At 39.5% G+C, this 61,701-nt stretch overlaps 4 protein-coding genes, 2 long non-coding RNA genes and 3 pseudogenes across 14 annotated transcripts; 3 read left to right on the forward strand and 6 right to left on the reverse strand.

The window, feature by feature from the left end:
• Window positions 1-1,641: 1,641 nt before the first annotated feature.
• Window positions 1,642-3,133, forward strand: LOC147944444 (uncharacterized). Its single transcript, XM_087512587.1, has 5 exons — window positions 1,642-1,724; window positions 1,899-2,028; window positions 2,119-2,412; window positions 2,494-2,715; window positions 2,801-3,133. The coding sequence occupies exons 1-5, from the start codon at window positions 1,654-1,656 to the stop codon at window positions 3,131-3,133; spliced, it is 1,050 nt and encodes a 349-aa protein (XP_087368713.1). The 5' UTR covers window positions 1,642-1,653.
• Window positions 3,134-8,492: 5,359 nt separating this feature from the next.
• On the forward strand, window positions 8,493-10,655 carry LOC104789455 (FLUCTUATING-LIGHT-ACCLIMATION protein 1, chloroplastic-like; annotated as a pseudogene). The gene is made up of 6 exons (XR_015598025.1): window positions 8,493-9,092; window positions 9,253-9,355; window positions 9,639-9,694; window positions 9,835-9,999; window positions 10,223-10,340; window positions 10,443-10,655. The product of XR_015598025.1 is annotated as an FLUCTUATING-LIGHT-ACCLIMATION protein 1, chloroplastic-like (transcript).
• A 247-nt stretch (window positions 10,656-10,902) lies between these two features.
• On the reverse strand, window positions 10,903-19,550 carry LOC104787324 (uncharacterized). 7 transcript variants are annotated; one of them, XR_015557546.1, is made up of 7 exons: window positions 19,320-19,550; window positions 18,973-19,191; window positions 18,756-18,879; window positions 18,616-18,651; window positions 18,459-18,492; window positions 17,842-17,942; window positions 17,225-17,429 (listed from the first exon to the last, which is right to left on the reverse strand). It is a non-coding gene; the product is annotated as an uncharacterized LOC104787324 (long non-coding RNA). The 7 variants fall into 7 exon arrangements; XR_015557547.1 differs by having other exon boundaries at window positions 18,756-18,864; window positions 19,320-19,512; XR_015557549.1 differs by having other exon boundaries at window positions 18,616-18,659; window positions 18,756-18,864; window positions 19,320-19,512.
• LOC147944445 (uncharacterized) lies at window positions 12,514-15,450 on the reverse strand. The gene is made up of 3 exons (XR_015557552.1): window positions 12,986-15,450; window positions 12,734-12,889; window positions 12,514-12,633 (listed from the first exon to the last, which is right to left on the reverse strand). It is a non-coding gene; the product is annotated as an uncharacterized LOC147944445 (long non-coding RNA).
• A 3,016-nt stretch (window positions 19,551-22,566) lies between the features above and the next one.
• On the forward strand, window positions 22,567-22,941 carry LOC109132887 (uncharacterized; the record flags this gene model as incomplete). Its single annotated transcript, XM_019245348.1, has 1 exon — window positions 22,567-22,941. A coding segment is annotated over one exon (375 nt), but the record flags the coding sequence as incomplete, so codon positions are not given.
• A 597-nt stretch (window positions 22,942-23,538) lies between these two features.
• On the reverse strand, window positions 23,539-27,438 carry LOC147944446 (uncharacterized). The gene is made up of 4 exons (XM_087512589.1): window positions 27,198-27,438; window positions 25,998-27,094; window positions 24,568-25,953; window positions 23,539-24,315 (listed from the first exon to the last, which is right to left on the reverse strand). Exons 1-4 carry the CDS (start codon window positions 27,436-27,438, stop codon window positions 23,539-23,541), a joined length of 3,501 nt encoding a protein of 1,166 aa, XP_087368715.1.
• An 86-nt stretch (window positions 27,439-27,524) lies between these two features.
• On the reverse strand, window positions 27,525-28,736 carry LOC147944447 (uncharacterized; annotated as a pseudogene).
• Window positions 28,737-35,388: 6,652 nt separating this feature from the next.
• LOC147944448 (uncharacterized) lies at window positions 35,389-42,682 on the reverse strand. The gene is made up of 3 exons (XM_087512590.1): window positions 42,600-42,682; window positions 41,328-41,351; window positions 35,389-37,684 (listed from the first exon to the last, which is right to left on the reverse strand). Exons 1-3 carry the CDS (start codon window positions 42,680-42,682, stop codon window positions 35,389-35,391), a joined length of 2,403 nt encoding a protein of 800 aa, XP_087368716.1.
• A 5,161-nt stretch (window positions 42,683-47,843) lies between these two features.
• LOC104787325 (uncharacterized) lies at window positions 47,844-49,723 on the reverse strand (annotated as a pseudogene). Its single transcript, XR_015557553.1, has 2 exons — window positions 48,414-49,723; window positions 47,844-48,132 (listed from the first exon to the last, which is right to left on the reverse strand). The product of XR_015557553.1 is annotated as an uncharacterized LOC104787325 (transcript).
• Between the last annotated feature and the right edge of the window lie 11,978 nt (window positions 49,724-61,701).

A 61,701-nucleotide genomic window follows, 5' to 3' on the forward strand; every position in this document is an offset into this window, starting at 1 on the left:
TTGTGTGATTTTAGGGAACTCTAATCCATACCACTGTTAAAAAAACAAGTTAACAAGTTCCACAAAATGATTGTGGCTGGGGAGTGGAGATTTCTGGAGAATTTCCAGCTGACCAAATCTATGGGAAAGTTTAGGATTATTTGCAGCCATTAAAATTATTATATTTATTCTTGGTTATAATTTAAAGAAATAAGCTAATAACTATGATGAGTTTATGTAGGGTTTACAGTATAGTTTGAGAAGCCTATGGTGTTGTCTTCTAATTTCAAGTGAGAGGTTAAAACTTTTTTTTTATTTAAATTGTATAATAGTGGTTTCAACTTTTCAGAAGATATTTCAATGGCGTTCTCAACTTTTTATGTATAGGTTAAGAGATGAAGTTTCTGGGATAACATGACAGTACATGTTGTGATCAAAAAGTGGTACTTCACTTTTACACAAAACTATCATTGTTATAATAGATGTAAGCCTAATTTTGTGTACAAATTATTTCCTGTAAATACTAAGCATACATCTACGCCTATTACCTCATAGGCTCACAACCAATCAAGAAAATTTTAAAAGTAAATCAATTAATTTTATTTTTCAGGTGTATATTACCACTACACGAAAACATGTAATTGGTTACTGCAATTTGCGACTAAAAACACAGTCGCTAAATTTAGCGACTGATTTGCGATTGTTTAGCTACTGAATGCCTACTAAAATAAATCAGTCGCCTAGTAGACGCTAATTGGAGACTGATGCATATTGTCGTAGTGTAGTCGCCAATTTGCGACTAATTTAGAGACCAGTTTGACAGTCGCTAAAAGATTGTGACTAAAGAGCTACTATTTAGCGACTGCTTTAATAAATTTGGGTCTTAACAAAATTTGGGCCGTGACAAAAAATCGAAAACCCATTAATTTCGTGACAAAACACGAAAACCCTAATCTTTTCTCATTTCTTCTTCTTCTTCTTCTTCTTCTTCTTCTTCTTCTTCGAGACGAAACGGCGAAACCTCACAAACCCTAGATCTAAATTCCCCTCACTCGATGAAACCGTAAACCCTTGATGGCTGGACAAAAGAAAAGAGGCGTAGGAAGAAGAAACACCTCTAATTGAACCTCTGGAACCTCACAAACGGCGAATCACAGACCCGACAATCTTCCTCCCCAATATACCTTCACGCCGGCGAATCATCGAGTTCCAGAGACTGATTCTCAGGGAACTCCTGTCCCAAACCTCCAGGCTCCAGCGAGACCTACACCTTCTTACCGAGACTATCCACCTCCAACCAATCTGTTCCGGCACTCGAGGACCTTTCCCGGAACATCCCCTTCCGGCGAAGATCCAACCAGGCGTCCTTTTCGTCAACCTCTGGCCTCCGCGACGAATCCACCAGAATTCTCGAGTCAACTTCGAGAGTCTCCTCAACCGTCAGTCTCGAATCATCATAGACAGTCTCCTCAAGTCTTGAATCTACCACGAGAGTCTCCTCTACCTCGACAGTCTCATCGACCACCCCCTTCTCAACCTGGTCAACCTCGAGCAGCTTCTGCATCGCTTCACAGTTCTCAAGCGCAAAACTCACATGAGGAAGAAGCTAATTCGGAGGATGATGGTGCAAGAGAAGCAAATCTCCCAGCTGATGTACTCGCTTCTTTACATGACATGCTTGCCCAACCAGGCCGTGAGAAGTATACCACTGTCCTCTCTCCCTCATTAGAGCGTGGAACCACTTGGTAAGAATTTGGATTAGAATTTTGAATTTTGGATTAGAATTTGATTGTGTTTGTTTGTGACTAGAATTTGGATTAGAATTTATTTTTGATCAATCATTTACGCCGGTTTACTTGGATTGATCGATTTGTTTGTGTTTAATTAGAATTTGACTACTGATTTGTTTTTGTTTGAAGGTTTGGACATGACAAGTCATCACTTACCCAAGAGATTACAAAAGTGTTTACAAACAAGTTTGATGGTCCATTTTACAGTTGGGGTTGTGTTCCAAATTCAAGAAGAGAAGGTTACTTCTTGGAATTCGCGGTAAACTTCTATTCCTTTCAATTTGATTTCTGTATTTATAGCTTTTTGTCTTGGTTTTTTTTATCACTAACACTAGTCTTTTTTTTGTAGAAAACACACACCTGGGATCCCTCTCTAACCGGTGTGGTTCAAACAAAGTTCTATAGCATTTGTCAAAACCGTATGAAAGACATGGTTTCCAAGGCAGCAGCTCAGCGACAGGAAGTGAAACCGAGGTGGATTGAGAGAACTCTTTGGAAAGAAATGTGTGACTATTGGGACACCGAAGAAGCCATGGCAAAGAGTGCAACCACTTCAGCAGCTCGAATGTCTGACCATAATGGTCTTGGCCCTCACAAACATGTATCAGGGCCGAAGTCTTACTTACAAATCGAACAAGAGATGGTGAGTTACATCATAACCTTTTCATTGTTTAAATACTTGACATCAACTGGTTCCTAACCTTTTCATTGTCTAACATTCCAGGAAGTAGAATTGGGAAGGCCGCCAACTATTCCTGAAGTTTTTCTCAGGACTCATACTAAAAAAGATGGTACTTTTGTGGATAAGAAAGCGCAAGCAGCTCATGAGGCATATAAGAAAAGAATGGAAGCTAAGTTGGCTGCTCAGGATAATGATGAGTCTTCAGATGGTACTTCACGTCGATCAGAGCTATCTCACGAGGAGGATGATGAACTCTTTCTTCAGGTAATTTGCTTCTATCTAATAAGCTATTAAGTTTTTCATTGTTAAGTAATTATAATAACTCTTTCTCTCTGTTTTGTGTATGGAGTCTACTTACGTCAATGATAGAGGAACATACTTTGGAGTTGGAAGCCTAGGAAGTTACATCAACGGGAAGCGGAAGTACCCTGGAAGCTCTTCTATTTTCACAACCCTACAACAACAGCTTGAAGACGCTAACCGCAAGATAGAGGAACAAGCAGCTCTACAAGCACAGCGTGACGCAGAGGCTTCACGGGTTACAGCTGAGGCTTTGCGGGTTGCATCTGAGCAACAAGCAGAGATCTCACGCTTGGTGAGTTTCCTCAAGACCAACCCGAACTATGTCGCCTTCCTTGAGTCTCAAACCAATGACCCAAACCCTGATGATTTTCAAAGTTAGGTTCCTTCATGTAATATTTGCAACACTCTTGGATATTTAGATGTTTTTTGGACCTTTTGCAACTTTTGTAAAAACATGGTACTTATGTCGTTGTTTAATTTCATGTTTGTTATGTTTTAGTACATGTTTTCTTAATCAGTTTTGGTATTACAAAATCAAATAATGCATTTTTAGCATAATTTTTTTAAAAACATGATAATTAAACAGTCACAAAAGAGTCACCAAAACGTAAACAGAACAGAACTCAAACAATCGCAAATTAGTAACCATATCAGTCGCTAAAGCGTTGCAATTCAGTCGCAACTTTAGCGACTGTTTGGCGAGGGAAGAGCGACCCCAATTAACAGTCGCCAATTAGTAGCTCCATAGCGACTTTTTAGCGACTGATTTTTTTAGCGACGCACTGTTTAGCGACTACGTATGTCAGTCGCCAAGCAGTCGTGACTAAGTAGTTAGCGACTGTATAGTTACTGTTTTTGCAGTCGGTAAATCCATGTTTTCTTGTAGTGTAACCTCTTATTTGTATTCTTATTGTTTTTGGTTTCAGGTCAATACTTGATCACAAGTCGATTTATTAGACGTTATTCACTTAATTTGTATATGTTTTCTTTTCATAAAATAAATACATTTTCTAAACTATTTCCGATTGAATACCAGAAAAGAATTTTGGGTAAAAAGATAAGATTTGAAAATTTGGATAACTAAAGATATATATTTGTTGGTGAATCCCGCGGATTTTCAAGTTGTTTCCAAGCTTTTCAAAACAAACAAAACATCAAATTATATATCTTATATATATTTTCAGATATATATATTCTAATATATAGTATTAAAATCTTATAATAATTTGTAATAGTTATGACATAATTATCAAAATTTAGGTTTCTGAAACCATTGTATTTATAGTAAAACTATTTATTCTTAATATTAATTAATTTTATCTTGAAATATATTTAATAAATGAGAGAAAATGATTTATTGAGCAACTAGAGATATTCACTATTTAGGTTTAGAGGGACGGGTTTTTACGGGTTAAAATCCTTTATATGTTAGAAGGGATGGCTATCGGGACATAGTTGTTTTTTTACATGGTTTAGACTTAGTTTTTAAAATCCACCCAGCACGTACGTGCGAGTCTGAATCTAGTATTAAATAATATTATTACCCATATTTTATACGTGTGCACAAACAACTGGTAGGTGCACCATGTATCGAAACAGGGCTTTAAACTGCAAATGTTATAGGTGCACCATGTATCGAAAACACATTGGCTTATTCGAAGATCTTTATAAAACCACAGTTCGAAGGACTGGAGCATCACCAGGCTATGTAAGATTTGATTATGTAAAAATAACTTTATACACTTTATATATGATTATGTATGATGATAAAATAATTTTGTTTCATACACTTTATATATTTACAGGTCTGAGTTTGCTGGACGTTATTACATAACCATGTGATGGAGCATCAAAGTGAGAGCTCGGAGACTCATTCATAAATAATGGACTCAGAAATGAAAATACAGTAGCTTAATGAACTTTTTGCATATGCAAACTTTAGTATAATTTTGAATGTTTGTAGTACCAAATACAATGGTCTAAACGAAAGTACATTTATGGGTTGCTTAAAATATTATTTTAATGGTCTAAACGAAATTACATATTATATTGTCCCAAATTATTATATCAAGGTAATTAAAATTGACTGTAGCAATTGTATTTAGCTTATTTAAAACTTTGTTACGGTCAATTTGGGCTTAAACTTTGAAAATAGACTTTAAATTTTCAATTAAACTTTAAAAATGGACTTTAAATTTTCAATGAAAAAAAAAATTCAATTTATATTTTGCATATGTAGAGTAATACTATAAACATTTTATTAACTATTCATTTTATTATTTTAAATAGTGAAAAAAAATATTTAATACAAAACTTACAAAAAATTAATTTATGTTTGAACAACGAACTACTATAAAATTTTAATAAAAAAAAATGTTTTTAAAATATAATAAATTTTACTAAGTCAGGGAAGTATATGGTCAAATCAGGTTATCGGTTCGCCCGAGAATTAATTGCGGATGTTTAGTATGGGCCGACAAATGTGGCCCTTGCGGGCTCAGTCGTGGAAATTAGATGTACCCTCGAGGATTCAACACTTCTTCTAGCAGATTGGGTCGGGTACTCTCCCCGTGTTAGAAAGGCTTTCGTATCGGGGTGTTCGGTGTGAGGCTTTGTGTAAGCGGTGTGACTCTGCAGTAGAGACTACAAACCATGCACTCTTTGAGTGTCCTCGGTCGCGATGCATTTGGGATTTGTCCCCAGTGGTGCTCGATCCGGGAGGTTTTCCATATGATTCGATTTATGCGAATCTAGATTTCATATTCTAGCGGGCGTCTTCCCAATCCGGGGTTCCAAATAGAGCCCTTCGTCTACCCTGGATTGTATGGTCAATTTGGAAAGATAGGAATAAAAAGGTTTTCCAAGGTATCGAGGTAGAGTCAACTGAAATTTTGAGTCAAGCGGCTAATGATAAATTAATATGGGAGGAGGCCAAATCATACTCGACACGTTATTTGGATCCACCGCCTCTTTTGGAGGATAGGGGTCTCTTTCCTCGTTGTCAGATCGATGGTTCATGGAAAAGTACGGATCCTTTTCAGGGTTTGGGATGGTGGTGTTGCAGCGGAGAAGATTCAACGCTCCTTTTGGGAGCACGGAGTTACCGAAGAGGTCTTACTCCCTTACATGTGGAACTACAAGCACTGACCTGGACTATGGAGTCTTTACTGGCGGCTGGAGTTGTTTGTCAGACCTTTGAAACGGACTGTGCTGAGCTAGTTGCGATGGTGCAGACGCCGGAAGATTGGCCTGCTTTCTCGAACTTGCTGGAGGATTTCTCTTTTCTCCAAACTTTTTACCCTTCCTTCATCTTAGTCAGGATCCCACGAGACGTCAACGTAAGGGCGGACTGTCTGGTTCTGTCTTCAAGATGCTTAACTTCTGAATCTATTTTTGTAAACTCTTTTCCTCTTGTTTGGGCAACCAATCTTGGAGTTCTCTTTTAATTTTATTAATGTTTAGTTGAAAAAAAGAAATAAAAAAAAAATAATATATTAAATTTTTGATTCAATATTTTAAGGAATTAAATAGTTTTTTTTTTCTATTCATTTCTTGCCCGCACAAGTTTAATATATATGGATTAATTACACTAAAATTCCTAATAAATATATATGATATTAACTATAACATAAAATTTACGGCCTAACAATTATGTTGGGCTCGATTTAGCCCAGTAAAATATCTGTTTGTAATGCCCAATAAATAAAAGGTCCAAGCCGAGACTGCATTTTAACTTTAACGCAAAGAAAACAAAAATAACTTCTCGGTGACAGTACGACTTGAAGAGGCGAAAAACCTTAACCTTCTTCTTCCACATGCTTCCCTTTCAGTAGAAACATCAATCGACAATCAAGTTCATCAATAATTTGCCGAATCCAGTGAGATCAACACTATGTGTGATAGGGAAAACGTCCTTCTTCTCCCAATTCGGTTATATTGGGTTTGTGTGGTTTTTTACTCGGTTTAGTTTGTAAACCGATTAAGCCCAGATTTATGGGAAAATAGATGAGAATTTTCGATTTGGAAAGATATAGATTGGGAGGTATTTATTTGGTGATATCTGAGACGAGGTCATAGTTTGAGCTACATATAGTACGATATGATACTTGTGATAGGGAAATAGGACGTTTTCTCTTATTATTCCTTTGTGCAAGCGAAAGTAGATGATAAAATTAATAATTATTTTTATGAATAGAATCTCACCTCAAACATTTGCTAAAGTCATTTCTAAGGTTTTTTCAGTGTAAATCGTATGATACATTGTATTCGCCGAGCCAAATATTTATAGTTGGACACCTCTTATTTAGTTTGCCAGTAAATGAGCAAATAATAATGGTAAGGAGGAGTTATTTGGTGTAATATTGTCTTGCTAGTTTTGGAAACACTGTAGCCGATAATTTTATAAATTTGTTAAGTTATATATTTAGAATTACCGTAATTTGTTATACTTGGGATATAAGTATAGTTTTCCTTTTTCATCTTTACTGATTTACGAAAATTTTGCTAATCTGTTAATTTTACATATTTAGGTAAGTCGTAATTTGCGTGACTATTCTCGACATAGTTCAGTTATTTTTTTTAAGGAATATAATATCTTAGTAATTAACAATATATCCTACTACATTTTTTGAGAAGTACAAATATGAAACTAACCTTAAAATGTGTAAAAAAATTACATTAAATTGTCATTAGAAAAAATCTATTAAACTTAATTAACTAATTTAAATATATATAATTAATTAAAAATAAAAAATACTCACAGATCAAATATTACAAAATCTTAAAAAAATATTTTTTCTCTCTAATAAATTATGGACGAAATTACTAATTAATTTTTTTAAAAATATATAAACCAATCAGAATTTTAAAAACTAAGATTTTATATCCAAGTATACAATACAATTATTTTTAATAACTAAATTCGAAAATTTTGTTAAGATTTCAAATTATGATTCTCCTAACATCTTTATTTTATTTTATTTACAAACTGTTTAGAATTTTCATATAATATTTATAATAAATAAATTGCATATTTTTTTATATATGTTGTGATTTGAATTTTTTAAAACGAAGATATATTACTCAATATATAAAAATGTGTGTTTTAATTTCCACATTGGCGGATTGGTAAAACTAAATTTATATAGATGATAAATTAATAATTTTTATTTGCTCACAATTATAATATTAAAATTACTATTTTATATTTCACAAAATAATGATGCAAATACAACAAATAAAAAATATAAAACTGTAATAATACGTCAAAAAAAAATACTATAATATTCTAAAATAATTAGTATTCAAATAGACTAATAGATTTACATAACAATTAAAAATAAATATTATCTCAAACAAAATATTAAAAATAATAATAATAATAATTTTATTATTATATTATATATTTTTTTTTAATGTTAACCCGTGCTTTAAGCACGGGATATATCCTAGTTAGTAGTTAATTTTCTTATTTAAAGAATTATGTTTTCTTTGGGAAAGATTGAAGAATTTTGGACTATTGTATTGTTAATGGTTACTAATTCATATGTCGAGCATTTATTGTGAAAAAAACTTTGTTTGTTTACACTATTAATTATTCTGACTCCGGACACATTATACATAACCCGAATTAATTAAATCGGGTGACAGACAAAACTCCCTCCAAACGTATCTCACGTCTTAGAATAATACAGTATACCCTAAGAAATAAACCCTAGCGCCACCATTTCTAGCTTCAAACGATATCGATCATGGTGGCTACTTGTACTTTGCTAAAACTAACTCCGCTTCAATGGAAACCATATTTTTTATATATGCAACATCTTCACCATGATCCTAGTTTTTCTTTCTACTCCAAACCTCAACTCCGATCAAATTTTCTTCCTCTTCAAATGGCCGTGAAATATAAACAATCCACGTTTTCGGACACATATGTCAGATCCAACACGAATCGCCTTCAGATATGGAATAACTCATCTGAGAAAATCGTGATTCACATCAAGAAAACCTTAGAATCTCTGAAAAAGCCCGCTACAGCCGCGGTTTTGCTCGGTCTGCTTTTTTTATGCGGTCATAATTATTGCGCCTCAGCTGCGTCCGATGGTAGAATTGGCGGTAGTGCCGTCTCTTCCAATTCTGGAAGCTCGAAGAGCTCTTCTTCCTCTTCTTCCTCTTCGAGCTACTGCTACTCCTACTCGTCTTCATATTCTAATGATGAATATAACACCTTCGTACTGATTTTAATGATTGGAGTGACTTTGATGATTCCTATCGGTCGTATATTCTGTGATATCTATGTAAGCCACAGGTCAAGCACTACTAGCATCTTTAAACTACAGGTGATCACTCTAAACATTCGTCTTCTATGACTTTATCTGTTGAATATTTCGGTTTGTCCAATCCAATGATCTAATTTGTATTAAATAAAAAAGTAGTATACCTTTATCCGTCTGCGCGCAGTTTCTCATCAGAGGTATGTTGAATCTGTTATCCTGTCAGGTGGGGTTGATGGGCTCAGCGAAGACCTTACAACAAAATTTTAATAGCCTTGCTGAAACTGCAGATACATCCACACGAACGGGTCTAAGCTATGTTTTAAACGGTAACCTCATCTGTTTTATATGAATAATGGTTGATTATGACTTTTTTTTGTTTAGTGTTTATATAGAATGAACATGCTGTGTATTTTCTTTTGCATCTTTGATTATGTTCACTACTTGTGGAACTATTTAGAAATAGCTCATTTAAAACAAGATGGTTTAAGGGTTTACTTATTTAGACATAAAGTGCTAACGTACGTTTGTTTTCAGTTGAGAGACTTTGGGGATTACAAATTATTCTTTCTTGTGACTCGTTTTTTTGTTTCCGGTGTATTATTACTACAGAGGCAACATTTGCTTTGATGAGACACCCGGAGTATTGCATCTCTTGCTATTCATCAGTAAGTCCACTGGTTCCGTTCTTTCTTGCCTGATTTGTGTGATCTGTATATTCATTAACCTGGACTAGTGATACAATGATTATTCTCAGCGAACATGTATACAGAAATAAACAACTCTGTCTGTATCATATACTTTTCAGTTGGAACTGGAGTATGGTTTGGAAGAAGGAATGACGCGATTTAATCAATTATCTATTCAAGAACGCGTAAAATTCGATGAGGAGACGCTTGTTAACGTGAATAGCATAAAGAGACAGAGCTCAAAGATTGAGGAAGCTAGCGGTGTCACCAATGAATATATTGTGGTAAACTTATAGAAACACACCAAAGTTGAAAGTTTAGTGGGATAGTGTAGTGAGTTTAGTTATTCACCGGGTCTTGAAAAAGCATGAGTATATTAATAATGAAGCTCGATCAGACTTTTGACTTGTTTAACAAGTATGTGTTTTCGTGGGTGGGTACATACATTAGGTTATTGTACTTTAGATTTTAAATAACTGTTTAACATTAAGCCTTGTACATGTTCAGGTAACCATCTTGGTGGCAGGCAGCACAGTATCCACGTGAACTCCAGACAATAAAGGGAATTGCTGATCTGAAGGACGCCTTGGAGAAACTCGGATCGATTCCGAGTAGCAATATTATGGTAAGAGACAGACTTTGTATCTGTAATTAGTAGCATCAATCATGTGGGAACGGTTTAGTCTTGTTAATATATGAATGATTATTGTAAATAAAAACGTTGCAGGCTGTAGAAATACTGTGGACACCACAAGACGAGAAGGATGTTTTGTCAGAAAAGGAACTACTTGAAGATTACCCACTTTTGAAGCCTTTAATTTCTACTAGTTAAGAAGCGTGAGAGACACACCTTGAAGGATGCAAAACTCTCTTGTATTCATGTAATTCGTTGAAACCTTGAGAGGAATTAATACAGAGAAGCAAGGAAATTAACAAAAAACTCTTACTTATTAATAAACTTCAAAATCCTTTTTCGAAGGAAAAAGATAGAAATTACTTTATACGACTCCAACTTGAAAACAAATAACATGGATTCAGTACTCCAACTTAAAGGTCAAGCCAACACGACCAAATTAAAGTTCAAAATGAAAGATTATGAACCGGTTTTAATAGATTAATTCTTAGCTATTCCGGTTTGAATAAAGGCCTTCGGTTATATTTCATCTCCCCCGATCGAATCACATATCTTTTTTTTTTTACTCAAATGGTTCTTATATTGAATTAAGGCTGATCAATACATAATTGTTCATGGAGCCACAATGGCTTGATTACAGACTCTGCATAAAAAATATAAGAATTACATCCCAACTGGACTAATAAGTGAGCTGCATTATTACACTTTCTCTTAGTAAAAACAGAGCTAAAGGATTGAAATTTTGAAATCCAAAACTTTAAAATCTTCAAGGATGTTAATCAGCTGTCTGTGTCGTGTTCGGCCATTGATGATGTTCACTAAAACTTCGCAATCCCCTTCCATTATGATTGCAGTGTAACCTCTTATCCAAGATTGTTGTAATGCAACCAACATTGCTTTTGCTTCCTCTTCTAAAGGTGAGTAGGCGTGTGACAATTTTGCTGTATATACATCAAATCACATATATATATTTTTTTTAAGTACATTATTTTAAGTTCTACCATTTTATTTGTACTTATTTAAAAACTTATTTACAAAGTTAATCCCTAAAAACCAAAATAGCATTACTTCAGATTTTATTTCCTAAATATTTTACATACCATTCCAACTAAAAAAAAATACAGCATATTACAGCATAATAATATGGAAATAAAAACTATACTATATTTAACGACACCTTCTGTTGTGTATTGAAGATATTTCATCTTTGAATCCTTTGTAAACAAAGAAAACAACAATTTGGTTTCTATTTTGTTTTCCAAAACCTGTGAGCTTTGATTCTTAATGTAAGAAGAACTTTGATTCATATTTATTTAAATATTATAATTAATATACATAAACTGAATAAAATTTTAAAATATTACGAATATGTAAAATTAATTAAAAAAATACTATATAATATGGTTATATAATAGATGGGTTATAAAGAGGACATGTTAGAATTAATAAAATATTATCAAATTTATGCTAACACGAGTTAAATCCTCATTTTATTATTTGTCAACACTATTAATATTAGAATATTTTACATAGAAAAATTAAGTTGATTTAGATAAGATTGTGTAAAATAATTAAATCATTAGGAAAAATGTGACTTAATCATAGCGTATAAATGACTTACTATGTATTTAGATCCCTTATTTTTTTGTTATAATAATTAAAAATCAAAATAGAATTTTAAACACTAAACAAAACAAACTAAATATAACAAACAAATGGTCATAAAATATATTGCGGGTTAAAAAACTAATATAAACATTTACCTGCACAAATATTCGAGTAATTTAGTTATTCTTCTATTTGGAAAAACATCCAATATTTAACAAACAAATACAATATAAAATATAAATAATAATAAAATCTAATATATGCTCAACTCTGAATACTTTCTAATTAATGTCGTAATGTCGTATAATAGAGGGGATTTTGACTCTACTTCAGTTTTTGAAACAACCCGACCCGTTTTTTTAAAGATAATTACAATATATAATTAAGCATCCCATACTACTTAATTAAACCAACCAAACCACAATTCAACAATAAACCAACAATAACAAGCAAATTGAGAGTATAACCACAAATAAAACATAACAAACCAGTCTAGTCATTTCAAAAGTCACCCAATAATACATTCACCACACCTACATATCATCACACAAAACAAGTCATACAACCCAATCGCTCAGATAAGCTCATGGTCACGCACTCACCTTATCAAGCTGATTCTAACAACAAATACAACCAGAAGAAATTCTTCTTACGTCTGAAACAGTCCAGAAACGTCCTACAACAAGTAACACAACCAAAAACAACCTTGAAGCAAACTGGACAGAAACATCAGAAAAGAACAATCTTAAAGACAAAACTCTAAAATAAAAACCAACCGTTAACTATCAAATCCCTCCGGTGAAAAGCTAGTCCGAGACGTCACGAACGCTTTCCAAAAAATCTTGTGCCGATCAGAAACCAGACGAGACCACGATCTCAGTTACAATCACCGATGGACTCAATTCGCGTCTGAGAAAACGTGTCTCACGAAACTGCCAATAAATCATCGAATTTAAATCCAAATCCACTTCTGTAAAAAGGAGAATGACGATGAAAGGCTTGAGAATAAATCTACCAAATTTCGTTACCTTTGACAACGATTTGATATATCGAAACTGTTTCTTCCCAAACCCTAACGATTCTGCTCCTTCTCCTTTAATCTCTTTCACACCACAATAGGCTCTCTCCTCTCTCTCTATCTCTTTCTTCCTTTCAACACAAGTATTGAATAACAGCCACGACCAAATAGAGAGAAGAGGCGTCCATATAATTATAAATACATCACTTAGGATTACCCAAAACTGGCTCTAAACCGGGTGAACTTAAACCAAACCGTGCAATTTCATGATTTCACATAAATTGATCGTTTCTTCCACTTTTCTTTGGGACACGAGTGTTACAATTCTTCCCCTCTAACAAAATACAACACCGTCCCTCCACCAAGGACTTCCGTGCAACCGTCACTACGGCCCGCACATTCCTCGACCGGACTGAATACCGTCAGTCAAGGTTTTCCGTGCAACTGTCGCGACAGCCCGCACATCCATATGACCCAACGGTCCACATAACCCTGACCCCACTAGTCAGGACAACCCAAAACACGAGATCAATCTCGACCTCTGAGGTCTACATCCAGTCACTACGCTCATAACCACGTTCTAGACATTGTTTGCTCTCTCACTCATACATTCTTAGGTCGCAACCTTCGAACTGCACTACCTGCACTCTCAGACCGTCATCCTCGAGCCATACCATCTCACTCTCGGAACGTCACCCTCGAGATCTCGGTACCAGGGGAACTCATCCCCTCCGGGGAACTAATCATCCCCTAGGAGAACTAATCATCTCCTCTGCCGCTCTCAGGGTCGCAACCCGTCAAGCCCGCGGTGCACCAGGGGAACTAATCATCCCCTCAGGAAAACTAATCATCTCCCCAGGAGAACTAATAATCTCCTCATGAGCAAACAAGTCCTAACCTCTATAAGCATCTCACGACCAGAACTACCTCCCGTGATTCACGTAAAACATCGCAATGTCCTACCAACCATCATATTCTCTCACCGGAATATCACCATCACCATGACCACTCTTCAGGCCAACTCTAAAACATCTCAACCATTCGGGTGTTTACACACGCCCTTTCCAAAAATGGACAAGTTCTAACTATTCATAGAACTTTCTATTTGTTTGCAACCACACTTTCCTTAAATAGGTAAGCCTTAACTATTCATAAAACTTCCCATTTTTAGAACCCGCATATCTCATAGCACCGTGACACCACCAATCAAAAATCTATGAGAACTGATCATCTCATCTGTGACCACTCTTCAGGTCAACCTCTGAACATTCCCGCCACTCCAGGCATTTCACATCCCTTTCCAAAAATAGATAAGTCCTAACTATTCATAGAATCTTCTATTTATGGAAACTTTCCTTTACTTGAACGTTTCTATTTAAGGAAACTTTCTTTTTCTGGAACTTTCTATTTTCCTTTTGCAACGACACTTTCCATAAATAGTAAAGCTCTAACTCCTCGAACACTTTCCATATTTAGTAACTTCCTATTTTTTAGAAATTTTCTATTTCCAAAATTGCATAATCCATTAATCCATTTCACATCAAGAATCAATAAGAACTAATCATCTTATTAAATCCTCTCCAACAACATTGTCAGTAAATCCGCAATACGGTCATCTCGGTCTGAGCAAAACCTGTTGCCACACTCACAACACCCGCTGGACCTCCAGCAACACCAGTAAGCACACCGACCACACCCTCGGACCCCTACCTGACCAACATAAACCAGACCCTCCCAATCAACACACATAAACTCCTTCCCCGAGATTGAACCCCCATCAACCCTGAGATCCGTATCCGGTCTCAACCAAAAACCTGAGATTGAACCCCCATCAATATCCTAAATCCACATCCAATTACAATAGGAGACCTGAGATTGAACCCCCGTCAATCTCCTTAATCCACATTCAATTACAATGCTTATCCCCACGTCCTTGACCCTTTTGCCCCCAACTCATCTGCTCTTAGGTCGCAACCTTCAAGCCATACCGATCTCATTCTCAGACCTCCCGTCTTCGAGCAGTACCGTCTCACCCTTGGGATCTTGGTACCAGGAGAACCCCCATCTCCTCTGCCACCCTCAAGACTGTAGTCCTTCGAGCTATCAGTATCTAGGGAACCCCCCATTCCCTCAGGAGAACCCCCATCTCCTCATGATTTGTTCAGGACCCCACGTCCCTTTAGCAAACGGTCATAATGTCTATAAGCATTTCTCCAACTGGGACCACCCCCATGATCCGCGTAGAACATCTCAATGTCCTACCAACACCATAATCTCTCCCAGAATATCATCACTGTCATGGCCACCCCCAGACCTCACTCCAAACATCTCAACCACTTTGGATGTTCCCCTGCACCCTTTCCAAAAAATGGACAAGTTCTACTTCCCGAAAAACTTTCCATTTTTAGAAACTATCCATTTATGGAAACTTTTCACTTATAGAAACTTCTATTTCAGGAAACTTCCCTCAACACCACCGCTTCACGGAAATTTCGTACTCCGAACACCACCTCATCTTGTTAAACAGTGGCACTTCAGCCACCCTGGACAAAGTAAGTGTCCAACTTAACTTCTCGGAAATCCCTTTCCAACACATCCACTTTCACAAATCACCGCCAACGGTATTTCCCGATACCGGCATGATCCACCAATTTCCAACAACTTGTCAATAGCCAACTGCACCTCCCGTACAGAAGCTAAAAACACTACAGAACTAACAACACATAAAACAACTTACCGTGGAATCTCATTGAAGGCTCGAAGAGGATGATACTAGGACTCCATACCACATGCAAATTGACTAACTACTCATAATCAATTTCATCACACAACATCATGCATCCAACAATAGGAAAATAATTCAACCAATTAAATTTCCTTAAACCACTCTAAACCATCCTAGAACCGTAAAGGCTCTGATACAAAATTGAAACTAACCCGACCCATTTTTTTAAAGATAAATAAAATATATAATTAAGAATCTCATACTACTTAATTAAACCAACCAAACCACAATTCAACAATAAACCAACAACAACCAACATGCACAGCGGAAACATACCAACAATACAGAACCAACATATCATCAATGCAGTAACATTCCTAACCATTCTATCAAACAACCTAACATAACTCTATCCAAGGTTCCATCAACACAAACACTAAAAACCAACATCACAAAACCGAGACCCTAGATCATCCTCCTCCTCATTGCCATGATTCCACGCTAAACATTCATTACTTGCACCACAAACAACAATTAAGATGCGTGAGTATTACCAGAAATACCCAGTGAGGCGATCCTCCCATCTACAACCTATACACACAAGAAAATTGAGAGTATAACCACAAATAAAACATAACAAACCAGTCATTTCAAAAGTCACCCAATAACACATTCACCACACCTACATATCATCACACAAAATAAGTCATACAACCCAATCGCGCAGATAAGCTCATGATCACGCACTCATCTTATCAAGCTGATTCTAACAACAAATACAACCAGGAGAAATTCTCCTTGCGTCTGAAAAAGTACAGAAACGTCCTACAACAAGTAACACAACCAAAAACAACCTTGAAGCAAACTGGATAGAAACATCAGAAAAGAACAATCTTAAAGACGAAACCCTAAAATAAAAACCAACCGTTAACTATCAAATTCCTCCTGTGAAAAGCTAGTCTGAAACGTCACAACGCTTTCCACTAAATCTCGTGCCGATCAGAAACCAGACGAGACCATGATCTCATTTACAATCACCAATGGTCCCAATTCACGTCTGAGAAAACGTGTCTCACGAAACTGTCAATAAATCATCGAATTTAAATCCAAATCCACTTCTGTAAAAAGGAGAATGACGATGAAAGGCTTGAGAATAAATCTACCAAATTTCATTACCTTTGACAACAATTTGATATATCGAAACTGTTTCTTCCCAAACCCTAACGATTCTGCTCCTTCTCTATTAATCTTCTTCACACCACAATAGGCTCTCTCCTCTCTCTCTATCTTTTTCTTCCTTTCAACACAAGTATTGAATAACAGCCACGACCAAATAGAGAGAAGAGGCGTCCATATAATTATAAATACATCACTTAGGGTTTCCCAAAACAGGCTCTAAACCGGGTGAACTTAAACCAAACCGTGCAATTTCATGATTTCACATAAATTGATCGTTTCTTCCACTTTTCTTTAGAATACGGGTGTTACAGTTTTAGAATCTATACTATTAATTGGGGAGTACACTAAGGAATAAAAAAATATATATAAAAACGAGTATTCCATATCTTGCCCTCACGTCAAAAAATCAAAAGAACAAGGAAAAAGAAATTTAGGGACACAATGGTAATCTGATCGCGTAAAAAGACGCGGACCTTCCATGACCCGGGCTAAAATTATTCGGATCTTGGATGGATTATCAGAGTTTCCAATCGGTGATTACTCACGACACCTATAAGCAATTTGAAAAGATAATTAGGGAGAAAGAATATTCAGATCAATAGTATTTATGACATTTAAACTCCAAATCCCCAAATCAAATATATTAAAATCCAAAACTTACCCCTTTCCGAAACTAACAAAATCCGACTCTATCAATCAACATTCAAAATTTTTTAAAAATAGATTATAAAATCCTTAAACATCCTCCATAATAACATATCAAACGGAAACAAATTACAAAACATTAATTGAAAATCTTTAGTTGATAACATAGAATATTTGACTAATTAATCTTAACACGAACAATGATTTATTTTATTCCTATCATCGCAACAAATCAGCTCCATTACTACTATATAACCAAAGAAGATGACATACACAACCAAACACATCAAACCTAAAGTAACAAACCAGAAAGTCACCTTAATAGTATAGATGGCCGCCAATGATAGTATCACTGAATATCTAGCATTGATGCATTCTTCAGAGTGTGATGTCCAACATAATGAGTTGAAGTGCATACCTGAAAATCATAACCAACAAGCATCGGTGAGATGAGTTTATAGAGTGATTATTCTTTTTTAAAACATCATATTCAAATACTCACAAATCTTATTACAGGTACAATCATAGCATGTCTGGAGGGTTAAATATTATTATGTGTAAAGCTTTGTAATAACTCATCATCAATACTTGAAAGTAAAGATGAGAAAGATGTGTAAGTGGGTTTTAGTTTTCTGGATGAATTACATTCTATTAAACTGTATAGAGACACACTTTAACAAAATTCCCAGCTTTGAATTTTCAGCTCGGTGTTTTACAACAACTATCAAAGTGACTATGAAGAAAAAAATGCAAGGATCGAGAATGTTGGACATAAGTGTACTAAAATCAATAATGGTTGGGTGATTAATAATATTTGTTGTTTGAATTTTTAAGAGTGGTCATAAAACTAATTTTATGGAATACTATTAACTCAAATAGGAGATAAAATTAAAAGCTTGATTCATGGGATAGATATGAAACGTTATTAACTTACCAAGTATATATATAGCCAGCATAATCCCATATTCCTGCAAGGAAGAGGAGTTGTACATGTAATTGGGTTGAAAGATAAACAGAGGAATGTTGAAGAAACTCACTGAAGGAAAAGTTAGAAAGAGGAACAGAGAGGAAGTTCGTTTCATGGAAAATACCGAGAGTAATAGGGAGATCAGAGTTACGCAGCTCTTCTACATGTCTCAAAGACCCCATTGAAATCAAAGAGAAATCAAACAAGAGAAAGTGACGATTCCAAAGAGAATTTGGAAACCGTTGAGGGAGAAAGCAAACTTACAATTAAGCTAAGCTAAGCTGTGGTTGTTTGTAAAAGGAACCAGTCCAAGGGAGAGAAGAACAAGGAAAAATGGTAGAGATGGATAAGAAAGAGTGTCAAGTTGGCAACTCTAGTAAACACATACCTCGCAAAAATAAATTCAAAGAGGCTATAAGTTCAAAATTTACTCAAAATCAAATCAGGCAAGAGAAGAAAACAGAGAAAGGCAAGAAATTACATGTGTGAAATCCATTAAAAATTGGATGAGAAAGACGAAAAACCAGCTCATGTTGTTTGCTGAAAAGAAGGCTAGAGAGAAGATCAATCCCTAAAGATCAAGAGTATGTATATCTGATGGAGAACGAGATTAAGAAGCTACAAGCATGCCAGCAAATGAAGCAATCGACAAGCTGGGTCATTCAAAACGGTCACATGCAGAGGAAGAAGCATCATGTACCTGGAAGACAAATGAGAAGGAAGAAAAATCTGAAATGAGAATCGAATCTGAAAATTCGATGACTTGGCCAGAACTCAAAAATCATATTGATTTTAGTAGTACTATGAGGGAGCTGCAGAAGAACTTACCAGTGAGCTTTGCACATGCTGTAGGAGGAACATGTCCACGGCTCAAAAGAATCAAGGGATAAAGATCAAGGAACAAAGGGGATCAAATCCCTAACTGCAATTAGGGGATTAAACAAAAGAGATTCGAGAGGAAGAAGAGATTAAAAATATGAGGAAGAAGTAGTAGAGTCAGCGACTACAAGAGAAGTTGTGTAAGGCCCAAATGAGTTTTAGGGTCCTTTTGTTTTGTTTAAGCCAAAGTAGTAAATTTAAGTGAATTTAGTTATTTTGTGACATTAGTATAATAAATATGTGGAAACTTTTGTATATAAAAGACTTCGCTTTAAATTTATAATATGGAGGACTTCACGGTTATTAAATTAGATAGTTTAAGTCAAGATTATTATTATCCTTCTATTTCATCAAGATGTAGGGATATATTTGTATTTCACTATAATTCTTAAAAACTAATTATTTTCTAACTTTATTCTTTTGAGATGAATAATTATTTTTCTTTTTACTATAAAAATTAATTTTCTAATTTTTGAATAATTATCTAATTATTATTATTATTTTTCTGTTTGTTCATAAATATAGTGTTTGGTGTTTATAAAGCTTTATAATTATAAATTGCATTTGTTTTGATAATAATTTTTTCATCATCTATTATTGTACTCGCTGATCAACCGGTCTTAGGTTTCTAAGAAACACACCCATTTTAAAACCGCTGAATCAGGCTTCAAACTGCAAATGCTCGCTTTCACAAACTACTATAACTGTTGTGTTTAAACCAATTATGTCTTAAAATGTATAATAAGTTTGTTTTACAAATATCATCTCATACGTGCGTGCGGATCCGATTAAGGTTTAAGTGAAATTTATTATAAATTTTTAAAACTTCATTTAAATATATTTTATTAAATATAATTCCGCACGTATGTGCGGTCTATTCCTAGTCTGCTAATTAAACTGGAGATAAAAACGAAACTGCTAATTAAATTACCTAATAAAAGCCCACTAACGTTTCAAAACCACTACTAGCTAATACCAATTCTCATTTCTTCCCCTATAAATATAAGTGAGGTTCGTATCATTCAAAAACATACTCGAGAAAGAATCATTTGTACCAATATTATATTTGAATCTTCCTATTTCCTTCATAATGGCTAGCAAAAACGTGATTTGTCTTGTGGCGGTTGTATGCATTGTGGTTTCGGTAAATGCTCAGCTACCATTTCCATTCCAACCGAGTCCTAATATACCAGAATTTCTTGATATAACAAAATGTTGGTCAACGTTGATGGATATTCTGGATGCATTGCTGAGATTTCTCAATCGTTAATCACTGGAAAGTTTGGTAGTATAAATCCAGCTTGCTGCAAAGTATTTTTGGATGTCGAAGCCAATTGCATCCCAAAATTTCCGGTTAATCCATTTTTCCCTCCTATGTTGAAGGACCAATGCTCAAGAACTACTGGCGCTGTTCCTCCTACCACAAAGTAGAATTATTAAAATAGTGTTATGTTTTAAACCATTTATTCGTTTTAGTTTTAGTTAAACAATAAAGTTGATTTTATGATATTATATGCAATATAAGTATATAACAATGTTTTCTCGATTATTCAATGATATATTCGGTCACTCTTCAAGACTACAAAATCATACTCTACGATTTTGTCGAGCCTCATTATCTAAGCTGCGTGAAAGTTATTTTGAAAGTATGATTCTTGTTTTAGAATAGAAACCATTAAAGAACACTTCCAAAAAAAAAAAACTCAAGTCACAGCCACAACTAAAACTGCCAACAGGTCTTAGTTTTTATGTGAATGGTTAGAAAAAGGGAACAAGCCAGATAGTTAAATCCGTCTAGCTGAACTGAAATGTATCATAAGCCCACCCAAGCTGAGCCGTAAAGGCATTTACAATTTCAGTTGCAAACATGGGTACGAATGAGTCTGTTCTATGATTCTATCAAGCGGAAGCTATACTTCCAAGTGTACTAGACCTACAATCAATTCACAGTTCACCTTTCAGGTTCTCATGATACTAATGCTAACAACATATGGGCACAAAAATCTCACCCCCTAGTGAAAACTTCCAAAAGTTCATCAAGTGTATGGAACTTTTAGAAACCAAATCTGAATAAGATCGATTCAATTTTTTTTTTTTAAATGTAAACTGGTTTATTGGTTGCTAAATTTATAAAACGGCTAGGCAAGATCTAATACATGAGTTTTTCATTCCATATAATAAGAAAAATCGTTCATCATTCAAAAACGTATGGAGCATTAAACATTTCCTATATATTAATAGAGAAGCACTCTCACACAAAAAGCTGATGTGTCGCACTCACGTAGCTTTTTGTGTCTTTTTTAATAAATGCATTTACATTTCATTACTATTTTACATAAATATGTCAATCAATGACATATATAAGGTAATGTTTTTTTTAATTTCCCCTATATATTAATAGCGAAGCACTCTCACACAAAAAGCTGATATGTCGCACTCACGTAGCTTCTGTGTCTTTTTTAATAAATGCATTTACATTTCATTACTATTTTACATAAATATGTCAATCAATAACATATATAAGGTAATGTTTTTTTAATTAGTTTTTAAAAAATGAAAGATTTAATCAACAATTAAAATTCAGAAATGTATTCATATAAAATATTTAATTATTAGAAGTAAATTCTATTTCACAAACAATAAAAAAAATTATTCATTTATTTACCAATTTTATTTAGTTTTCTCATTGCATTTTTTAAACTTAGGATTAGTTTAAACTAAATTGATTAGTCTAAAAATTTATGTTTTATCTGTTTAATAGCATAATGATGTTGATAATAATGAGAAACATGAATTTGATTTTAGAACCACAAAAAAACATCAAAACTCTCTACACCATCTAAAAATTCTTTTGCAAAATCAAATATTTCACGGGTGAAACAAATATTACAGAAAGTAAATGCAAATTTGAATAAACGAAAAAAAAAATTATTTACATATTTTGTTTTATACAAACGTATCTTAAATCTTAAATAATAATTTTACTCATAATATTTTCTTTAAATTTATTTATCCCGCATATAGTGCGGATTGGTACCTAGTTAAACATATATTTGGCGATACAAGTTAAAACTTAAAATTTATCAACTTAAGTATACTATGAAGGGCTAAATTAAATTCAAAGACGTTTCGTCAACGTAATTAATACGGTAACTTTATTTCTTCCCATATAAATAAACATCTGCTTTACTATCGTTTATCTATCAAAAATGTTGTTTTTCTTCTGGCAGCTGTATGCATTGTAGTCTCAGTAAATGTTCAACTACCACAGTTTCCAGCACCGTTTCCTTTTCCATTTCCATTTCAACCAATTCCAGGTGTGCCAGGATTACATGATATAACAAAATGTTGGTCAGTATTGATGGATATTCCTGGATGTGTTACAAAGATTGCTCAATCGATATTCACTGGAAAGTTCGGTAACATAGATCCTGCTTGTTGCGAAGCATTCTTGGATGCAGAAGCTAATTGCATGCCAAAAATTCCATTTAATCCGTTTTTTCCTCGTATGCTAAAAGAACAATGTTCAAGAACTGCTGGTGCTGGTGCAGCCCCTCCTACTCTAAAATAGACTTTAAATTTATAATATGTCGTTTTTTAATTTTCTAAAATTTTATAATAATTTAGCTAATTTAACATGTTCAACTCCCAAAAAAAAAATACAACGATATTATAATAGTATTTGAGATGTTTATCTTTTTTTTAACCGTTGTTTAGTTATCCGTAGTTGACATGAATACACAAACTGTTTTCTTTTGAAAACTATTGTAGAACCCAAACTTTGATCTCAAAAGTTTTACATTAATAATTTAGCTAATTCAACATGTTCAAATCCCAAAAAAAAAAATCAACATATAATAATAGCATTTGAGAAGTTTTATCTTTTTTTTTCTAACCGTTGTTTAGTTATCCTTTAGTTAACATGAATAACATCGTTCAAGTGCTCATCAAACATGGAATCCATTATAAATTTTATCTTGCAATGATTCAGAATTTGGAAGTGTTTTCATAAATCCTTTAAATATGTCATAACACCATATATGTGACCGGTTTATAACTTTATGGTAAAGCTTCAAGCGATATTATATGCTTTCTAGTTTCTACTGAGAAAAAAAAATAATTATTTTCAATGAGCTTGTTTTTTTTTTAACAGCTTTCTTTCATTCAATTATGACGAAGAAATGTAATCCTCATGGAGGAAAGTTACAATACATGATGGTACAAGATAATGAGAAACATTTGGATCAGTATTATTGATAAGAGTTTTTGCTAAACAATCAACTGCCTTGTTATTGTTCCTGCTTGTCCATTGGATTCTTGCCTCTTTGAATTTTTTCTTCCAAAAGTGGACTTCCCGTACCCAGTTATGCACTCTGAAGTTCTTTGTTACACCATTTGCTAGTTTCGCCACCATTTCATTATAACCTTCAAAGATAACCTGTTGATATCCTTTAAGCCACATTTGTCGCATAGCTGTTGTCAGACTCTGTAGTTCTGCTTCCAAAACTGTGTGAACAGTTCCTTGTCTGGTTTGTTCTGCTGTCAAGTAAAATCCTTTATCATCTCGAGCAATCCAGGCTGATTGACCATTATGTCCATCATGAATGAATTTGCAGTCATAATTGCATTTGACAAAACCATTTGCTGGTCGTTTCCACTTTGATCTCCTTGCTGATCCACGTTGATCTGTTTCTTTTCGCTGTTTTGTTAGTAGTACCTCTGCCCAATTGTCTATCCATTCTCTAGTTTCATCTGCAGCCAAACATAAGTCTTTTTGCCAGGTAATGACTTTATTTTGAAAGATGAGAAGATTTCTGCTTCTCCATATTCTCCATAGCATCCATAAAGGAAAGTGCCTCTCGAACATTGTAAGTGACTGATCATTGTAACAGTCAATAATAGCTTGACGCTTCGTCTCAAATGAAGTGATAGGAGAGCATAATATCTGATTCAAGTATTTGTTTCGTCGCCATAGCTCTTGTGTGTAGTTACAGTCGAAAAATAGATGTGCTGGAGTTTCGTCACCTTGATGACATCGTTGACATAGTGATGAGGTTGTGATTCGTCATTGTATAAGTATTGAACCAGTAGGTAAGGCGTGTGATATCATTCTCCAAAGGAAATGTTGAATCTTCGGGGCTGTGTGAATCTTCCAAATTGCTCTTTTTAAAACTGGGGAACCAGGGATTTCTCTTACCCTGTTGTTTGCAGGTGGGAGGTTACATGCTAACCAGTATCCTGATTTCACCGTATAGAACCCTGAATCAATATAGTGCCACCCCAGTAGATCTGAGCAGTCTGTAGGACCTAGTTTCACCTGTTGTATCAACAATTTATCTTCCTCCTCAAATAGTTCTTCTATTAACTCCATGTTCCATCTATATGGTTGTTCATTAATCATAAGCTCACTGACATATTTCAAATCTGTTTCAATACCTTCCTTACACCTTGGTGGCCGTGGTGGGTTTGTTGGTAACCAAGGGTCTGCCAAGATACTTGTAATCTGACCATTGCCAATCAAAAATCTCATCCCTTTCTTTAACAAATCACGACCTTCTAGTAGCGACTTCCATATGAAAGATGACTTATTACCATTCCCAGCATTAAATATATTTGAATCAGGAAAGTACCTTGCTTTTAAAAATCTGGCTACTAGACTCGATGGAGCTTTTAATATTCGCCATATTTGTTTTCCTAACAAGGCCAAGTTGAAGTTCTCCAGGTCCCTAAATCCAAGACCTTCATTCTGCTTTGATACACTCAGTCTATCCCAGGAGAACCAATGCATTGATCGTTGTCCTCCTTTCTTACTCCACCAAAACTTTGCTAATGCACTGTTTATTTCCTCATAAACTCCTTTTGGTAGCTTGAATACATTCATAGTGTAGACTGGCATCGCCATTGCGACTGTTTTTAGCAAAATTTCTTTTCCAGCTGATGATAGGTATCTGTGTGACCAACCATTCGTTCTTTGTTTAACCTGCTCCACCACATAATTGAATACATCTTTTTTCTTCCTCCCGATTTGCTCCGGTAGTCGTTCATAATCGGATAGGATTTTCATTATAGCTGAGCAGGATTTTGTGTGTGCATGACAAAAGAACAAAGCATCATCAGCAAAAAGTAGATGATTGATCTTAGGTCCTATAGTGCTGATCTTCATTCCTTTCAGCTTATTCTCTTGGTCAGCTTTTTGGAGCAGATGACTTAGTACCTCAGCACACAGGATAAATATATATGGAGACAATGGGTCTCCTTGTCTGAGGCCTCGTTCTGGAGTTATTAGTCCAAGTGGAACACCATTAATCAGAACCAATAGTTTTACTGACTCCACACATTGCATTAACCAATTGATCCATGTGTTTCCAAATCCCATATGTTGCATCGTATTGCATATAAATTGCCACTCCATGCGATCATAAGCTTTTGAAATATCAGTCTTTACCGTCATATAAGAGTTAGCCCATCTTTTTCTTTTCTTCAATGAGGGAACCATCTCATGAGCAATGATCACATTATCCATAATGTTTCTCCCAGGGATGAAGGCTGCTTGAGTCTCTAAGATGATCGAGTCTCGGTGTATCTTCAGTCCGTTGACCAATATCTTTGAAATAAAAAATAGCTTACATTGCAGAGAGCAATGGGCCTAAAATCACTCATAGACTTTGGTATATTGATTTTTGGAATTAAGCAGAGGTTAGTATGATTCATCATACCTCGCAAAGAGCCGTCTTCAAAGAAATATTTGACCTCTGCAATTATTTCATCTTTTATGTCTGGCCAGAATTGTTGATAGAAAGCGCCTGTAATACCGTTTGGCCCTGGAGCTTTATGTGGACCAATGTCGAATACTGCTCTTTTGATTTCATCCTCTGTTACTGCTCTCTGAAGGTCTGCGTTCATCTCTGCAGTTACTTTCGGTATGAATCCTAAAAATACATCTGTGTAATTACGATCAATGTCTCTCGTTGATCGGAATAGTTCCTTAAAGTAATCTGCTGCAACTGTTCCAATATTATCATCACCACTATAAATGAAACCATTGTCATCCTCTATTGCAGTCAACCGGTTTCTTGCAATCCTCTGTTTTGCTGAAGCATAGAAAAATTTTGTGTGTCGATCTCCCAACTTTATCCAACTAATTCGACTCTTAATCCTCCAGTAATGTTCCTCCTCACCATAAGCAATATTCAACTCTGATTTGATACTATTAATCTCATTGGTAGGTAGCCCAGAAGTGATAGCATGATCTAGTTTTTGTTTTAGAATCCTGATTCTAACCAAAGCATTTAGGCGATTCTCTCTTTTCCATTTAGCCATATGACGTCTGCTTGTCTTTACCCTTTCACATAGATTAACTGAATGTCCATCTGATTTCCAAGCTTCCACTATCTTGTTCCTGAACCCCTCTCTCTGAAACATTCTGATGTCATACTGGAAGGTATTTGGTCGTTGAGTCAACAAAGGACATATACTGGCTATCATGGGCCGATGATCAGAACTTTCAAAGGGTAAATATTCAACTTGGGCTGATGGAAAGATAGCTAACCATTCACTGTTTGCCATAGCTCGATCCAAACAGCACCAGACTTCATGAGTGTATCTCTTTCCATACCATGAGAATCTATTTCCTTTAGCTTTTAGATCATGGAAGTCACAAGTGCTTATCATGTGTCGGAAAGGTGCAAAAGATCTCTCTGATCTTTGAGGTCCTCCTTGCTTCTCTGCATTACTCTTTTATGTCGTTAAAGTCTCCTATCAAAAACCATGGTTCAGATCTTATAGCAGACAAATCTTCTAACTGTTCCCAAAGAAAATGTCTCATACTTGGTTCTGGATACCCATACACAAACGAACAATAGAAAGAGATTCCATTGAATGCAATGAGCATATCTACAAGATTTGCAGAAAGGAAAATAACTGAAACACTAACAGAGTTCTTCCACAAGATTGCAATTCCACCACTCATACCTTGTGGTGGAACTGTTACAAAGCTATGGTAACCTAAATCATCAGCAACCTCTTTAATTTTGTTGTCACCTTGCTTTGTTTCTAGTAGGCATATCATGTCCGGGAGATACTGGCGATGTATCTCCTTAAGGCATCAAACTGTAGGGTCTACGCCCAGACCCTGACAGTTCCAGCAGGCTGTAATCATGGAGGTTGTGGTGGTTTAGGGCCCACCGCGCCTCTACACTTGGTGTTCTCCCTGTGAGAACCACTTCCTTGCCCCTCTTCAGTGATATCCTTGCTGCCAGATGTGTTACCTGCAGACTGTTCCAAATACTGCTCAAGCTTCCTCTTACCCTTGTCTTTACCTCTGATTCCCTGAGTAGTCATTTGTGCATCCATAACCTCTAATCTTGGGGTAATCCTAAGACTCTCTTGCTCTGCTCGATTACTGTTTGTGTGTGCATTATCTTCCTCCCAATTTGTGGTTCCAGCCAAAGCATCGTGATTCGGATCAATGTCCTCAAGTTCATCCTCTTCCTCAATGATAGGTTGAACGTTATTTAACCCAATCTCCTCTGCAGCATCAGCCTCCAGATCTTCAGCAATTTCTCTGATCACCACTCCTTGATTTGCAGGTCCCATAAAAGGAGGGTCTACATCGTCATCATCATCATAATCAATCAGCCCTTCACCACCACCATTCATGATGAGACATGCGCCTGAGTCGTGCGTAAGCATACCGCAGACTTCACAAAACCCTCGCAACCTTTCATAATGAAAGTGGATCAACGTGTTGACACCCGCTTGAAATTGAAAGTTGCATTGAAAACGTAGTGGATGCTCAATGTTCCAGTTTATACGAACTCGTACAAACTCTACTCTTGCCACTGCCTCAACATCGTATTCCACTTCCATTAGATTCGCTAATGCTCGTCCCACAATGGCAATGACTTCCCGGTTGAGGAACTGGAATTGGATCCCACGAATTAGAACCCAAAAATGAATAAATGAGATCAAAGGTGGATTTTGGAGAGGCGTCCAGCGTTGGAGGATTAACATGCGATCGTTAAATGCCCAAGGGCCCCTTCGTATCACAGTGTCAATGGATTCTTCAGTGGGGAATATGAACTAGAATTGATTGTTCGGCATAATTCTCCCATGAACTAGCCCAGTTTGCCCCCAAACGCGTGGCATTGAGGCAATGATGGATCGAAGATTCTGACATCGTGGCATCACCGGACGTCCCAACAGAATAAATCGGTTCTCTTCAACAACCCTGGCCACCACCGCTGCCGGAATTTCAATTGGTGCCTCATCAACCCCCAGATTGATGTCTTGTACCGCTCGCCTAAGATTATCGGCCATTTGTAATCGAATTTGGTAGTAGCGAAATGGAAATAGTAAGGTTGGCTTGATTGCTCGACTAGGGATTGCAAAAGCATGAGCATGACTGCGTTTATATAGAGAGTCTCTTATAACCGCTAAAATCATATCATACTGGATTCGGGGGTTCAGTGTGAAAATAACCGCCGGAGTGATGGATGGGTAACTAACCACAACACTAGAATATTCACGACAAACCGTCGCCCAGAGATCGTGAAAGAAGGATAAAAGTAACTGCCAAAAAATCACTTTTTCGTCGCCTTCTCTCTCATCGTTTTTCTACTCATTTTCAATAAGCTTGTTATAGAAAAAAAACATGCAACATTGTTGTTCGTATTTCACACATGTGGAATGTAACATCCCGGTTTTTGAAATTGGGAATTGGGCCGGTTTGTTTTCTTTTCAAGCCCATTGAAGCCCAACAAGAACAAGTCATAACGAAAAGGGTTTATTTTGTGTAATTGTGTTAACGTGTATACGCTTATATCGCCGCCGTCCTTGTTCAGCAAGAGAGGAGAGCCGATGAACCCTCAAAACACACCAGCAACTTGATCGTTGAGTATTGGAAAGCTTAAGTTGTGTTCTTGTTGTTGGTGTTGTTATCGGTAAGAAGGAAATGATGGAGAGACGTTGTTGTGGTGATGAGTCTCGTGGAGGAGAAGCTTACCATACGGACCCGTGGTTCTCGCTAGTCACCGTCAAACACCATCATTGGTCAGTTAGCCACCGTGAGTCACCGGATGACCGCCGCTTTCATCGGAGCATGTTGAGGTATGAAATCAACGATATAAATAATAAGAGTATTTGTGTGGGAATAAATCGGAACTGGTCCTTTATTTAACGTAGACTTGAAGAGGGGTTTACAGAAAATGACAATTAAGGAGCTAAGCGCAGTTAATACAAAAATAATTGCTCTTCTCTCTCTAATTGCCTAGAATTTCGGATCCTTTTCTCTGACAATGACGTCTGCTATATATAGTGGGCCAATGACCTAGGGTTTCTTCTGATCTTCTGTAAAATTATAGTTTTGCCCTTGCGGCCTGCTGGGCCAAATCCAAGATTTCTGGCCCAGATCTTCCTGAAATCTTTTGCCTGGGCCTCTTTAAATGTTGGGGGCAAAGCCCATATCCAACAATGGTCCCCCCCTAGTCCGATGTGCGATGGCTTGCTTGAGCCCGTCGGATCCGACTACATGTCTTCAAGTCCGTCTTGCGGGAAGAATAGAAGATTTCGGGAGTTTTGTTGCCTTCCGGAGGGTTCTGGGGTAAATAGTATGTTGTACACGTTTTTCGAGGCATCCGGGAAATTCCGGGATGAACAGTGCGTCGGGCACGTTTTTCGAGGTATCCGGGAGATTCCGGGATGAACAGTGCATCGGGCACGTTTTTCGAGGTATCTGGGAGATTCCGGGATGAACAGTGCGTCGGGCACGTTTTTCGAGGCCCGTTGGGCTTTAAACGAGAATTTTACGTGTTCTGCGCGTTTCCCGAGGTACGGGAAATGGGACAACTTAAAAATTAGGGTTTTCCTTGGTCAGTGCGCTGGTCCCCCCCACATATATATGTCTTTGACCTAGTTTTTCCCATTAGTCTTCTTCTTCTCCAAAAAGGTAAATTCTCTTCTTCTCTCTTCCTTATCTCCTTCTTTTTACTCTAGATTTTTTGTGTTCCCTTGTTTGAGAAACCGATCCAAGCTCTCCTTTCCTTGGGAGACCAAGCTCCAAAATTAAGCTTCTCACCGCCGGATATGGTTCCTGCCTGTGCCGCCGTGGGGGTTCTGTTCTCGGCCGCCGTTCGCTCTCGTCGGTGGTTCTCCCGGAATTTCCGCTGCCTTCCATGGTTTCTTCTCCGGTCATGGTGCTTCGCTGCCGCTCAAGCTGTGCCAAACCGCCGGATCTGGCCGGGACCGTTAGGCGTCTCGGCCTCCCTGCCGCCGCGTATGGAGTTGGGTCGCCAGAGAGGACCGCATCTGTTTACCGGAGAATGCTAGATATATGGTGGTTACTCGAACATGCCCGCCGTTGAGGTGGGTGGTTCTCATGCTTGACGCGGGCGAGCTGGTTCTGCGGCGAGGTTGCGGTTCCCGGCAGAATGGTAGCAGGATGACTCATTGGTGGTCCGCGTACGAATGGTGGCGAGATGAGGACTTCAGCGAGACCTTGAGTTTGTCGGGTTTGGCGAGATGGGGAACTGGCGGCGTGGAGAGGGCTGCGAGTTCACGCCATGGGTTTGAACACCTGAACACGGTGCGTTTGCGGGATGATACGGTCGAGATGGCGGGTGCGAGGTCAACGTGACGAGACCAAAGTTTTGCGTAAGGGACCTATGGCGAGCTCGTCGACGGCGAGATGAGTGATTTCGCGAGGTCTGTATGACGAGCTCCATATAGCTGACGAGATTATGTTATTGCGGATCGGGAGATTGCTGAGCAACGGGGAAGTCGGGACTTTGGCGAGATCAAGTTTTGAGGTCGTAAGGCGGTGGTCTTGAATTTGTGGTGGCAAGAATGGCTGCGAGGTCGACAGGAGTGCGGAGACGAGGTGGGTGAGCTCGCGACTCTCTGCTTCTGCGTTTAGGGTCTTTGGCGGGGTCACGCGTGATGATGTGCGTGTTTCTAACATTGTGATGTGTATGATACTCGTCTGATTGGCGAGATTGAGTGTGCGAGGTCGGTATCTGGGCGAGCTCGGTTTTCGTCTGCGAGATAGCTGTGTGCGCGGTGTCTTGTCGAAAGTGGCGAGATCGAATTTGGCGAGGTGAGGACTTTGCGTACATTTTAGCGAGATCGACAGTCTGAGCCGCATGTGTCGTCGGCGAGGTCGAGGTTTCGTGTGGTGAGGCGATGAGGTTCAGTACGAGATTCTTGCTGGTGAGGTCGCTATGTTTATGCGAGGTTGAGGATGGGTTTTGTACGAGGTTAAAGCGCGTGGTGATGAGACGGTGCGTGTGCGAGATGGTGAGATGAAGATGACGAGCGGCGAGGTCATTACGATGTGTACGAGGGTTGGTATGGCAAGATGGTCATCTAGCGTATCGCCGAGGTCATGACGTGTGGTTGACTGCGCGCATCCTGGTACGGGGACGAGGTGGAAATGTTGACTTAACTTAGTGGAGCCAAAACTGGCGAGCTCACATGGCGAGGTGGAGTCCACGGCGAGCTCGCATAGTAGACCACAGCGAGCTCACATAGGAGACTACGGCGAGCTTGACTTTGGCGAGATCGAGAGGCGGGCGAGCTCATCTTGACGAGATGGAGATCGAGGTTTTTTTTTTCTTACGAACGGCTTGGCGAGCTCGCGGTTTCACAAGTGTAAGACCGCGCTTCAGAGTTGGCGAGCTCGCGGACGCCGGCGTACTCGTGGTGGCAAGCTTGACTTGGCGAGTAACACTTCTTCGTATGGGACCTCGGTGAACTCAATTGCGTGCACAAGATGGTGCGTACTATGCGCACTGCTGGCCGTTGTAACTCGGGTGTGGCCGTTTCGTATTGCATACTATGGCGTTCTCGATGTGGTTTCGACACTGACCGGTTGCTTGGTTGGCTTTGCCAGGTACCACACCATGGTCTTGGGAGATGACTTCTTTGGCGACATTCCGGAAGAGCTCGAAGATGACCAATATGGCGCGTCAGCAGGAGACCTTGACGAGACGGGTAGGGAATTTCCTTGGTGGGAGCCGTCTGAAGGAAACGGTGTTATGTCGGATTTGGCGGATCTTTCGGTAGATGAGGTCCGGGAGCTCGAAGTAATGTTCCCGACGGGTAACCAAGCACTCAGTCTAATTCCTCTTCCTCCGAATCGGCGTCGCGGGAAGGTTCTTCCGTACGAAGAACGAACTGTTGTGGAGGGTTCTCCTAGATCTCTGGTCGCTGGACTAGCCGTTGGTGATGGAGTTCCGAGGTGCCGTAGAGACCGTACGGGAAATAAGGAACGCACTTCCCGCGACGCAGGGAGTACATTATGCGATGAGGATTCCATAGCCCGCATCCTTGATCTATTCCAAACGCCAAACGGTATGAAGTTCGTGATGCCGAGTGACGACGAGCGCCCGTGGGACTGCCCTGAAGGTCACTTCTGCGTTTACGAAGATTATTTTACTGATGGCGGCCTGTGGTTTCCTATCCCGGAATTTCTGACGAGCTTTTGTGCGCGTCGAGAGATTGCGCTCTCGCAGTTGTCGATTTCCAGCGTCCGTAATGCAGTGGGGCTTGCGATAATTGGTAGCCATATGAAAGTCAAGATGAGCACGGATCTCTTTGAGTTGCTGACTCGATTTCTACGTGACAAATCGGGGCTATGTTGCCTGTTGTGCAGCCGGACTCACGATCATGAACGGGCAGAGGAGTCATATCCACGATTGGCGGAGGCGATTTTTCTTCGTGGAGATAAACGACGCATCGGTCGAAGATCCCGGCACGACCTGTCCTGCTTCTTGGAACTTCACCCCCGGTAGCCGTTGCTGGGTTGGGTTCCTATCGTTTTGATGCTCCTAACCGTTTTCTGACCGTTCGTTTTATTTTTGCAGGAAAACCGCCATCTTCAGCTGCGCGCGATTTGAGCATTGTCGACAAAGGTGTTCCTTTTCTTTGGTGTAAGGCTTTGCGGTGGCCGAGAGTTCTTTCTCATCTCAAGACTTGTGAGTTTTGCTAGTTTTCTTATTTTTGGGATTTATGTGCTTTCGTGACTAAGGCGTCTATTTATGCTGTAGGTTCGCGGACTGGATTGCAAATGGGGGACTGTCCGATGCCATGTTACGCTGATCTGTTCGACGCCGAGGAGGTGCCAACTGTTGCTACCGAGGTTGTTGCGCCAGACGCCGAGACCGGCTTGGAGGTCGTTGCTGTGGAGCTCGAGGATGGCGAGGTACTTGCTCCCGCAGGTGAGACTGACCGCAGATCCCGTTCTGTCGAAGTTGCTGCTGCTCGTGCCGCGAAGAAGCCTTCCTCGGGGTCTCGTAAGAGTGTTTCAGCAGCTGGTGGCGATCGCTCCCGGAAGAGATCATTACGTTCGAGTCCTCGGAGTGATGCTGGAGGTACTTCTAGGCGTCCTCACCATGCAGAAGATGGGCGCGGTGAGTTCGTCCCGCAGACGGAAGGCGGTCGTGAAGATGATCGCTCCTTCTCATTTCGCTACGACGTGAAGGATCAAGTGTTCGTTGGGAACTCGCGAGCTTGTGCAGACCTCGCCAGCAGGATTGATGGTGACTCTGTTCCGCTTCTTACCTCTCGCGAGTTGGCTTGTCAAGACTCGTACGAGCAAGCCGTTCGTCGACAATTTCAGGTTTGCATTTTTTACTTCCCAGTTCGCCCCGATACGGATTTTACTTAGTCATAATCGAATTATTTTGCTTGGTGCTTTAGGCGATGAGCTGGATCAACCATCTCGCTGGCGACTGTAATGAAAAGGTGCGCGCCGCTAGGAAGGAGGCCTCGCTTGCTCAGGACGCGCGTGTTCAGGCTGAGCAATCAAGCAAAGAAAACGCAGCGATGGTCAAGGAGCTCACGGTTTCACTCAAGCAATCTGAGCGTAAGTTCACCTCCGAGACGGAGCGACTCAGGAAAGCGAGGGATGAGCGCGGAGAGGAGGAGCGCGCCAAGGCTGCTGTCGTGATCAAGTCACATGAAGAGCGTATCGATCGTTTTAGGGAGCACGTGATCGCAACACGCAAGAAACAGCCCCATTTACTCACTCTTAGCCAGGTGACCGGAACTAGGCAATGTTTGACGAAGTTGATCAGTAGGGGTATTGCTATTCCCGCAGAGAGGATGGCGCGTCTTGCTGCTGGCGAGAAGGAGTTCACGGCGAAATCGAACGGGGTTGTGGTGCCGCCGCTTCATGATGATGATCTCGAGCCATTCCCGGGAGCTGGTGGCGGAGGTGCTGATGATGTCGCAAACGAGTGATATGTCCTCGTATTATTACTTATTGTTGTTGCTTTTGAGTTTCACCTCTTGTTATTTCGTACTTGAGTGCTTTTGTACTTTTCCTTCGTATATTTGCAAACTCGTTTGCTTTCGCGTTATAAACTTGGTTATTCGCTTTCTCGCATAAGTGTTGATTATTGCCGAAGTTGCTTTCGTTTTTTTTTTATCGTTGCGGGGCATATTTTGCGGTGCAGGACGTCTCCTGGCTTATCCTGGATATGTTATTCCCCGTAACGGCGAGAGTAGACAAGACGGACTCGTCGTACTAGTTAGGTGCGTTCAGTCGTGACCGGCTTACCCTGTGGGTGCTGCAGGAATCGCGAGAGTGTGCGAGTCGGGGTCTTCGACTTATTCACTCTGCGCCCTGCTAGCTTTGCGAGTCTGGGCTCGGCTTATAAATCCTTACCAAAGTAAGGACGTGGATTATTTCACCACGGCACTCATGCGGAGCGCTTGCGAGTATGGACTCGGCTTTTATTCTTTACCGAAGTAAAGTATGGATTATTTCACCATTACATTCATGCGGAACGTAGAACTGTACACCTGGCCAAGGCGTCAGCGTGAAGACGAAGGATTTGCTCGAAAATTTTATTTTTTTATTAAAGTGATAGTTGGACCTCGTGAAAGGCTGCCTACGTACCCTCGAGAGGGATCAAACCAATCGTAGTTCGTGTTACATAAGAATGCTCGGTGACGAGCTGGTTTTTTTTTTTTTTTTTTTTTTTTTTTAAATTTAATAAACATGCTCCAAGTTGATTGGCTAATGGTAGTAGCGCTTGAGGTTGGCGGAATTCCAGGATCGCGGGACTGGTGTGCCGTCCATTTCGAGTAGCTGATAGACTCCTGGCTTGACGATCTTTGAAACTAAGTAGGGACCTTCCCAATGCGCGCCAAGCTTTCCTGCGTTCTTCTCCGCGGTGTTTTCGAAGACTTTGCGGAGGACGAGATCTCCCTCGTCAAAGTAGCGAGACTTGACCTTTTTGTTGTAGAACTTTGCGGCAGCTTGCTGGTAGTTCTGGACGTGCAGCAGAGCCTGATCGCGCTCTTCTTCGATGAAAAGGAGTCTGTCACATAGCATTTTGTCATTCAGCTCCGGATTGTGTACAAGCATAGATCGTCGGAGTGTCGGGATTCCCACTTCGGCTGGTGCGAGTGCCTCCATACCGTACGCGAGTGAAAACGGGGTTCGTCCGGTGGAAGTGCGCGGGGAAGTTCGGTGAGACCACAAAACACCGTCGAGTTCGTCTGCCCAGAGTCCTTTCTTCGCGTCGAGACGTTTCTTAATCCCAGCGAGGATTGTCTTGTTTGTTGCTTCTGCTTGTTCGTTACCCTGCGGGTATCGTGGAGTTGACTTGCTAAGACGTATCCGCCATCCAGCACAGAAACCTTCAAACTGGAGAGAAGTGAATTGTGGGCCGTTGTCACATACGATTTCGTAAGGGAGTCCGTGTCTGCATATAATATTCTTCCACACAAAGTTCTGGACTTCATTAGCTTCGAGCGAGGCATACGATTCCGCTTCAACCCACTTGGTAAAGTAGTCCGTCATAATGAGGAGATACTTCTTTTGATTCGACGGAGTTAGGGGGCCGACGATGTCCATTGCCCATCGCATGAAGGGGTAAGGTGGGGATGTGGTTCGCAGGAGTTCTGTCGGAGAATGGATGAATGGTGCATGTCGCTGACATTTTTCACACTTATTTGCAAATGCAGTACAATCGGCCACCATGGTCGGCCAGAAATGACCGTTGCGGCGAATTCGAAGCGCCAATGCTCGCCCTCCCGAGTGGTTACCTCCAGCGCCTTCGTGGACCTCTCGCATGATGTCATTGACGTCCTTTGTATTTACACAGATGAGGAGTGCGCCATTGGCCTCCCAATGGAACAAGCTGCCATCCAACAGCGTGTAATGTGCGCTCTTGACGCGAAGACGTCGTGCTTCCCACTTGTCTTTTGGCATGATTCCATCCGCGATGAATGCTATAATCTCAGTTTGCCAATCTTCTTGTCTTTTGGAAGCGGGTGGTGCAGGTACGGTGGTAACTGGAGGTGCCGGGGTTGGAATGGGCGTGGCGTTAGTGTTTACGTTCGTGGGCGTTGAGGCTGAAATAGATGTTGCGGAGGCGTTCGCGTTTGTGTTTGTTGAGGCTGATCTCGTTACTGCCAAGGCGATTGCAGAGACGCTCGGGTCTGTCATGGAGACTGTTGCGGGTGCGGTTCCAAGGGACGTAGCTGGAGCGGGATTAAACAGGTTGACGTTAATACTTGGTTGATCGATGCTCTCCACAGGAATTACTCGTCGGAGATCGGGATCGGACGTAGAAGCAAGCGTTGCAAGTGCGTCCGCTGGAGCATTATCGCTGCGTGGAATTTTGACGAGCTCAAAGAACTCGAAGTGCTGTGAGAGGTCGCGGACGACTTTCAGATAAGCATCCCTGCGTGCGTGTCTTGTTGCGTAATCTCCACTAAATTGATGTGTCACAAGCTGTGAATCACAATAAGCTTGGATCTTTTTAACGCCGATTCCATGTGCGAGACGCAGTCCAGCAATTAGTGCTTCATACTCTGTGTCGTTGTTAGAAGCAGAGAAAGCAAGGCGGAACGACTGCTCCAATATTTCGCCAGTCGGCGAGGTTAGGCGTACGCCTGCTCCCGAACCCATCTTCGACGAAGCGCCATCAACATGAAGTGACCATATCTCGGGTGGAGGTGAGTCAGCTTCGAGTTCAGGAGAGAGTTCTACGAGAAAATCCGCGAGAACCTGTGACTTAGCGCATGTGCGATTCTTGTACTCAATGTCGTACTCACTCAATTCAACTGCCCACTTTGCCAGACGTCCTGATTGACTCGGGCTGTGAAGGATCGTGCGCAGCGGCTGATTTGTTAGGACTTCAACAGTGTGTGATTGGAAGTATGGGCGGAGCTTGCGAGCTGAAATGACGACTGCGTATGCGAGCTTCTCAAGAGTTGGGTACCGAAGTTCCGCGCCATCGAGAGTTTTGCTCACATAGAAGATCGGATGTTGCTCTCCACGATCCTCTCTGACGAGCACACCACTTACAGCTGAACAGGAGATGGCGATGTAGAGACACAACGTTTCTCCTTGCTCCGGTTTGGCCAGGACTGGTGGAGACGATAAGTACTCCTTCAACTGTGTGAATGCTAGCTCGCATTTCTCATCCCACTCGAAGCGTTTATTCCCGCGGAGGAGCTGATAAAACGGCAAACACTTGTCTGTTGAACGAGAGATGAAACGATTCAGTGCGGCAATTCGCCCAGTAAGCCTCTGTACTTCACGTGTGTTCCGTGGTGACGGGAGATTGATGATAGCCGAAATCTGTTTCGGATTAGCTTCTATGCCACGTTTCGTGACGAGGTATCCCAAGAATTCCCCGGAAGTGACCCCAAATGTGCATTTCGCTGGATTCAGCTTCATGTTGTACTTGTTGAGTATCTCGAAACATTGCTTCAGGTGTGCGACGTGATCTGCTGCTTGAGCTGATTTGACGAGCATGTCGTCAATATAGACTTCCATTGTTCTTCCGAGTTGACTTGCAAACATGCGGTTCACCAGTCGCTGATATGTGGCTCCTGCATTCTTCAATCCAAACGGCATGACTCTGTAACAGAAAGTGCCTTGCTCGGTGATGAAAGCAGTCTTCTCACGGTCGTCTTTGTGCATCATTATCTGATTGTAACCCGAGAACGCATCCATAAAAGATAACAATTCGTTTCCTGCTGTGGCTTCGACGAGCTGATCAATGCGCGGAAGAGGAAAGCTGTCCTTCGGACAAGCCTTGTTGAGATCTGTGAAGTCGACGCAGACTCTCCACGTACCATTCTTCTTCTTGACGACCACGGGATTACTCAGCCAATCTGGGTAGCGCACCTCAATGAAACATCCAGCATCAAGTAGTTTTTTTACCTCATCATTGACCGTGGCCGTGCGCTCCGCTCCGAGCTTTCGTCGCTTCTGTTTGACGGGCTTATAAGTCGGGTCAACGTTGAGCTCATGGCTAGTAATACTTGGATCGATTCCGGTCATGTGATCTATAGTCCATGCGAATGTGGTTGCATTCTTACGCAAAAAATGGACGAGCTCGTCTCTTAGTGCGACTGGCAGCTCGGCTCCTATTCCGACGCAACGCTTAGGATCAGACAAGTCGATGTTAACTTGAATCACAGACTCCTTCGGAGGTGGTGTACGTGGATCTCGTGGTGGTGCTGATTGGGCGATTACAAAAGCCCTCGCATTTCGCAACTTTTTCTCGATGATGAAGCAAGTTCGAGCCATCAAAGGGTCTCCGCGCAGCGTGTAGAATCCGTATGCGTTCGGGAACTTGACACATTGGTGATACGTAGAAGCGACAGCGCGCATCTTGTGGAGCCAAGGCGTTCCCAGAATAACATTGTAGACGATGGGTTTGTCCACAATTGCGAAGTTGAAGCACTGCATCGTACCGCCAACGTAAATTGGAAGCGTTATAGTCCCGACAGTCATGATGGTGTCCCCGTCGAATCCTGTCAAAGGCTGCGTTTCATGGACCGTGTTGCGCAGATCAATCTCCATCTGGATCAGCACGTCCTTGAATATCACGTTGACTGAACTCTCGGTGTCAATAAGAATCCTTGTTACTGAGCTCTCGCCGATTACCATTTCCACGATAAGTGGATCGTTGTTCGGACTAGCGTTGCGCGCATCTTCTTCAGTGAAGGTAATTGGTGCGGTGGATGTCTTGAACATGTTGCTGTGAGAAGGCGTGTTGCGCTTTGTTTCTGTTTCGCGACAGTAGGCTTGGATAGATCGAACAGAATCGCGACATGTTGACAGGCCACCCATGATCATGTTGATCCTTCGGCGAGGAGCTGGTGGTTCATCGTGCTCTTCTGCTTCGCGATTCCTTCTGGGGGGAGGAGGTAAACGAGCAACTTCCCGTTCTCGGTCATTTTGTGCCCAAGCTCGGTCATCATGTGCTGCAGTTTCCTCTTCGCGCCGTCTGTCGTGCTGTTGTTCGTCTCTTAGGCAATACTGATTATCTTTGTGTGCGACAACTTTTCTGCGCTCTCGCTCTACATCGACGCCACCTTTCTTGTACTTTTCGAGAAGCAGCATTTGAAGTGTTTTACACTCTTCAGTTAAATGTCCGTTGAACCTGTGGAACTCGCAATACGGGCGCTTGCCTTTGAAGCCGGGATTATCGGATTCACGGTGCCATTTGTTCCAAGACTTATTTTGTGGCTCTCTTCCTTCGATAGCGAACATCGTCGCTTTTCTTCCTTTCTCGCCTCGGGTGTAGTCCCTGTTGTAGTGCTGGCGTGGTTCATGGTACTCGTCTATGGCTTTACCCTTTGAGCTCGGAGCCTTCTCGGACGCTTTTTCTGCCGCATCAGTTTGATCGTGGCTTTCTTTCCCTTGGTCTTCCTCCACCAGCATGTATCGGTTTGCACGCGCAAAGACTTCGCGCAGGGATTGGAGGGGTAAGATTGTTAGGTCTTCCTTGAACCTGGTTCCGCGGGCGAGTGCGTCCCTTAGAGCTCCGATAGCGGCTTCGTCGCTGATGGCGAGCTGGGTTAAAACTCCTCTGAATCTTGCCATGAAAGTTCGCAGCGACTCGTTGGGCTTCTGACGCATTCTCCATAATTCGGCGTTTGACGCAGGGACGTGCATGAGACATTGGTGATGCTGAAGGAAGGCAGTTGTGAGTGCTTCATAACCATCGATCGAATTGGCCTTGAGCTTTGAAAACCAGTTCAATGCTTCCCCGGTTAAGCTTTCGACGAACAGTTGACAACTTCCCGCGTCCTCCTCCTTGGGAGAAAAGTATGAACTACCAATATGGATAGACATAGACTTCAAGAAAATAGTGGGATCCCCCTTGCCGTCGTACGGTATTGGCTTGTTTTTGTTGGTATCGGGATTGCGTCTTACTCTGACGCCTGATACTTTTGTGGTGAAGGGCGAGCGTCGCGTCTCCGCTAATACAGTCTCGAGTTCCGGGGCTCCGCTTGTTGCTCTGTGCATCTGAGTCGTAAGCGTATGCAGCTGGGCTTGCATCTGCTGAAGTTCTTGCCGTAGCGCGTGATTCTCAGCGTTCTCGGAGCGACTTGGATCAGCACGCTGATCTGCGGAGACCTGGCTGGCCTGAAAATGTACCCTTGGCTGCTCGCCATTGGGTCCAACGATGATCGACGAGAGACGGGGCCTTCCATTAGCGTTGTGCTCAGCTCTCGGTATGTTAGCGGTGTGATGGTTAGCTTGCGGAGCATGGTGGTCAGCTCGCGGAGCATAGAGGTCAGCTCGCGGAGCGTTGAGGTCAGCTCGCGGAGCGTTGAGGTCAGCTTGCGGAGCGTTGAGGTCAGCTCGCGGAGTGCGTGGTGCCAATGCGTCATCCTCCTATCGCTGATGATGCCTTGCATGGCCATTGCGTCCTTGCGATTCTATCTGCGCCGCTTGACCGCTCATCTTATCCAAGGTTCTTTGTACAGCTTCGTCAAGTGCGGCCTGACTGATTTTCAGGTGTCTGGACGATCGACGGGGGTAAATGTCGTGCGTAGTGCCCATATCTTTGCGGCCATTTGGAGCGTCCTCAACAGCTACTCGATCGGTAAGGATTGCTCCATTGGTTCCGCCATTTGTCGGAGCGACGCGCGTAACGCCTACGGCTTCACGGTCAGTTGGATCGTCTCCAGTGGTTTCACGAACAGGAAACATAACGCCTGCGGCTACGCCATTGGTGGGAGCGACACGCGTAGCGCCTATGGCTGCGCGGTCAGTGAGCGTTGCGTCCTCGCCCGTAATTGCTTCGGGTCTGTTGGCGCCTTGGAGTTGGTTGGTCCTCGCACGGGTGCGCCCCCATACGGTGCGTGGAGGAGACACGTCGCGGGCTGGGGAGGAGTTCACGCCTTCGTCGCTTGAGTGATTGATCTGAGACATGCTTCTGGTTTTCCGAAAACGCCTTGTTCTTCAAATTCTTCTCGTCAAAAGGTCAGGATTCCGTTCAGCCCCACAGTGGGCGCCAAATTGTTGAGGTATGAAATCAACGATATAAATAATAAGAGTATTTGTGTGGGAATAAATCGGAACTGGTCCTTTATTTAACGTAGACTTGAAGAGGGGTTTACAGAAAAGGACAATTAAGGAGCTAAGCGCAGTTAATACGAAAATAATTGCTCTTCTCTCTCTAATTGCCTAGAATTTCGGATCCTTTTCTCTGACAATGACGTCTGCTATATATAGTGGGCCAATGACCTAGGGTTTCTTCTGATCTTCTGTAAAATTACAGTTTTGCCCTTGCGGCCTGCTGGGCCAAATCCAAGATTTCTGGCTCAGATCTTCCTGAAATCTTTTGCCTGGGCCTCTTTAAATGTTGGGGGCAAAGCCCATATCCAACAGAGCAGTCGTGGTCCATCGGAGATGTCGTTAAGGGTAAGGAAACCCTATTTTATTATGTAGCTTGCGGAATAAGTTTCTGATATTGTCTTGATGGATCTGTTGCTTTGTTGTTGTTTGATTGTTGAGAGATGAGGACGTGACAACTGTGGACTTGAAGCTTTGTTGATCGGCGTTGCTGACCCGTCAAGAATCGTTGAGTGTAAACGCCGAGAAAAGTAAACGGCGAAACTCTTTCTCGTGTCTGTCGTTGTGTTGTGTTGCATTGATTATTGAACCGAGAAGCTTAACCAACTAAACCAGAGGATTTGAGTCCAGAACCGAAACTTGTTTATCGAACGTGCATGACTTAATTTGTGGTGTCATGCATGGTTAGTGGTTACGTACGTTATCGATGACGTTGGTTAATATAATATTGGTGAATCCGTGTATTGTGGCTGGTTGAGGAATTGGTATTGTGGGAGCATGTGATCGTACGTGGACTAAACTGTGGTGTATTATATTAGAATTTGATCTAATTAATTTAATTAAAGGAAACACCATAAGTATAAGTTATGAGACTTTGGTTAGGGTTGTTCTATTGGATTAATATCATGGTTATGGTCTTTGATCGGCTATTATAAACTGTTGCAGATTGAGAAGTGTTGTTGAACCGTATTTGCATTGTTGCTATTTCTAAATCAAGGATTGATTCATGTGGCTAAGGTGAGGACTAGTTGGTGTCTTCTACATATTCAAATGTGTTTGGATAATTGCTTAGTTTAAGGTTAAGCTGAGTATACCTACGAGTTGCATATATTATGAGTAACCGTATGTGTTTGTTGAGTGTATTAATATTTATAAGTATATAAATATGTTTTGATAAAGTATAAGAAAAGAGAATTAGTATCTTAGAGTTAGATATTGAACTAAAATGGATATTTTATGCGTGTTGATTGATGATGGCGTGATTGCGTGAATACATGTTATGTTGTGGTAAAATAAGTGCTTGTGTGTGAGGATATAAGGTGCCAAGGCACGTAGATGCGGGAGAGCCGCAGAGAGTCCTGCAAGGAGAGATCCTTGTAGTTGTGTGGTGGTCTACGGGCGCGGAATGCGGGTAGATCAAGATTGGCTGACGAGCCAACGCGTGGTTGTGCGTGGAAGAAGTGCGAGAAGCACGAGGAATCCGGATACGCAAGTGAAAATGTGCAGGAAGAAGTGCGAAAGCATGAGGAATCCGGTAATGCACAACGTGCAGGAAGAAGTGCGAAAGCATGAGGAATCCGGTAATGCACGGGTTGACGTGTTTGACATGTGGTATCATGGGACATACGTAGTTCCATTTGTGTGATATGTGCGTATGTTTGTGTGTCATAGGATTTAGGACAGAATGATTGCTGCTTGTCTAAGGTTTAGACTTTGGGATTGTCTAAGCGTGTTTGGGTGTGGAGACTTCGGGAGCCCTAAGGCTTTCCCTCACTGAGTAATTATCAATTACTCACCCCTCTCTTTTTGCAGGTTGGTTAAGTCAAGAGTTCGTTTTGCGTTGTTAGCTGGTAGTTTTGCATTTAAAGAGTGTTTCGGGTCGGGCCAGGAAGTCAACCGTTGACCAGCTCCGAATATCAAGTTTGGGTATTACATGGAAAGTACACAAACTATTTTCTCTTGAAAAATATCATAGAACCCAAACTTTAATCTCTAATTAGATGTTTCTGATACCATTGTTCCCCATCACATCAAAAGAGAGAAAGCCGACCGAAAAAGAGAACCGTAGTGCTTCCTTTTTAAAAAATTTAATTAATTTGATTCGGTTTTAGATTAGGTTTACTTTAGTTTAGTACTTTGTTAGTTAGTTACAAGTATTTTTTGTAGGTAATTAGATGAAAATTCTTATTCTATGGAGAAATATATTTTGAACTATTGGATTAAAAGAGATATACATGTTAAAAACTACATTTTCGGAAACATCTAACTCGAGTCAAAGTTTGAGCTCTATATGACTTGATAACGTATAGTGTTCTGAGAGAAAGAGGTCGTCAACCCCAATTTTGACTTACTATTGTTGGACGAAAATGTACACTGTTTTAAAACTTTCAAAATTAAAAATTAAAAAAAAGACATAAAGACAGGAAATGACCTTAGTGCAGTGGCAGGAGGTAAGTTCATTTGTAGAAAGTACCATCACACCAGGGATCGAGTCCTGCTTTCTACAAATGTAGGAATTTGGCTAATGGGTCGGCCAGTTGTGGCCCAATGGTTGACAAAAAAAAAAAACATAAAGTCATGTTAGAATTAAACCAACACCCTTTATCTTCTACTAGATTTATAATTCTTTTTGTTATTAGTGTGAACTGTTAAATATAAATATAGTTATTCAATATTAAAAATATAAATCTATATAGATGCCAAATTTATTTTATTAAGCGATATCTAACTTATCTATTTTTAAATATTTTTTCACAATTAATTTTTATTTTATTTTATTTTACAGTATATACTCATTATCTCTTGCATCTACTCTCTTTTTGCATTCTATTATCTCGCTTATAATATATTCATTGTGAAGACACATCATAACTATTTTTCATCTTTTTTCACTTTCCAATACTCATTTATTTTATTGGTTGAGTGATCATTACTTACTAACGTAGACGTAAATTCTTTTTCAAGAATATACCCACCCTTTATCGTAAAGTTCCTTTGACAGTGTTGTACTAAATGTAAATTTTGCTTCCTAGTAATGAATCTCACAATTGGACTCGTTTTTATCCATAAACATCAAATATTACATTTTATCTTAACTGTTTTGACAAAGAAAAATTATGTTCACATGTATAATTTTTGTCTACTTTAAAATATGTATAGTCTACTATGTTTCTATATAGTGATATTTTATTTTGATTCTCCTAAATCTACAAACTCATAAGATTACTCTAATTTTAAAATTTATGTATTTATCCATAAATAGAATTCTTTTAAAATTTTAATAAAAATTCTACAATTTACCAGTACTATTATAATTGTTTTTATTAGAAATAGCTTTCCCAAATTTTTTTCTTAGTATTTTTCACTATTTTTTTGGTGTGTGTGATGTTCAGAAAAAATTATCTTTAATATGTTTTATTTCAAGTAAACTTATACATTTCTCATAAATATATACATTTTTTAATTTTTGAGCACTGTAAAGATGGGAATAGAACGGCTAGCCCTTTATTAGATGTATCATACAGTATATATACAAGCGTGAGAGACCTAGGTATTAGACAAATAAGAAAAACCTAAGACAATACAATATTTACAAATCCATCCCTTAATACTCCCCCTCAAGTTGGCGCATGTAAATCACAGATGCCCAACTTGCGAGACAGGTACTCGAACGCTGGAGAGCCAAGAGCCTTAGTGAAAATATCTGCAAGCTGTTGAGTAGTTTGAACGTAGACTGTTTTGATCAAGCCATTCTGGATCTCATCGCGGATGTAATGACAATCACGTTCAATGTGTTTGGTACGCTCGTGAAAGACGGGATTCGCAGCAATGTGGAGAGCCGCCTGGTTGTCACAATGTAAACGAATGGAGTCGGTCAACAAGACACCAAATGGCCATTTGAGCTCCGAGGTGGTGAAAGACATTGCTCGGTATTCCGCCTCCGCTGAAGATTGAGATACAACTCCTTGCTTTTTAGTCTTCCAAGCGATGGGGGAACCACCCAACAAAACAACATATCCTGAGAGAGACCGACGAGATATTGGACAAGTCGAAAAATCAGAGTCACAATATGCAGAGATATGCAAGTCACCATTAGCAGTAAACAAGATCCCTTGTCCAGGACTGTTCTTGAGATAACGAACAACACGCAATGCAGCCCACCAATGTTTCAGCCTAGGCTGATGTAAAAACTGAGCAAGAACGTGTACAACGTACATAAGCTCTGGCCTTGTAATTGTTAAATATACCAATCTCCCAACCAAACGCCGATACCATTCCGGCGTGTCAAAATACCTCCTGTATCTTCTTCAAGTTTGTGATTTTGAAGCATAGGTGTACAAACCGGCCTCCCTCCTAATAAACCGCATTCGTTAATAATATCTAAGGCATATTTACGCTGAGATAAGTAAATGCCTCGAGAAGACCTTGCTACCTCAATGCCCAAAAAATATTTAAGTGGACCCAAATCTTTCATGTGAAAGCAGTGGCTCAAATACTGCTTAAAACGAACAACTTCGTCTTCATCATTACCCCCGATGAGCAAATCATCCACATAAACAATCACATAAAGACACATTTTCCCCGATTCAAAGCAAAGAGAGAGTAGTCCGAATAAGATTGGACGAAGCCATACCCGAGCAGTGTTTGGGTGAGCTTAGAGAACCAACAGCGCGGAGCCTGTTTCAAACCATACAAAGACTTCTTCAACTTACACACTTTGTTCGGCCCCAATGCTTTGAAACCTGGTTAATTTAACAACCGGCGCAAAAGTCTCCTGATAATCCTTCCCCTCTTTTTGACAATTACCCATCACTACCAAACGTGCTTTATGTCGTTCAATCGTACCATCCGAATTATATTTGATCTTAAACACAAACCTACAGCCAATAGCGACTTTCCCGTCGAGTAGATCAACAATGTCCCATGTGTGAAGTTTCTCCAAAGCATCGACTTCAAACTTTACTGCATCACGCCATACTTGAAGTTTAATAGCCTCATTGTAAGACTCAGGCTCATATCCAGCTGTAATCGCTGCAAGAAAAGCAGCATGGTGTGTAGAAAAACGTTCACAAGTAACGTAGTGAGCAATAGGGTAGGTGACCGTACCTTTGTTCGAAGATGTGTGTGGGGCGGTCGAGTGTGAGGGGTCTTGTTCATGTGTCATAGAGTGACCAGATGTCACCACAAAATCTTTCAATCTCGTCGAGGGCTGTTTTTGCCTATGTCCACGACCCAAGTGTTCGTGTGCAACAGGATGGTCTTGTGCAACAAATGGTAAAGCGGGCTGAACAGGCGGTTCTGGTTTGGGAGTCCTACCACACTCAACGATACTCCCCCTGTCTTCTATTGTCGCTGGTATCTCTGTGTCGTTAGAGGTGAGATTCATGAAACCATCATCATGGTACACCGTAGGATCATGTTGCAACACCACGTGGTCACTATCATCGGACTTGAACTGTGCAAATGGAAAAACCGTCTCGTGAAAATGCACATCCCGAGATACAAAGAACTCGTGCGTGTCCAAGTCGTACATCGTCCATCCTTTTTTCCATAGGGGTAGCCCATAAACACACATTTTCGACTTCGCTCCCCAAATTTATCATTGTCACGGGAGATCTTATGAGCATAACCCAAACAGCCAAAAACTTTCAAACTATCAAACGAGGGAGCCTTGCGATACAAGATTTCATAAGGAGTTTTACCTTCCAGCAATGGTGTAGGTGTCCGATTGATCAAATGACACGCTGCAAGAACGCATTCTCCCCAAAATTTCACCGGTAAATCAGCTTGAAAGATTAACGAACGAGCGACATTAAGGATGTGTCTATGCTTGCGTTCCACGCGAGAGTTGTGTTGCGGAGTATAGACACATGAGGTTTGATGCAAGATCCCTTCTTGCTCGAAATAACGTTTCATACAAGTGAATTCCGTTCCATTATCAGATCGTACAACATAGACCTTCTTGTCAAACTGCCGAGAAATCATGGTGCAAAATTTTTGTAAACATTCGGACACTTCCCTCTTTTCAAGCAACAAGTAAACCCAAACTGCTCGCGAATGATCATCTACGATAGTGAGAAAATATACTGCTCCTGAGGTAGACGGAGTACGATAAGCTCCCCAAACATCACAATGAATCAAATCAAAAATACTGGCTGCTTTATTATTACTTTCTGAAAAAGAATCCCGAGTTTGTTTTGCTCGATAACAAATATCATATCCTCCGTCTATCACATCGGATTTAGGTAAATCAAAAGCAATAGATAAAAAAGATAAAACACGTTCAGAAGGATGCCCCAAACGTCGATGCCACAAAGTACGTTGATCACTGCTCGTCACTTTGTTTGCTTGACCACCAACGATGCCTCTAAACTTGTAGACCCCATCACACTCTTCACCCGCACCAAACATCTTCGAAGTACGGTCCTGCAAAACACAAAGTTCTTCAGTAAAGGTGGCTGAACCCTTAGTTGTTTTAAGCAATTTTGCCACAGAAATTAGTGAACATGTCAAGTCTGGAGAAAACAAAACGCCATTCAGCCAAACATCTCCACCTAAACATATTCGTCCCTGTTTCTCAGCCAACGCACGATCTCCATCAGGAAGACGTATGGAGCAAGGTGGTATAGCTGTAACGTTACTCAATAAATCCAGATTGGAAGTCATATGGTGCGAGGCACCGGTATCAATGATCATATCTGTCTTACCAGAAAGTTTCGAAGATGAGTCCCCAGATTTTGGTTTGGTGAGCAAACCAACCAATGCAGTCCACTGGTCATCGCTTAGGTGAGGTAGAGAAGCCCTATCAAATCCTCCTTCACGCTGTGGTGCCGCAGCCGAGTGTGCAACAGGGTGAACTTGAGCCGAGTTCGCAGAGCCAACGGTGTCATGTGACGTCTGAGCCACGTTCGCTCTAGCAAAGCTCGATCCTCGTCCCCGACCAGTGCTGCCAGCAATTCCTCCACCGCGACCAAAACGACCACGGCCTCCTCCTCTACTCACACCGCCTCGACTATCTCCAAAATTTCTTCCACGTTCACCCCACCACTCTGGGTATCCTTTGATCTGAAAACAATCCCCAATATCATGTATGTATTTGCCACAATGAGTGCAAGTTGTGTCTTTTTCTCGATATTGAAACACCCCAGGCCTCCCTTGGTTCGCAGCTTGAACCGCAAAACCAACAGCTTCAGATCGTTCTTCCTTGTCACATGTAATACTTTGTTGTCGTTTGTCTCTCACCACCCGTTGATACACTTGGGACAATTTCAACATTGGCAACATATTGGTCAAAGTGGAACGAATTCCACCAAATCGCACATCATCTAAACCCATCAAAAACTGATGAGTACGTTCCTCATCTCTATCTTGTTCAAGCTGAGCTGCGAGTTCCCCGCATGAACATGATCTCAAAGGCTTATAAACAGCCAATTCATCCCACATCTTCTTAAGATTTCCAAAGAACATCATCACACTATCTTCTTTTTGCTTGCAGTTGGCCAAGTCTGACTTCAACTCATGCACCCTTGGTCCATTCCCAACCGAGAACTGCAGCTTCAAATCCTCCCACAATATGTGTGCATCATCAACCATCGATATTGTCGTTCTCAACGTTGGCTCTACGGTGTTCATGAGCCACGCCACAATCATTGAATTAACAACCTCCCACTGTTCGATCTCATCCGCCGTTGCTGGTTTCGCAAGGTTCCATCAATGAAACCCAACTTTTGCTTTGTCCGCAAGGCATTCCGCACATGCTTAGACCAATCTTCATAGTTATCTCCTTTCAATTGTACCATCGTAATCAAGCTTCCTGGTCCTTCCGATGGATGCAAGTACAGCGGCGAGGATGTCGGAGTCTCTTGCACCTTCACGATCTCTTTACCCTTTCCTTCATTCGTCGATGTCATGATTTCTCTTCTCTCTTTTTTTTTCTTTTTTTCTTTTGGATCTAGTCTCGCTCTGATATCATGTGAAGATGGGAATAGAACGGCTTGCCCTTTATTAGATGTATCATACAGTATATATACAAGCGTGAGAGACCTAGGTATTAGACAAATAAGGAAAACCTAAGACAATACAATATTTACAAATCCATCCCTTAATAAGCACTTGATTAATATTTTCTCCTTTTTTAGATATACCTTTGTTTAACAAGTTTCACCATTTTTCAATTTTGAAACTGATAAAGAACATATATCACTCAAAGTATTTTAATTATTTATATTATTTAGAATTCAAAATATAATAATATGCACCAAATCTTTCTGGTTTTAATTGGTAACATGAATTTATAATTTAACACTAACAAACATAGTCTCAAGTTTTAAATACATATAAATATGTTATTAATTATATTATACTATAATTAAAAATAATAATATACCTCAACCTTTTAAAGATGAATTTATAATGTAACACCAAGAATTGAATAATCTCTTGATTTAAAAACCTTTAAATTTTTGTGTTTGTTTTTAAAAAAAACTTTTATTTTCTTCATCCTAATAATTGAAACTTTTGAAAGTAATTGTTGTTCCATGGAATATACGATAGCTTTATTTTTCCCCTATTTTTATTCATTTACAAATATTTACACAATTACTATATGTTATGATAGAAAAATCTAATTTTATATTTATGTAATCTCCATTCATGTATTAATTTGATATTTTTTTTGGTTGTATTCTTTTTTTTTCATTTTGTTTTTAGTTTATATTTTAGTTTAAATTATTTTAATGAGGTGGAGGAAAGAGAAAGATAAAAATAAAATATATATATATATATATATATATATATATATATATGTTTTCTGTTACATTTCCTTGTAAATGTATCATTTAATTTATTTTGATTTTTCTTAGAAGAAACTCTCTCGGGAACCATTATGAAAGCACCAGTTGTGAACATTTTTTCGGACGCTGATAGCCAATAATTATCTAGTATCTCTTTCATTCTCTCATCTTTTTAGTTTCGTATCTTTAGTTAGCTCTAACAGTTTTACATGGCTTTTTATGTCATTTTTAATTTGTCCCGAATCTTTGTTTAATCTAATAGAGAGCATGGAGATGTTTTCCTTGAGCCACCTTCTTTGATATCCTTTGCTCACTATTCTGGCCTAGAAGACGATAAAATATCATGATATTATGAGCCTTATCCTTTGATACAGATCTAGTAATAGGACCGTCGTTAGTTAGCTAGAAAACAGAGGAACAACTAAAAAACAGAGGGACGTAAACTTATGGTTCCTTTAACCCAAGTCTCTTGCTTAGAGAACTAGGTTAATGTAGGAAGGTGCTTTCTTATTGATCATTGAGTCTCCTTATATAGGAAAACCCTTACAACTGACTTATGCTAAAATAAGTAAAAATACCAAAACCTTAGTTCAATAATAAAAGGTAATAGCAATCTAATCTAAACAACCGACTAAGAAGAGGCTTTGGGCTTCCTCTTATGATACGTAATGCTATATCTCGTATCATTACTCCCCTCTTCGACTAAGAGCTTGTCCTCAAGCTCCAACTCTGGATACGCTTCTAAGAGCTTGTCTGCATCTTCCCAAGTCGATTCATCCTCTGCATCTTTGGTCCATTTGACCAACACTTGTTTCTTGCCTCCTCGCATTCTTGCTTTCAACAGTGTTAGTGGTTTCTCTAGCACCAGTCGACCCTGTAGAACTGGCGGTAAAGTTGGCTCTTCTTGAGAGCGAGATCCCTTACGACCCTTAAGTAGGGAAACATGAAACACAAGATGTATCTTGCAGCCGTCTGAAGACGTAGACGATATGAAACTGCACAAACCCTATCCAATATCTCAAATGGTCCATAAAAGTTGTAAAGGTATAGAGGACAGCAAACCACTCAAACTGCTTGGAAACGCGCCAAGCAAACGCTTTTATTCAAACTTATAAAAAACTCACTTTTACAAGTTATGAATCTAAGCCTACTCTCTTGTCTATCTATCACAACACCCTGTGTAGATCTAAAAGAGTAAAATGAACACACTCACCTTCAAAGCCTTTTTTTCGATTGCTTGAAGGTTTACAAAACTCACAAACTTTTCCCCACGAGTGCTAACTCTTTTTGCGGCTAGCCCTCGTCCCTTTAAACCTTACACAAACGATCTCTAACCTAGATCTTTGTGAATCCCTAACTAAAAGAAAATATTCCTTATCCTAAGAAATATCCTCCTTTAATCTCTCGATCAAATATACTCTCAATATCCTCGTGTATATCTTGATCTTCTTCTTCCTTCCTTCTCACGTTCCCTGTCACGACATCCCATAAACTTCCTCCACGTCAGCTCATCTGCCACATCAGCATATCAGCACTCTGAGACACTTCGCAAGCTCCTGTCACCTTCAGAGCTCTGATGCACTTTCAAAACTTAGGCGACAGTTTTGTAAAAGCTTTCTTGGATACAGTCAACTGCCGGTAGGGCTGGAGCTTGAGCCACACCCAGTCGTCGATTTTAAATTCCACAAACCTATGATTTTTATCATATGCAAGCTTCATTCGTTGTTGAGCCTCTAGAAGCCGTTCTCGAGCTGTGATAAAAAACTCATCTCGCTCTTCCGACGCGACATCCAATGCTTCAACCTTAGTACTTCCTCCCACATAATCAAGCAGCCTAGGCGGCTCCCTCTCATACACCACTTGAAATGGTATTGCCTTAAGACCAGAATGAAAGGACGTGTTGTAACAATACTCCACCCACGGCAACCAGCCCAACCACTGTGTTGGGTTATCTACCGTTAACCACCATATATACATTTCCAGCGTTCAGTTAACGACTTCAGTTTGCCCATCTGTCTGAGGTTGGTAAGCTGTAGTGAAACATAAGTCTGTCCCCACCAATCGAAACAACTCCCGCCAAAACAAACTTCAAAATATATTGTCTCGATCCATAACTATGGTCTCAGGAATGCCATGTAAACAAAAAAATATCTCAGAAGAATGCTTGAGCTACTGAACCGGCTGTGTAAGGATGGCTTAAAGAAATGAAGTGAGCATACTTAGAAAAACGATCCATCACGACTATAATCACCATTTTCCCTGATACTTTCGGCAAAGCCTCAACAAAGTCCATTGATATGACGGACCAAATTTGAGTTGGGACCGGAAGTGGTTGGAGCAAACCACCAGGTTGTAGTGTTTCCCACTTGTTCTTCTGGCAGACCTGGCATTCCCTAACAAATTCTTGAACCGCCTTCTTCCAGCCCTTCCAATAGAAATCCTGACGTATCCACTCCATTGTTTTCTGTACTCCTTCATGGCCAAAGTTGTGAAATGCAGAAATGACCTCTCTCACCAGTGCAGATTCAGCGTCGAGATAGGCTCGACCTTTGAAAAATATTAGTCCATCACAAACCTCCCAATCGTGAGACATCTCTCCACGAATTATCTTATCTCGTACTTCCGCCATGTTGATTTTTTTTTCTACTTCAGCACGTAACCTTGCAAAAATTCATGTATTAGAGCCTCTTAACGCATACAATACACATTCTCCCTCCTCTTCTTCTTCATTACAACGTGACAAAGAGTCTGCCACCCCATTAGACTTGCCCGAACGAAATTCAACAGTAAAATTAAATCCTAAAAACTTGCTGATCCAATGTATTTGTGGAGACGTGGAAAGCCGTTGTTCCAATATAAATTTCAAACTATAATGATCAGTCCAAATTAAGAATTGACGACCCCATAAATACGGCCTTCAATGCAACACAACCTTTGCTAATCCAATGAGCTCGTTTTCATAAGCTGCAAGCTTGTGGTGTCGCTCTGCAAGTTTCCTACTAAAGAATGCTATTGGATGTTCCTTTTGGTGAAGAACTGCTCCAATCTCACTACCTGAAGCATCACACTCGACAGTAAACTCTTGAGAGAAAACTGGTAGTGCCAAAACCGGAGCCTCAAACAATGCTCACTTGAGAGTTGTAAATGCTGCTTCAGCCTTGTCATTCCACAAAAACCCTGTTTTCTTCAAAACACTCATTAATGGAGCTGCGAGAATGCCATAATCCCATATAAACTTGCGATAATAGCCAGATAACCCTAAAAATCCATGAACAGCACGTGAAGACATGGGTCTCGGCCAATCTCTTATCGCTGATACCTTCGACTCATCCACCTTAATTTACTCCAGCACGGGAAATAACATGTCCAAGATATCCCACTTCCTCCTTTCCAAAAAAACAGTTGGAATGTTTTAAAAAGAGCTTATGAGCGCGTAAAAGTTCAAAAACCATCCTCATGTGAAGCAGATGTTCTTCCCATGTCGAGCTGTAGACTAGAATATCATCAAAAAAAACGAGAACAAATTTCCAGAGTATGCCTTGGAACACCGAATTCATGAGACTTTGAAACGTTGATGGTACGTTTGCAAGGCCAAATGGCATAACTAGAAACTCATAATGACCATGGTGAGTTCGAAAAGCCGTTTTCTCAATGTCTTCATCAAACATTTCACTTGGTGATAACCCGAGGTTAGATCAAGCTTAGTAAAGTAATGCGCCGCGTGCAACTCATCTAAAAGCTCATCCACTACTGGAATTGGAAATTTGTCTTTAACTGTCACCTTATTAAGTTCTCTGAAATCAATGCAAAATCTCCATGTATTATCCGCTTTTTTTACCAACAAAATCAGAGAGGAGAATGGTGAAGAACTTGGGCGTATGACCCCATTTCGAAGCATTTCAGCACAGTGTCTCTCAATCTCATTTTTCAATAAATGTGGATAACGATAAGGTCTCACTGCCACCAGACCTACTCCGCCTATCAATCGAATCCTGTGATCAAAAGCTCTCTGCGTAGGTAGTCCTGTTGGCTTATCAAACAATTCTTCAAATTCAAACAGTAGTCCATCAAGCAATGTTGGGGTAGTTTGCGTTGTCTATGCGTGTACCACAGACTCTCTACACGGCCTTTGAGAAACAGATGCAGATTCACTCTCCCTCATTGTTGTAAAAATCTCTTCGTCCTCTCCCATCCATTTCTCCAAAGGACCATTGCTACTGATTGTATCTTCGCGGACAAACTTGATAGTCCTTGTCAGACCATCCCAAATAACTCGACCGAGAGCGTTTAACCAGCGTATTCCGAGGACTACGTCAACCCCGCTTAATGGAATTGCAAAGCAATCTGTGATAAACTGATGCCCTTGCACCATTATTGTAAGTCCTTTACATAATCCATCCACATGACACTTCCCACCATCGGCCAAGGCTACAACCCTTCCAGGCTTCCGTATCATTGGAATACCCAATTTTTCAGCCACACTACTTTTAATGAAGTTGTGAGTGCTGCCTGTGTCCAATAAAATACATCCTGTTGCACCTGCAATATCTGCGCTGACTTGAAACGTACTTTCAGTTGATTCCCCTTTCATGGCATTTATAGAAAGCTTCAAATCTTCTTCTTCTAAAAATTCATCTGCTTGGCCTTCCCCCATCCCTTACTAGCTCTATGTGGAATAAAACTGATTGAAATATGTGTCCTGGTGCATAAAGCTCGTCACAGTTGAAACAAAGAACTTTTGTCTTTCTCTCCGCCATTTCCGAAAGTGTAAGTTTCTTTCAAAACTGTTTTGGCGAACTGGTTTTGACCGAAGTGTGCTCTGTTCCTTTTTCAATCTGATGCACTTGACTGCCCATGGGACCTGGTTTAGAAAATGAAGTCGTATATCTTGTCGTGGGGGCTGAGTGTCCTCCAAACGTGTGCACCCGTCTATCCCCAACTATCTTGTATTTATTGTCTCTAGCATACTCCATAGCTTTAAAAATTGTTTCAGGTCGCAAATACTCCACTTCCTTGCATAAACTATCTGTCAAACCCGCACAGAACTACCATAATTGTTGGTCTCCTGATAACTTTCTTTGTCTTCCCAAACATTCTTCAAACTGATTGCAATATTCATCAACTGTACCAGTATGCCGTAGGTTACAAAGCTCACCTATCGGATTACCTGCATCCGCTTTCCCGAACCTGCTCTTACAAATCCTCTTGAACTCAATCCAACTTAGTTTGTGGGTAACCAGCCTTCTTAAGTTATTGTTCCAGTGATAAGCTTGACTGGTTAGCACAAATGTGGCTTGTCGAACTCTAGCATCATCATGGTAAATTCTTTGGTCTTCAAAGTAGTCTTCACACTTCTGTAGCCATTCCACCACATTAGTAGTACCATCATACGGTGGAAACTCTTATACTTGCAGGCGGTAGTGTGTAACCACAACTTTTTCCACTTCTAAAGTCAGCTTCTCGTCCTCCCATATCTCCTGCGAAGTAGTTGGAGTAGGCTTCATCACCAATTGGTCTCACAGGCCAATCTCCTCCGTCTGCTTGCCTATGCCCTCGGTCATTACCTTCAGAGCGCCCTGACAAAGGACCAGTACACCTGTTTTCCCTTCCCTGTCTATCCTCACCACCATGTCCCGAGTATGTTCCTCGGTTTGGAGTTGTTTTAACCATGGACGTGGATTCCTTTCCTCCTAACACTTGATTTGTGTGAGTCGTGAGAACTGTAAGCTCCAAATTCCTGGGCTTGCTTTTCTTCCCATCCTCTAAAAACTCTATATCCTCGATGGAGTCCCCTTGGTTGTCTTTGACCGCAGCCTTGGTCATGTTTCTTTCTTCTCCTGGACCAGCCATGGTTGCTTCTATCACCGTTAGAATTGAGTCTAAGATAGCTTGTTGCGACGTTGTGGTCTTGGAATCTTTTATATGCTCATCCAAGAGCTGAGTCATCGTTGCAATCATTGCCTTTGATACAGATATAGTAATAGGACCCGTTGTTAGTTAGCTAGAAAACAGAGGAACAACTAGAAAACAGAGGGACGTAAACTTATGCTTCCTTTAACCCAAGTCTCTTGCTTAGAGAATTAGGTTAACTAGATTTTAACCCGCGGTACACCGCGGATCTATAGTTTTTCTAATTTTTTATTTTATTTTAAATTTAAGTTTGATTTTTTTCTAATTTGTCTAACTTAAATCCTTCATGGGCAAATCTCAAATAGTCTAAATCGATCTGCTTTTTCCTTTGCTTTATTGTCCGACACAAATTGCGAATAGAATATAAGTAAGTTAAAAATAATATAGATTGTAACATGTTATATTTACGCGTAAACAACATTTAATAAATCACTGGTCATAAGTTAAAAACTATTGGTATGAAATCCAAATATCAGATTTCAGTTTGGTTTAAATTTGGATTATTAAGCGTATGTAACATAGACGTATCTACTTTGGGATGGGAAGGGATCATGTTTCATTCCATCCCCTCTCGTCCTATATCCATCAGAATTTTTATGTATTATTGTAAGGCTTCGAGCGTCACTATTCTTAGTGGGCTCATGTCCACTCCCGGCCCATGGGCCTATCCATATCCGATGACTGATTTGCTACGCCCGGAAAGCTTTAAAAATTGTTTACCGTCCCTAAAAATCACCACATGATATTTCCCTGTGTTTTGTCTCCATTCGCACAGTACTGACAATCAGTTATTGGAAGGTCACCCATATTGAAACTACTCCAGCTCAAGCATACTTAACTTTGAAGTTCTCTCAGGACCCTTGACCGAAAAAATAATTGTACTTTGATGACATGGATGGCGTAAACCTCTCCGCAAACCGGGATGTCACAATGATGAACGTTCTCTTTTAAATAATTACTGGTTAGGCAATATTATTAATAGAGATTGGGTAAACAATTTAGACGGGATACCCAAATTCTTTTTGAATATTTAATTTTTATTTAGTTATTTGGAATTATCAAAAAAGAATTACAATTTTAACAAACTATCTAACATTTTTTAAAATACTAAAATTCTGAAAGTACTCGTTCCAAAGTGGAGAATTACTTCACCAAATATATAAAGTCTCCATCTGAATATTTAGGACGAGAGGGGATGGAATGGGACATGATCCCTTTCCATCCCAAAGTAGATATGTCTATGTTACATATGCATAATAATCTAAATTTAAACCAAACTGAAATCCAATATTTGGATTTCATACCAATAGTATACATATACTTACATTATATATTTAAAATAATATAATTATATAAAAATATTTTGCCCGTGCTGTAGCACGTACGTGCGAGGAAGTTTTCATAAGTTATATTTTTGTGTATAATTCATATAGTTATATTGTTGTTAATAGGTTTGGTTTGTTTCTGTGTTCGTAGAAAGTGTTTTTGTAATAACATATTTTTAATTATCATTTTGGAGAGGTAATGTTTGTGGTTTGTATTGATAATGCATATTGTATATAACCATATCCAAAGAAAGAAATTTAAATAACAAATATGATAGAGAATTAAGTTTTCAACTTATGACCGGTGATTTATTAAATGCTATTTACACGTAAATATAACATGTTACAATCTATATTATTATTAACATAAGTTAAAAACTTAATTCTCTATCGTAAATATAACACGTAAATAAAATCCTATTTGACACCAAAATAACACTCTTATGACCGGTCGTTTATTAAATGCTGTTTAAATATAGAAAGAGTGATTCAAATTAATGATATAGCATTCAAATTAATAATACAACTAGGATTTAACCCGCAGTACACTGCGAGACAATATTTTTAATTTTAAAGTTTTAAAATTTATATTAGATTTGTTATTTTATTATTATTTTATTAATTTTAAAAATATAAAATTTTACAGGTATTTGATATATGTATTCAAAGTATAGGATTTTTGTAGTGTTTTCAAGGTTTTAACCCGTGTGATATATGTATAGTCTAGTAATACATTTATTTCCTTCTACACATCTAAAAGTATTTAAAATAAAAAACAATTCCAATTAACTCCCTATATGGGATTAATGACAACCCATCTCACCAAAATCAAAATAAACTTTTGCTTAAAAAAAATCAAAAGGTTTTTTTATCAAGTTTAATTATGTTAATTGTTTTACCAAATTCGCATATTTTTATAGTTTATAATTTTTCCATGTCAATATATATAGTTTATGATAATTAATAGAATTTTGATTTTTTTGGTAATTCCTCAAAAACTAAAAAATAAACCAAATTATATGGGAGGTTTTCAACATATTTAATGTGACATTTTATAATTGGATTTTTGGTTTAGGAAATTTATTAATGTTAATATAATTATGGATATTGTAAAATTTTGTTATGGAAAATTTGTTGTATATCATTTAAATTTGAGAGATTCTAGCATCCATAAAAATAGTTTTGGAGATTAAATGAGTTAAAACTTTAATGGGTAGAGTTATTTTTGGAAAAATCGGAATGTATAGATGTTGTTAAGATTTAATGGCAATAAATGTAACAAATGTTGGTTAATTTAAGAAAATTTAGTATTTGAGTTTCTCTGCAATGTTATTTATGGAATTGTTTTAAGGGTTAATGTTGTAAAAAAAAAAATTAAATAAGTAAAACTTAAAGGGCATAAACTAAAATGTATTTCAAAAATGTTAATATAGATTAATTACGTAAAATACTTAGGTTCACCCCTAGGTAGGGGTGTCAAACGGGCATGCCCGCGCCCGAACGGGCCGACTGTGACGGTCCCGTATTTTCAGTGATCCGCTGCGGGCATGTCCGCCACGGGCGGCGGGCGAAATATCAATGCCCATGCCCGCTCCGCATACCTTTGCGGACTAACGGGCATGCCCGCGGGCATCTCTTCTTCTCAAGAACATCACCGCTGGTGTCAAAACAATACGGAGCAGAGAGGTTTTGGTTGGTGAGTGGAGACTAGGGAGAGAGAATGGTGTATAGTGAGTGTACGTACGGAGGGAAAGGCAGAGTAAACTAAAAGTATTAAACCAAAGTAGAACCATAAACAACAAATGAAAATGTTTAAACTGAAATTTAAATCAAATAAATAGTAAACTGAAAGTATTAAACCAATAGAGAACAATAGCCAAAACGATAGCCACAAATCATAGAAATTTTGAAGTTCAAGACAGACAAGCCAAAGAAATATTTCTGTTAAAAGTGTGATGCTTACCTGAAAACCATTCTTGAGGGGTATAACATCGCCGACAACAATATCATAGATAGAAGCCCTGACTCTTCTACCACCTCTAATAACCTGCAACCAAAAACGTTCAGCACACATTGTGGACAAGAGTAACACAACATTATACAGAAATGACGAACTGCAGGAACACACCTCTACATACACGTTTCTCTTCTCCTCAGTCAACTTTTCAAACCAACAAGAATGCTTGTACTCGGCGATAGCTGCAAAATAGGAGACAAACAAAATCAAAATCTGATTGTTTCCAACTTTCCATATTCACTCTTGTAACTCAACAGCAACTCAAGAACATGAACGATTATAGTTACGATACCTCTCACAATGATGTCAAGAACAGTGGCCAAAACGATGCAAGCTTCCACATCTATACATCGAAGATACCCTGCAAGTGACTCATGAGAGCGAGCCATAGATAATAAATTTAGATAGAAATTTGAGTAGAGCTCAAATCTAGTTACCAAACTTGTAAAAGAAAAAAAAATCACCTTTGATTCGCAGCAGCAATCGGTCGGTGTTTCAAAGGCTAGCAAAAGAATTGCTTCAGCAGCAGCAAAAGAATTGCTTCAGTAAGCAGCAAAATCGGTGTCTCAAAGGCTAGCAAAATCGATTGTCAATCGGTGTCTCAAAGGCCAACAAAAGAATTGCTTCAGCAGCAGCAAAAGAATTGCTTCAGTAAGCAAAAGAATCTCCTCTGTTCTCCTTGACTTTCCTCCTCTCTCTAAGGCGAACTTTGCGATGTTGGCAATTTCGCGGACCACCCGCATGACCGCGGGCGTGAGCGGACAAAATCCATTTGACCCGCAAACCAAACGGGCTATGCCCGCGAGACCCGCCAATTTTTGGGCATGAAATTAAGGGCCCATGCCCGACCCGCTATGATACCTAACGGGCCATGCCTGCGGGCCTAAGGCCCAATTGACACCCCTACCCCTAGGTAGGCCTGGGCATTCGGTTAACCATTCGGTTTCGGTTCGGTTGTATTCGGTTTCGGTTATTTTGGATATAGTAATATAGTAACCATTTGGATATTTATGAAATTTCGGTTTAGTTCGGTTCGGTTTCTTTCGGTTCGGTTTCGGTTTGGTTATTTAAATAAATAACCATAACTAACATAAATTATATTAACATTAACCAAATAAACCAAATATAACCAAAACTAACCGAATATAACCAAAATTAACCAAATATACAATAACAAAAATACAAAAAAGGGAAAAATATTGATTCAATTTTACAAAATAGTATTTAACTTTGTAAATTCAAAATAATAACATTTACATATATTGATTATTTAAAATATTTAATTGTTTTGAATCTAGAAATAATTTATATTTTAAGTTTATTTTATAGTTTTGCATAATATTAAGTATATAATATTTGATATCTTCTAGGTTTTCGGATATTTCGGTTAACCATTTAATTGTCGGTTCGGTTCGGTTCGGTTTCGGTTAGTTTGGATATAGATTTTTACTAACCATTCGGGTATTTGAAGAATTTCGGTTCGGTTCGGTTTAGTTTTTTTCGGTTCGGTTTCGGTCGGTTATTTGGTTATCGGTTATTTTGCCCAGCCCTACCCCTAGGGGTGAACTTCTCCATTCACCCTCTCTTCTCTCAGCCAATCAGAATCTTCCATCTAATATTTTATTTAAAAAATAAATCAAAACTAAATTAAGGAAACAAATTCTGCATACTTTTAATTAAGGAAAGATAATATTGGCTTGGTTTAGATTTTTAAAATTAGAATAAAATTATTTATCGGTTTGGGTTTACAAATGAAGTGGTTAGAGTTTAGATTTTACAATTCAAACGTAATTATATGTCGGTTTGGATTTACAAATGAGCTTGTTAGGGTTTAGATTTTACAATTATAACGAAATTATATGTCGGTTTGGGTTCACAAATGAGATGGTTAGGGTTTAGATTTTACAAGTAGAACAAAATTATATGTCGGTTTGGGTTCACAAATGAGATG

Source organism: Camelina sativa, chromosome 5, assembly GCF_030686135.1.
Source record: "Camelina sativa cultivar CO46 ecotype springtype chromosome 5, ASM3068613v1".
In the NCBI taxonomy this organism is placed as follows: domain Eukaryota; kingdom Viridiplantae; phylum Streptophyta; class Magnoliopsida; order Brassicales; family Brassicaceae; genus Camelina; species Camelina sativa.

Excerpts from the sequence above, each read along its gene's own strand:
- LOC147944448 (XM_087512590.1), bottom strand. The coding sequence starts at position 42,682 with ATGCAAATACGGTTCAACAACACTTCTCAATCTGCAACAGTTTATAAT. Across the intron at positions 41,352-42,599 it reads ATAACCATGATATTAATCCA|CCGCAGGCGTTATGTTTCCT; the intron begins ATAGAACAACCC and ends CCAATGGCGTAG. Across the intron at positions 37,685-41,327 it reads AGGCGTTATGTTTCCTGTTC|TGGTGTGCTCGTCAGAGAGG; the intron begins GTGAAACCACTG and ends TTCAGCTGTAAG.
- LOC147944446 (XM_087512589.1), bottom strand. The coding sequence starts at position 27,438 with ATGATATGCCTACTAGAAACAAAGCAAGGTGACAACAAAATTAAAGAG. Across the intron at positions 27,095-27,197 it reads GTATGGGTATCCAGAACCAA|AGAAGCAAGGAGGACCTCAA; the intron begins GTATGAGACATT and ends AGAGTAATGCAG. Across the intron at positions 24,316-24,567 it reads TCCCACCTGCAAACAACAGG|ATATTATGCTCTCCTATCAC; the intron begins GTAAGAGAAATC and ends TACTTGAATCAG.
- LOC147944444 (XM_087512587.1), top strand. The coding sequence starts at position 1,654 with ATGCTTGCCCAACCAGGCCGTGAGAAGTATACCACTGTCCTCTCTCCC. Across the intron at positions 1,725-1,898 it reads TTAGAGCGTGGAACCACTTG|GTTTGGACATGACAAGTCAT; the intron begins GTAAGAATTTGG and ends TTTTGTTTGAAG. Across the intron at positions 2,716-2,800 it reads ATGATGAACTCTTTCTTCAG|TCTACTTACGTCAATGATAG; the intron begins GTAATTTGCTTC and ends TTGTGTATGGAG.